General features: G+C 35.9%; 4 protein-coding genes across 4 annotated transcripts in view; 1 reads left to right on the forward strand and 3 right to left on the reverse strand.

The window, feature by feature from the left end:
* Window positions 1-41,424: 41,424 nt before the first annotated feature.
* On the reverse strand, window positions 41,425-44,326 carry LOC116131376. The gene is made up of 3 exons (XM_031417029.1): window positions 42,606-44,326; window positions 42,341-42,535; window positions 41,425-41,503 (listed from the first exon to the last, which is right to left on the reverse strand). The coding sequence occupies exons 1-3, from the start codon at window positions 44,324-44,326 to the stop codon at window positions 41,425-41,427; spliced, it is 1,995 nt and encodes a 664-aa protein (XP_031272889.1).
* Window positions 44,327-52,095: 7,769 nt separating this feature from the next.
* On the forward strand, window positions 52,096-52,719 carry LOC116131397 (secreted RxLR effector protein 161-like). The gene has a single exon (XM_031417046.1). The coding sequence runs from the start codon at window positions 52,096-52,098 to the stop codon at window positions 52,717-52,719; it is 624 nt and encodes a 207-aa protein (XP_031272906.1).
* Window positions 52,720-56,174: 3,455 nt separating this feature from the next.
* LOC116131407 lies at window positions 56,175-57,629 on the reverse strand. Its single transcript, XM_031417054.1, has one exon. The coding sequence runs from the start codon at window positions 57,627-57,629 to the stop codon at window positions 56,175-56,177; it is 1,455 nt and encodes a 484-aa protein (XP_031272914.1).
* Window positions 57,630-64,915: 7,286 nt separating this feature from the next.
* The window catches only part of LOC116131417, a 17,788-nt gene continuing 10,614 nt past the window's right edge, over window positions 64,916-72,089 (reverse strand). Inside the window, exons 3-4 of the mRNA XM_031417065.1 lie at window positions 66,103-66,945; window positions 64,916-65,962 (exon numbers count right to left, since the gene is read on the reverse strand). Coding sequence (XP_031272925.1) covers window positions 64,916-65,962; window positions 66,103-66,945 — 1,890 coding nt within the window. The remainder of the gene's footprint in view (window positions 65,963-66,102; window positions 66,946-72,089) is intronic.

Below are 72,089 nucleotides of genomic sequence, written 5' to 3' on the forward strand. Positions count from 1 at the left end.
GTCTTTGTTAGTAAAAAATAATCCAATAACAAGCCTTATAAAGGAAGTAAAGTAACTTCCTCGATGTGGTAGTTCGTTATTTGTTAATCCACAAATAGATAGACAAGACCCATACCAGTAGATGGAACCCATTTTACAAACTGATCAATGACGAGCTGTTACGTCGGAGGTTATGAGAGAAAGTTGTAAGATTGAGTTGTAGATCTAGCATTACTCTTTAAAATATTACCTCTAAGATCCATATGACTGTAAAAACATATAATTTTAGCTAGATGGTATCAATTTTTTTCCTTGACAGAATTCTCAGTAATTAATACAAATTCTCTTTTTTTATATTCAATCCCATTAAGTTCAAGTAAGCCATAAATTAATTTCAATTCTAGAGGATCAATACATCAATTACTTTCCATTCCTCTTTCTTTTCCATTGTTTTATAAATTTCCTCAGACTCCAGTTTATAGACACTGAGGTTGTGTTTGTTTTTTCACTTAACACTTAATGGATTTTAGTGTCACATAATAATCAATAGTCTTAAGATATATATAATGTGTTTGTTTTTTAAAATGAATGATATCTAGATTAACTTTATATTTATATTTACTAATATAACCTTAATTTGATTATTTAATATTCTAGGCTATGGTATTAAGATTAAATTATAATATAATTCATAAACTATATTAATAATCAGTCATGGCCGTCGGTAACTAGTGATCGGAAGCATAAAGATAATAAAATTTATATTAAAATAATTTTTTTTTTTAATGATTGATCTATCTATATAAATTTTAATTGAAACAGGGGTGTAGTTTGACTAAGATATGATAAAGGAAATGCGGACACCTGAACTTTCTTTGTTAGATCTTAGCCAAACACGCATCCATTGCTAAAACAAATAGTTGGAACTTGGAATAGCTAGAGTGTTAAAATATGATTATTTTGACACCAATATTGTTGTTAAGTATAATCGGAAAATTGTGATGGTATGAAATTTCTGTGAAATGTGTCCTTAAATGAAGGTGAAATAGTAAAAGGAAGCATGACATGCTTGCAAAGAGATTTAATCATAGCTGACAAATTGTGAGCATAAATTACTGTCATCCAAAACCATAGTCAATTTCACAAGTTGACTTTTTTTTTTCAAGTCTATTCTAGCTCCCACCTTTTTGACTGGCCGTAAGAGATCAAATGAATTGCATTTTGTGCAATTTCAATTTTATTTTCCATTCATTCATGTTGTTTTGTCTCAGTTTGAGTGTAAATTGCATTTAACCGGCATCATTTATCACCTCTATCAATATTGTCTAGCTTTCTAACTAATAAATAACTTTTGTTTAACAATTTATTAATGGTGTGCATATTCCATGTGTGGTTATACTATTATAGAAATGATTAATAAAGGGAAGAGTTTTATTTATTTAAACTATCTTTGAGTTGCCGAGTGATTAATTTGATACAGACTTCTAAATATATTACTTAAGAGGTTTTGAGTTTGAGAGATTTCTCGATTACTAATAGGGGTAGCCATCGAAACTCTTATCTGGCTCATAGTTTTAGATTCTCGAGGGATTAGTTGATCTTTAGTACATGTAAGCGACTTAAACACCTCAATCATAAAAAAAAAAAAAATAAAAAAAAAAAAAAATCCATTAGCTCAAAAACAAATTCTTTTTATTACAAAATAAAAGACATTTATTTATAAAACTGTATATAGAAAAAGTTATTAACAGCATTTTTAATTAAAATAGACTTGTCGACCAAGGGGAAGAGCTTTACCAATCGTTAAATTCCTTGGTCAAGATGATTTTTTATGTTAATATCTACTCATATATATATTTCTCTCTGTCTTTAGACTTGACCAAATTTCTCATATATAAAGCCAAAAGTTGTGGCTGCATAGAACAAATGAGCACAATCAAATTTATTTCCAACTTTGACCATTTCATCGGACAATCAATCTCCCTCACCCAATCAAATAACAACTCATATCCAACGGCTCAAACCACTTCCTTTAATTATTATTCAAGATGGGACCTACCCAAGTCTTTATCACAATATATGTATTAATCTTCCTAATTAAGCAATCTCAATTGCAAGAAAAAGTAGAAATAAATTGAAACTAACTTAGACCGTTGATTGAGGGCAAAGATCAGGTTAACAAAGGTGAAGATGAAATAGTCGGAAGATCGGAAGGATTGAAATCAATTTCAGTTGGATAATAAGATAGAACCGGAAGTAGAGAATCTAAAAAATTAAGATAGTATTTTATTACTCATCTTCATTGCACCAACGTTGCAGCTTCTTCTTTTTCTTCAAACTCATACAACACGTACCCTCAAAACGCGCTCTACGCCTGAGAAAAACTAGATAAAGAGAAAGGGACAAGAGCGGCCAAGAAACAAGAAAGAAAAGAGAGAACTTGAATTGGATGCAGAGGGTTTGAGTTTGAATCTTTATAATCATCTTCTCCAATTTCAATGGCGGAATCTGAATGTTTATGTCGACCACCCCAGAAGCTTTTATCGGACTCGGATATAGCTGCGGCGGCTGAGCAGCTCATGCAACTAAGCGATGAAGACAGCAACAGCTGCGAGTACAAGAGCAATGATAAGGAAACGAAGAAGAAGAAGTTGGGTGATGGAGAGTATATGCGAATACAAAATGAGATTATTTGGGCAAAGATTGAAGAGATGTTTGGGAAAGAAGAAGGAGAAATTTATCGGCCGAAGAAGAAGAGATATCGATCACTTGTAAGTATTTATATGACCACGAAACCGATGCCATTGGAGATGAAACGAAGGTCGATGCATTGAAGAAATCTAATAGAGCTTTAGGAAGTTTAGTTAACTAATAATTGATTTAGAGATTAATGAAATTACTACTATTTGTGTGGAATTTGTAGGAAAATTGAGGACTCTTATCTCTTTGTCTGCTGGGAATTTTTCCTTATTTAATTTGATGCAGTGCTACTCATCTCAAACTCCTAAAATGCCAATGAAACAAACCTTTGTAAAGTGTAGATAGCAAATTATTTGTTGGGTGTGGTAAAGGTGGCCATAAAGCTTCTGTTTCATAAAGCACATATCATGATTTATTTCAGAGTTTTCTTTTTGTTGGAGAAGCAAAGACTTTTCCTCTTCGTTTGATAATAATGTGTTTACACTACAGTGCGAGCTGCCATGAATGTTTCGAGATCTTTTATCAGTGTCACATTAATTTCTTTGATAGAGGGTTTAATTGAAGTGAACACGGGTAAGTATCCTTAATGCAGAAGTTTATTAATTTTAATCTTGTAGGCTAATTCATAGATTAATCAAAGTTTTCCAAGGTCTATACTCTAAGCTTTTCACATTATATATGAGAAATATATATAAAGAACGAACGATAAAGAAGTTTGTTTTATTTACAAGACCCTTGTTTAAAGCTTCTGGGTGATTAACTACAGAGTAAAAACAAAGTGAAATCTCTTGAATAGAAAATGAGCTTCAACAAGATCATTTTCCTTTGGCATTTGACGTGATACATCTAGAATTACCAATGACTTTAGACTTTTTTCGCAAATTTGTGCTCTTCTCCTACGATTTTATCATAATCTAGACCAGGGTCAGGAGCTGGACGCAAGGAGTCTTTAAGTTGTTTGGCACTTGAAGACTTCAGCACCAAAGTCCTCTCTCCATACTTGATAACTCCAGTGATAAACATTGGAATCACTATAAACGTCAATACATTGTTGCTCCAGTGTTGAAAGAAGATGTAAAACACCACTCCAACTTCGAAAACCAGCCCAAGCAAATGCCTTAACCTCAACTATCTTCTAAGGAATAAGCCGTGGAAGTATCTGGGCCACCGAGATGCAAGAGAAGGAATGGTGCCCAAAATGCTTGGAGTTCGTTGTTTGATTTTGTTATACCTAGAAAAGTAGGGCTGACGTAGAGCCCAGTTAGCGCAATTGGTCAAGGTCTAGGCAGATCCTGTAGTCATTCAGGTGCGGCCACGTCGCATGCTGGCGTGAGTAGCATGCTCCTGTCAGTGCAGTGGGTGCACGCTAGACTGACGAATGGCTGGAGGTCATCCACGTGTCCAATCCCTGCAAAAATCGAGGAGATCGCGCGAGTAGGTGAATAACAGGACGTAAAGGAAGATTTGCGCGGAACCTAACCCCTTTTTACGGATTCAGTAATGATTACCTCAATGTATCCCACTATAAATAGAGAGCTTCTCTCTCGTTTGTGGGATTCGCTCATTTTACTCTTGATTAGCTATCTTTTTTCTATAATCTCTCTCTCTCTCTCTCTCTCTCTCTCTCATCTGTATTCTCATCAGCTCGCTAAGCCGCGACCTGATCCTTTAATTATAAATACAATATCAGTGGATGTAGGATTCGCTTGGTTAAGCATCCGAACCACTTTAAACATTGTTTTGCCATTATTTACATTCTCAATGCCCCATTCACGTGTGTCTTCTGGGCCAGCTCAGCATTTCACACTTGCGGTTAGTTGGTGTCAAAATAAAGCATCAACAGTTTGGCGCTAGAATGAGGGCCTGAATTAGTATTCGTCCTTCATTAGAAGAATCTCTGACTAACTGGTCCTACAGTAGCAAATGGCCACTCGATTCGAACCTGAGCGAACTAGTCATGGTGTTGAGGAGATCCCCTAAGTACAGGAAGACACTTCTCCTGAGGTGCCCTTAGTTCCACAAAATGTCGCGGGAGATATCCCTTCAAGTTCATAACTTGACCCTGCCATCAAAAGCTACTTGGAGAGGTTCGACAATAACCGTTTGGACTGGGGCGTGCCACCCGAATCAGCTGAACGATGCAACGGCAAAAAATGCTTGCAGGTCGCGCGAAAGCGCGGAGAAGGGCAATAGCCCAAGCCGCGCACTGTAACATGTCGGAGAAAGGGTAAGCAAGTGGCGAACAGCGGGCCTAAGGGCTCCAAAAGGCTGGCGAACACCGACCACGTCCCGAGTAGAATACCCGTGGCGTTAAGACTCGGTGAAAAGTCGCAGCCCAAGCCGTCCCATGCCACGTCGCATGAACACCCCCATTAAAGTGTTAAGCGGGGCGATTCTCATCACTGCCAGAAAAACGATCCTGGTCGTCATCATGCAGGAGGTTCCCACACTTTGTGAGGCGGTTCGTACAACCATGGAGGTCGTGAAAATTCCTCGCACCATTCATCGCCATCACACAACTCTAGCCAGCATGTGTTAAAGGCAGTCGAAACTGTCGACCGAGGAGAAGAGGAATCCGACCTCCAGACTTTCCTCAATCGCAATCGCAAGGGTCGAACTCGCATGGGTAAAAGCAATCCCCAAATAGCTCCGCTGCCTCAGATTGAGGAGCTGCAATGAGCTCTAGATCAGCTAAAAGCTCAGCAAAATGAGCAAAGGCAGGTTGCAGCAGCATCTCCTTTTTCTCCGGCGGTATTAGCTGCCCCTCTCCCATCAAGATTTAGAATGCCTGATATGTGGGCGTTCGATGAAAATTCTGATCCACAGGATCACTTGTATGAATTCAACGACCTGATGGAACTTCACCATGTTTCAGATTTGGCGAAGTGCCATTGTTTGGTAGTAACCCTAACCTCTCATGCCAAACGGTGGTTCAGGTCGCTCCCAGCGAGATCGATCAACTCGTGGCCTCAGATAAGCGCAACGTTCCTAAGGCACTTCCAAGCGAACCAAAAGTTCTCAATGCCTTTAAGCTACCTCAGCAACATAAGGCAATAGAAGGATGAATCCCTTCACTCCTACATCGATCGATTCCACAGAGAACTCAATAAGGTAGCTCACACTCTCGAAGAGTCTGGTCGGACTCCCATCATAGTGGGAGTTCGACCACAGACCATAGCGAGAGTTCGCCCACAGACCGACCTGTGGAAAGAGCTACAGGCTGAGGATGATGTTTCCCTCACCCGCTTCTATAACCTCGCGAAGAAGTACCTTTGTATTGAAAATTTCGTGGCACTGCTCCACTGTCGTGACCCCGATGCTTCAGGAAGTGCGCCTGGTCGGGGGGAAAGTAGGAGAGTTGATCGCAGATGGGCTACTGACGATCAGCGAAAAGGAAAGAAACCACGCTATGAGCGTAAAAAGTCTTATGCTCTAGTTCCTCATCGTGATAGCGATAGAAATCAATATACACCTCTGAATGCGTCTATATCGGCTATTCTTGACAAGTCGGAAGAAGCCAGCCTGCTCGGAGAGCCAGAGCCCATGAAAAATCTCTCATCAGTCAGAAACAGTAAAAAATATTGTCGCTTTCATCGGGATAATGGGCATCACAGCAATGAGTGCTGAGCTCTTAAACAGGCAATCGAAGACCTCATCAAGCAAGGACATTTCAAGGAATATATTGATGACTCCACTCCCACACAAGAGAAAAATCAAGGGGAACCAGGAAAGAAGTGTCATGATTGCAAAGGTATTTGCAGCGTCGGAATGATCTTCGGGGGACCGTACCTCATGGGGAACTCACGAGGTGCCCAGGAGAGATATGCTTTCGCAGCCCATCACGACCCTATCAGTGTGATGAGCACGACGCGATGACCACTAAAGGTTTGCAAAGAGGAGGAAATTATCTTCTCCGAAAAGGATGCAGTTCATTTGCATCATCCCCACGATGACGCTCTAGTGGTCACGCCCCTGATAGGGCGTTTTGACGTCCACAGAATGTTAGTGGACAACGGAAGTGCTGTGAACATCTTGTTTCAGGCAGCTTTCGAAAGAATGAATTTGGACGAGGCCGACTTGAAACCCGCCTCTGTCCCACTAAATGGTTTTACAGGGGACCACCTGATCCCCAAAGGAACGATCTTGCTTCCAGTCATGCTGGGTGACTTCGACAAGGTGACTAAGGTAACTGAGTTCTTGGTAGTGGATTGCCCATCCGCTTTTAATGGTATCCTAAGACGACCTCTGTTGAGAAATTTCAAGGCGGTCACTTCGATATACCATCTGAAGATGAAGTTCCCCACCTCGATGGGATAGGGGAAGTTAGCGGATCGCAGCGCGCATCTCGTGACTATTATGTAAGGGTAGTGCAGATGGCGTGTAAAGGGAAAGGCATCTCGTGCGACATTCCTCGATAAGCAATGGCGATTAGCCGGATCGAGCCGCAGCTTGGCCCGATCGAGGATAATATGGATCCTCGCATCCAGGAATGCCCTTCTAGTGGGCCAGATAAGGATCTATCTAAGGTGTTGGTCGACCCAAGCGAGTCGAGCAGAATGTTGAGGATTGGGAGCAATCTTAACCCGTAGCTTGGCACCGAACTGACCAGCTTCCTTAAAGAAAATATCAATGTGTTCGCATGGTCGCACGCAGATATGGTCGGGATCAACCCAAATATTATTTGCCATGCCCTAAACATCGACAGTGAAGCCAAGCCGGTTCGTCAGAAGAGAAGGGCGATGGATCCGGAGCGATATGTTGCCTTGAAACTTGAGCTAGATAATCTCCTTTGGAATGGATCCTTCTGAGAAGCACTTTGTAAAACCCCCCTCCAGTCAGGTATCCTCTGAATATCCCTCAATGAGAATTCCGAGGATACATGTCTGGAGAACGAGTTGTATTTAGAAAAAAAATCTGTATAAGGATAATAATAATATCCAAAACATGCATATAAAATATCACGCAGGATCTAAACTTATAATTTACAAACTTTAAGAAATTACACAATCAAAACATATTTATAGGGTGGAAGCTTCCAGAGGTATTTCACAAATATTTATCATTTACATTATTTATATCAAGATAAAAACATCTAGATGACAATAAATCATTTCCCCTCACGTGTAGTCCCGCTGTCTCTAGCATCCCTCGCTTCTAGTCTACCTGCAAAGCAATCAACAATGAAAGGGTGAGCGCTAATCGCTCAGTAAGGAATGATCTATTTCATTCTGAATGTACTATTTGATCTTTATTTAAACATATCTTTAACACTCACTTATCTTTTACATCTAGGGATACTTCCCCTTTTATTACTAAGTCATATGCTTTCATCATGTTATCCCATGGCTAGATAAACATCAATGTGTACACATACAAATAAGTATGTAAACATAGTACACACACATCACATGTCATGACATAACATCTAAAATCATCTAACTTGAGTATAAATCATCTCATGATGTAAATAACATCATAACTCATGTAATGCAACTAAATGCATATGAAACATTTAACGTCTAGCCGATAGAACTTTTCTAGCATCTTAAGCACTTCATATCATCTAGCCTCAAATTTATCTAGAGCTCATATCATCGAGGCGTGCTTACATGTTATTTAGCATCAAAGCATATATCATCTTTCCTCAATCAGAATACGAGGATATGCTAATGCGTTAATTAGCATCTAAAGCATATATTCATCTAGCCTCAAATTCATCTAGAGCTCATATCATCGGGAGGCATGCTCACGCGTTATTTAGCATCTAAAGCATATGTTCATCATTCCTCAATCAGAATACGAGGATATGCTAACGCGTTAATTAGCATCTAAAGCATATATTCATCTAGCCTCAAATTCATCTAGAGCTCATATCATCGGGAGGCATGCTTACGCGTTATTTAGCATCTAAAGCATAATTCATCTTTCCTCAACCGGTATACGAGGATATGCTTACGCGTTTTCCATCGTGTCTATATGCATCTCTAACATCTTATGGCATGTAAATACATATTTTGGTGGCTTAATACTTTTAATTCATCTATGGATTATCAACCCATTTACATTACCTCTTGCTCACATACATCATCTTAAAACATGTATTACATTGCATCTTCATGCCATTCCATAACATTAATCATGCATTGACATCATGACCATGTATATCTTTCAAATACATCTAACTAATGGGTAAACATTAGTACAGGCATAATTACAATAATACATTAATAATCAATTCATAATCATAAGAATTGATTATGTTAAATCTTAACTTTATAACCGTTTATGCTTCAGGCCATTTCCATCCTTTCTCAAACGAATGGCTCTTGGCTAAACATAAAGTTATAGTCTGTGTCTTAGCTTTCTAATGCTTCAAGAATCATTGCATTTAGATTTTTATAACTCAAGTTATGGTCAAAATACAGAAGCAGGGTTAACAAAACCTCCAAGCTCACTAAATCCGAATTTTCATATTAACATGCCACATCAATTCCTATTGACATTACCAATAGGTTAACTTATAGATCAAATAAACCTCCCCTTAATAGTCTTTAACATCTTAAGGAAGTGTAAAATCTCATTCCCATAACCATCCATTATTGCTATAACATGTAAGCTAATGCAAACAACACATCAACACTTCTAATAGCAACCATTCAAACCATGTGGCCTCCATACTACAAGTTTTGCCACAATCAGCATCTACACTTCATTTTCTTCAATCAAACATAACAACTCATAAAAACTAAATACCATAACTTCATGTATAATGAATTCAGGCAATAAGTAGAATAAATGAGCTCAACTACACTTGCCATCACTAATTCTATGCCTTAAAGCTTTAATTTAAGGTTTCTAAAAATCTACAAACCCTAGCATAAACCCTAAGTCATGGGAGGTTCTTCCTTACCTTTTTAAAGACTTCCTCCAACAAATCCTTTGCCTTTGACTTCTTTTACACCTTAATCCTACTAATATACATTATACCTCACATCTACCCTCAAATCTTCAATTCACATCCAAAACTAAAGTTTTTAATCCTTACCTTAAACCCTTCAAATTGAAGATCCAAGGCTCCTATCTTGTTCTCCTTGAAAAATTATGCAAAACTCCTTGAAAACCTAGAGAAAGAAAGCTTGTTTCATGGAAGATTTGAGAGAAAATGGAAGAAATGTTGAAGAAAGGCTCTCTCCTTTGGCTTGAACGAATTTCATCTCATTTATAGGAAAATATTTCATTTATTTTCCAAAATTATGCAATTGGCCCAATTATTTTAATTGTATAACTCATAAGTCCTTAATTCTTCATATAAGGGCATTTTGGTCATTTCACACTAGACATAATTATTACTTAATTAATGCCATTAAATGCAATGAAGCCTACTCATCCTTGACTTTTTCAATGCTTATCCATAGGCAAAATAACCATTTTGCCCCTAAGCCTCTTTGTGGATAATTGATTCATACCGTTCCAAATGAATTGACTATTTTGCCCTTAGTTAGATTTTATGCTTTTTAACATAAAATTAACATCTAAAGGACTATTTTGAGTTAGGAACATACCTTTGACATCTTGGGTATTACACACTTTATCCGAGCTGGGTTGCCAACCCGGTTCTAGTAAAGAAGTCCAATTGCAAATGGCGGACACGTGTTGACTTCATCGACCTCAACAAAACATGCCTGAAAGATAGCTTTCCTTTGCCTAGAATTGACCAGCTCGTGGATGCTACCTCCGAGCACGAGCTACTAAATTTTATGAATGCGTACTCGGGATACAATCAAATTCTGATGTACGCACCAGACGAAGAGCATACATCCTTTGTTATAGATCGGGGGTTGTACTGCTACAAAGTCATGCCCTTCGGCCTCAAGAACGCTGGCACAACTTACCAGTAGTTGGTTAACCGAATGTTCTCCGAACAGATCATAAAATCGATGGAGGTCTATGTAGATGACATGCTGGTCAAGTCGCATGTCGCTTCAGATCACATAGCGCATCTCGTTGAGATGTTCGACATCCTCCGGCAATACAAAATGGAGCTAAACCCCCTCAAGTGCTCATTCGGAGTATCCTCGGGAAAATTCCTAGGATACATGGTTAACAACCAGGTAATAGAGATCAACCCCGAGAAAATCAAGCTCTCCTCGATATGAAAAGCCCGACCAACAAAAAGCTGGTCATAAGCCTCAATAGGCTAATAGCGGCACTCATTCGCTTCATATCGAGGGCAATAGATCGTTGCTTGTCATTCTTCAATGTTCTAAGGGCCAATAAAAAGTTTGAATGGACTCCCGAGTGCGAACAGGCATTCCAGAGTATTAAAGAGCACCTCGGAAAGCCACTTCTTTTGTCCAAGCCTCTCCCGCAAGAGATCCTCCTCCTGTATCTGTCCGTCTCTGAGTTCGCGATCAGTGCAGCCTTAGTTAGGGAAGAGGATAGGGTCCAATAGCCAGTGTATTACGCGAGCAAGCGTCTTTTAGATGCCGAGATGCGGTATCCAAAAATAGAACGATTAGCTTATGCCCTACTAATCGCTTCCAGAAAGTTGAGACCTTACTTCCACGCCTATACGATCCATGTAATGACCAATTACTCACTCAGACAGGTCCTCTAGAAACTGGAGGCATCGGGTAAGTTGCTTAAATGGGCCATGGAGTTAAGTCAGTTCGATATGTGGCTTAAATGGGCCATGGAGTTAAGTCAGTTTGATCTAAAGTATAGACCAAAGGCAACCATCAAAGGGCAGGCCGTTGCCGACTTCATATCAGAATTCTCATATCATCCGATGAATGAGTCGAAGCAACAGCCGAGCAAAGTCATTCAGGAAACTGCTCAAAATCTATTTACCTGGAGCCTCTATGTCGATGGATCATCAAACAGAAAAAGGGTCAGGGCAGGTCTTCTCTTTTTGAGTCCTGAAGGGGCTCGCATTCATGGAATTCTCTGGTTTGATTTTAAGGCAACCAATAATGAGGTCGAGTATGAAGCTCTGCTCGCTGGACTGCGGTTGGCCAGAGAAATGGGTGCAGCCGCGATCAGTATCCACAGCGACTCCATGCTGGTCGTTAACTAGATTTTGAGGGAGTACCAAGCCAAGGAAGAAAACATGATCAGCTATCTAAAGAAAGCTAAGGCCGCACTCGAGTCGTTCAAGCATTTCACAATCACACAGATTCTTAGAGATAACAACTCTGTGGCAGATGCCTTGGCAAGGATAGCCTCGTCGTTGGATTCAGATGCACCAGAAAGTATTCCTGTTCGGTTCATCGAGACCCCCAATATCAGTCCAATCAAACAGGCCGTGCATGTAACAGAATCAGATTCCTGGATGACCTCTATCATTCAATATCTCAAAGACGGGACCTTGCCTAACGACAAGGTCAAGGCAAGGACTCTGCGAAAAAGATCTGCTCGTTACACCCTCATCGGAGACCAGCTGTACAGGCGAGGGTTTAGTGCCCCTCTCCTCCGATGTGTAACCAGCAAAGAGGCAGATTACATCATGATGGAGATACATGAAGGGATAAATTTTTGCAATCTTTGTAATAGCTAGTGTACAATTATGATCATTTGTAATCATTTTCCCATATATATACAATTCTGTTCATATAAACTTATACCAATATTATTATAAACAGTTAGAATGCGATCTCATATGTAAAAGAATGTGGAAATTGTAAATACTCATCAAAGAATGTGAAAAGAAATATCTTTATTAATGAAAAAAAAGGAAAGTACATAAGCATAATGGGAGAAAACAAGAGAAGCGGATCACTGATCCTCTCCCCCAGGCTGGTGGCCGGCCGCCTGATCGGGCATGGGTTCTTCAGGAATGAACTCAGCCTGTTCATCTTCCGGATCAGGCCCCTGAGTTGCTTCCTCAACTTCAGCCTACGCCATGGAAGCGAGCTCGCTCTAGTAATCCTTAGGGAGGTCAGACAGATCCATCTCGGGATTCCTTGAAAGATGGGCCAAGATAGACTGAATTGTCCAATCTGTAGCCTTATTCTCGATCTCTGCCTCTTACTGCTGCATCTCCACAGTTAGCGAAGTGACGTGACCTAGAGTAAAGTGGAGCTCGGCCTCCAACTCTAACCGCCGCTTCTCGGTGTTCTCCCATAGCTTGCCCCTATCCAGTTCTGTTGTCGAGGCCCATTCAACGACTGTTTCTAGCTCTTGGTCTTTCTCACCAGCCTCCCTGGTGAGTCTGACCACAGTCCTCCGAAGCTCGTTCATTTCCTCCCCTCGCCTCTCCAGCTCAGCCTTCTGAAAGTCCATTGTGTGAAGAGCAACATTTCTCTCGTTCAGGTACTGGTTCGCCGAGGTGATGGACAAATCTCTCTCTGCGTCGGCGGCCACCAAGTCCCGCTTAAGCCGCACGTTCTCTTCCTTCATCTCCACCAATCCCTCAACGGTCCCGAGCTGAACCTTCTGCAGAGATAGGTGCATGGAGGGCAGAGCCTGAATAACGAAGAGAACAAAGTTATTTACATTGCATAAGCAAAAGTCCTCACCAAGGTCAGTTCGTTTACCTAACTTAGGTGGTGGAAGGACGTGGTCATCAAGTCCATGGTGTCGGAAGCCATGAATTGCTCGAAGACCTCTACGAGCCCGCATTCGAGAAATGCGAAGACTACTGGCTGCAGATGGTCTGGTAGATGCCTCATTGACTCTAGGATGGGGGTACCAATGCCCGCCGCGGGTAGAGTCCCCCTTGTCGGCTCTTTTCCTGACCTCCTCCTGGGGGTAGAGGTTGCCTGTTGCCTCACCTGTTGGCCCCCAGAAACTATGGAGATGCGCCACCAGCTGCCTCTCCCAAGCGGTAGGCTTGGTAGGGCTGCGACCTCTCGGGCTAGATGCCTAAGCCTTGTGGTTCAGACTCCGACTCTTTGGTCTGAATTAGCCTCCTCTTTTTCGGCTTTTGGGCTGTAGTTTTCTGCTTAGGGCGAACAGCGCCCTCAGGTCGGCCTGGAGCGGCCGTCGATATGCCCCCGTCGGAGGGACTACTGGGAGGCGCTCCAGCTTGTTCAGTGGTGCCCCTCCGGGGGAAGGAAAATTGCCTCTGTCGTGGTGACTTGGGCACTCTGGGAGGCATGGTCGCTGCATGCAAACACCATTAGTAAAACAGTTCGCTACGCAAAGAGTCAAAAAAAAAAAAAAGTCAAGAAACTTACTCAGTGGGGTCTCTAAGGCCGCGTCTTGGTTGAAGAAACCATATTTCCACAAGTTCGCGGTTGTCATGAGTAGCCTCGCGTCGCGACTCGCGTCGTGCTAGAAACCAAAGGTTGTGATCCTGTCTGGGTCCGCGAGCAGATCTAAGTTGGTCGTTTTGTTAGCTGCCAGAAAAAAAAATAGCTCGTTACCTAAAGACATAAATTCAATGAATTCTAAAAGAAAAAGGACCTACTCGGCTCCCGAAAGCGGCAAAGGCCATTGTGACGAAAGAAAAAAAACTTCGTCTCATACGGTCCTACATTGCTCGGGTAGTTGTGTATCCCCGCTTCTATGGTAGGTCACCTGGACAAGTAGTAGGAATCCTTGTCCTTGCTCTTCTTTAGGATATATGAGCAGCCGAGTTCTACCGCAGTCAGCTCGCCTAACCCGTTCTCACGACAAGCGATGTGCATGGCCACGACAATCATGTACGCGTTCGACGTGAGTTGCATGGGTCCGATCCCGAAATGATCTAGGACCGACCTGACAAAAAGGTGGAAAGGAATCAACCCCCCACCCTTGAAAATATCCTCGGAGGTCACGGCCAACCCTAGTGGTAGATACCAAGCTGTGCGTGTCCTATCGCGGAAGACCTCCACGTTGATAGTGTACTAGTCTACCACCCTTTCGAGCTCTTCCTCGGTAAGTACCGAGAAGATCTCCCAAATGGGACCTACAGGAGCATCCTACATGGGCGAACTAGTCCCTTCCTCGGCTGTGGTTGTTGGGGGGTCCATTTTGCTGCAGTCTGTAAAAGTGACAAGCAAGGAACCATTCAGTCCTCGTACACTATTTCGTACAATGACGTGGAGAGGAAAATAAATATTTCCTCCCTTAAACCCTAGAAAAACCCTAACAGAATGCTTAAAGGGCCACCATCAGTGGACCTGACTCAAAGGAGAATATTTCATCTCCGATGAGATTCCAATGGACAGTCGTCGCATGGCGACTGTCAAAAGCAAAATTAAATCAAAATAAGAGAAGGGATTCGTCTTTACCTTTTGGGATGAGAGAGATTGGCCCTTCTACTTTGAATAATCAGTCAAACACCACTAGGGAAGGCAAAGAACCAAGATTTGCAAAAGTTTCTTGCTCTCTCTGAGAATGAAAATACTGTGACTTTGCTTGAAAAGAGCTTGGGGTTCATATAGCTGAGGAAGTGGCGCTTTGGTTTCCCGAGGTCAAACAATGTTTGGGCGGAAAACGTATCTGGCTGTTGATCGTAACCACGTGTCATGAATAAATGAAAAAGAGTGACCGTCACGCCTCAAAAAATTATATTGTCATCCCTTCCGTTGAAATACTCAAACAACGGCAGGTTTTCCCTCATCCCCATTTAATGTGCCCACGTCCACATTTAATGCTCTGATAGGGAATGTTGTTTCAGCATGACTTGCATTTAATGCGTATGGCTGACACTTATTATACTTAAGACACGCCTGTCAGGGCAAAAGGCGTTTCATTTAATGTATCTGCTGCAAAAGTGCAACGAATAACATTCGAAAAGGTCGTTATGAAAAACACTCTCTGTTTCATAAGTCGCGAGGTAGCGTAACTCTTCAACCTCATCTCACGTCGGTTGCAAAGCGATGTGATTCCTTGAACTCGATGGATATCAGCTGCGAAGCAGCGACACTTATCCTCTTGAAAGCTGCTAAATGTTAACGGGTCGAAGATTCCATCCAGGTCGGATCCATCATTATAGCACTAGATGCCCAAATCCAGGTCGTTGACCATAAGGTCAAAGATCACCTCAGGTCACATGCGAAGAGATGTCACCTTCACAATCAAGTTGCTTCGATCAACATCTCTTCAAGCACGTCAAATCAAGGCATTTGTAATTTCCAAGGTTTGATTCTCAAACCTTAAAAATTAGGGGACTTTTGTTATGCCTGGAAAAGTAGGGCTAACGTAGAGCCCAGTCAGCTCAATTGGTCAAGGTCTAGGCAGATCCTGCAGTCATTCAGGCACGGCCACATCGTATACTGGCGTAAGTAGCATGCTCATGTCAGTGCAATAGGTGCGCGCCAGACTGACGAAAGGCTGGAGGTCATCCAGGTGTCCAATCCCTGCAAAAAGCAAGGAGATCACGCGAATAGGTGAATAACAGGACGTAAAGGAAGATTTGCATGGAACTTAACCTCTTTTTACGGATTTAGTAATGATTACCTCAATGTATCCCACTATAAATAGAGAGCTTCTCTCCCGTTTGTGGGATTCGCTCATTTTACTCTTGATTAGCTATCTTCTTTCTATAATATCTCTCTCTCTCTCTCATTTGTATTCTCATCAGCTCGCTAAGCCACGACCTGATCCTTTAATTATAAATACAATATCAATGGACATAGGATTTGCTTGGTCAAGCATCCGAACCACTTTAAACATTGTCTAGCCATTATTTACATTCTTAATCCCCCATTCATGTGTGTCTTCTGGGCCAGCTCAACATTTCACACATGCGGTTAGTTGGTGTTAAAATCAAGCATCAACAGATTTTAATGAATTTTGATCTGAATTGCCTAAGCTGCGCGAAAGGATGCCTAGGGCAACTGTTGCCATCAAGCCCGCTGCCAAGTATGCTAACCAAACAAGAAGATTAACCCAAACTCTTTCTGAATATTTTCTTTGAGAACCAAATACGATTAGGGTGATCTGAAGACAAAGGCTTAGCGTAGAATCATCAGATGAGCTTCGCATCCATTCCAAACTTTTATGACTTTTCTTATGGACAAGTCCATGGCCTTCCTCTTCTAGTTAAAGATCGAACTACAACCACCTAACAGCTAAAATAAAATCAATCATCTTATTTTATTAATACTTCACTAATTATGATAGCATTTACATATTACAGTTTATTGGCAAAAATCAATAAATTTATTATACAGCAGACTAATTAATTAAAAGACTCTCGTGTCCTTCACAAACCAAACCAATCTAATTTCTTGATGGGTTAAGAAAATGAACAATGTTATCGTACAGAGACAAATTAATTATACAAACTATTAATTCTTTATAAATTAAGGAAAAAACTATTTGTACAAACTGATGTGACATGCCATGTTACACACCATGTCTGTACCATGTGGCATGTGACCCACATTATTTAATATAATGTTAGTGTTATGTGGGCCCACATGCCACGTGGCGATTATGTAGCATGTCATGTCAGTTTGTATAAACTCTCTATGGTAATCTTGTATATTTGATATATTATTTACTTCAATTTATGTAAATTATCTCTAAAATAAAATTATTCAATCATATTAAAACACATCAATTTTGATGAATGAGTTTGTATGAAGAATTTGTATATTTAGTATTGTTCTAAGAAAATTTTCACTAAACTTGCAAGAGAACTTGATAAGATATCTTTTGGGAAGAATCCTTGCGATAGATGTTAATTATTATTACGTAGCATAGATTTTAAACATTACCAAGTTATTAAAACTTAAGTGGAATGGGTTGCTAAGTTGATTTGAGTGTTCATTCTTCATCATTACGAAACAACCAACCATGAAAACAAAATAAAGAACACAAGGGTTTTTACATGGTTAGGCAAAATGCCTACGTCTATGGGACCAAGTCCAGATGAAGCCAATCCACTATGGTAAACATTTATAGTTCAATTACAAAGCCAAAGTTAAGCATCAGTTGCAAGAACACTCTCTATTTCGCAACGCTTCAAACTCCGCCCTTTGGTCGAACTTCAAACTACCACAACAAACTCCATGTTCACGAGATCACCTGGTCAGCCTTGAGCTCCTCTCAAGGTACAACAATGAAGACGCACTTCAGCTCCCAAAGCTTGAAATCCCATCAAGCAACACCATTGGAAACCCACGTTCTAGCCATGAACAAATAAACAAAGTTTATCAAAAGGTATTTGTAAGCCTACCTATGGCATATGAAACCTGATTCAAACAAAAGAAACCATAAGGAATTTTCAGAGTAATATCAAAGGACTGATTAGGCTTAGATACATGAATGATTGACTATAGTGCAAGTGGGAGATTGTTAGAGCAGGTGCCCTAGAGCCAATCAATTATTGTAGAATTGACTCTTTGTAATAATGTTTATTAATTAATAAAAGGAATTTTATTCTATATCGTGTGAATCATAACCGTATGTATTGATATATGTGTTGGGATTCATGCATTTTGGACATGGAAATGGTGTAAAAATGATGAACAAGATGATGGATGCAAGGTAGAACACAAACATAACACGTAAGCCCAAAAAATTTCAAGGTAAGGATGAAATATTACCTACTCATTTGCTATTCAACACTTGAATCTTGTTTATTAGAGTCTTAGTTCTTCAAGTGAACTTGAAAAACCTCAAAATGTGATCCACACAAGCCAAGGAAGAGAGAGTAAAAAGAGTGAGAGAGAAAATGAGAGAGTGATTTTGTTTCAATTAATTCAATTGATTGAAAATGGTATAACACTTGGTTTATATACCATGGGCACAAAGTGTAATTTTAAATTGTCTTGGGTCCTCAAACAATTTAAAATTAGTCTTGAAAAAGGGCATTTATGTCAAGTCCTTGGTTTTATGGTTAATTCATAATTAGCCTATAACACTTGGTTTATATACCATGGGCACAAAGTGTAATTTTAAATTGTCTTGGGAAGTCCTCAAACAATTTAAAATTAATCTTGGAAAATGACATTTATGTCAAGTCCTTGGTTTTATGGTTAATTTATAATTAGCCCAAATTTTAATCCTATTAATTATTCTAACTCTTTAGAATAAAACCAATGCACTTTTGTCCCCATTATTGAATCTGATTCAATAATAATATTTAATAAATCTTATTACCCTTGGTTAGTGCTAGTTATCCATGGATAATCATTTCTCACCAATACATTATTTTGGAAGCAATTGTTTATGTCCAAACATCATTAATCCAATCAATGATATATATTAATTACTCTTTCTCCTTGAGCTTGGTTTTATGTGTCACCATTTTGGTTCATTGTGATCTAGTCGTGGGCCCAATATCGGATTCCGATATTTTTCGTTATAACTCTTTATAATCGAAACTCTCACTGATTATGGAAGACGTCTAGCAATGTTCCATAACCCTTAAACCATAATGAAGTGTAAACTCCAATGAACCTTTTCTAATCATACGTACTGTGTAGTAAAATCCCTCTGTCATCTAATCTTGATTAAGAATGGTTCATGGTATGTCAAAACCCTTAACTTAATCTTTAATCGAATTGTCAATTGATACAATAGAACTCGTCAACATGAAACTACTTTTCATCTAACATTCATTATACTCTTGCTAGAGATTTTCCTTTTCCAATGTTTATTGACATTCATTTGGGAACTCGAGATTGGACTGTTTTGAGTTGACGGATCTCATCTTGACCATCACTTGTCCTTGCACATGAATAACATATGACCAAATCTGCTTATTACACAAGACATGACTAGTCTTGTGCTTATACATCATATGAACCATATGCATCCTATGTTGAATCCAACCGTGATGTCTCAGGTCTAAGAATCAGTGGTACACTAGCATGATCTTACGATGCATCATTGACCACATTCTAAACGTCCATGTGATTCATTGTAGTCGGTCGTATTCGATAAACGGTTCACTAACCTTTTATCCATGCTAATGCCTTAGTGACATACCTCTTATAATCACCCACACTAATGCCATCACATGATATTCAATGGAGACATTTAGCATGTCTACTATGCAATGTTATTGCCTAATTAACATTATTTGCATAGGGAATTCTTTGATGATTTGATCTTCTGAAGATTCGTGTCATCCGGACATTTCACATGTAATATTAAATATAATATAAACGAAGCAGTAAATTAACATGTGAAATAAGAACACTTTCTTTTATTCATAATACATTTACAAGATATAATGTCCTGAAATCGACAACACGATTGGTTCCTAAGGCATACACTAATAATATGTCCTTAGGATGGTAAAACCATGACAAGGGTATCAAATGTTTCAAATCTTGATAATGAGAACCCTATGATCACATATGGTGGCTATTCTAGAAACGTCCGTAGCCCCAGTATTATTCTAACCAAGGACATAAATAATATGGTAATATTATTATAGTGTTGAATGACCCTGTCGAAAGATAGTGACTGGTCTCACTTGTTAAGGATTTTTGGTGAGAACTTGGTGCAATGCATGAGTGCTTGCTAGAGACAATTTAACTGGATAGAACCACCAAAGGATTCCATATGGATGGTAACCCCAGTGTCTATGGAATAGAGCCTCAAACGAATGGTGGTGCATATGATCTTTAGACTTGAGATCACTGAAGCGCCTTGTACACCAATTGGTGTAGTTTGACACTAGTCTAACGTAGTTCTATTTAGAGCTATCAATATAGTAGTGATTGGCTACATCGAGGAGTGTATCAAGTCTATGGTGGATTGACAAAGGATTCATCACTTTTGGGTACGAGAGAAGTTATCTCACTACGCAATTCAGTAAATGGCAATGATACCAAATCTGTGGCTATAGTGGGATTGAGTTGTTGCTTAATCCAATTTATTTATTTGGTCATTGGTCTAGTAACTGAATACAAAGATTTCGAGAATAACTGAGGTTGACAATATTTTTGTACCTCAGCCTCGATGAGATAACGTATAATGAAAGGATTTGATTGCATAGTAACCATATCATTGATAGGTATCTTTTTTGCTGAATCTGAATCTATCGAGTGGCCACGATGCCTTGCTATGGGTCAATCTTGGTCTGTGTGTAGTGAGATGATTAATTGGTGTTAATTGTGATATTACTCACTGTCGATGTGATAAGGAGCCTACATGTCACACACTTAGAAGATAATTTAAGAATCAGTTTGTGAAAGGGGTATTTTCATCTTTTAGGACGAAAGGGTATTTTAGTAATCTCACAGTGCAATTAAATTTGCTGAGGTTGTTGCTTGTATTTAATTTTAATATTAAAATTAAAATTAATGAGATTATATTTAAATATATGTGCGCATATATTTAAATGGATTATTATTATTAATTAAATGTTAATTAATTATTAATTAATTATTATATATTAATTGATTTTTAATTATAATAATAATTGATTAAAATTTAAAATACCAATGAAAGGGTGTTTGGTTGCAAGGGTGGACTAGGGTTGGAGCCCATGACTATTCCTTATTGGAATAGGGTTTTAATTGTTGCACTATATAAGTGCAACTTAAATTAAAACAATATAACTTTTATTATTCAATTAGAAACCCTAGCCACCCTTTTACTCTCTTTCTCTCTCACATTTTTCCATAGCATGAATCAAAGAATTTTATTCTTTGATTTTACTTGATTCTTGAAGCCATTGCATCGTTCTAGCAAATCGACCCTTGGTTCTTCAGATTGTCTTCGTGTGGATCATCGTTCGTGCGATTCTATATTAAATCAATAGCGAAATAAATTCAGAGACACTTGAAGGAGCCTCCAAACATGCGTAAGATTTTTTATCCTTGAATGGATTAATTTTATTTTGTATAGATTTTTGTTTTAACATGTAAACTATATAATCGATACCTAGATCTTGGCAAAAAGGGCAATTGATCATTTAATTTTTATTTTTCTGTTGCATTGGGTAGATCGATTCCTTACACTTCTTTTGTTGTTTTCTTCATCAAGCTTACTTGTCCTTTGTTTGCCGTGTAACTTTTTCTCTGTCCACTATGCTCTATCAGTGGGTTTACTCGAGGCTGCAAGGTTCAAAGATTGCCTATGAATATCTCCAAGAGGCTGGAGATAAGTCTAATAGACTGAGAGCAGCTCTAGGTGATATGTCCAATGAGCATATCAAGAAGAAAGCTAAGTTGAGCCGAGCTTTGGAGTTAGGGAATGAGCGCATTTCCACTATCCAGAGAGAGAATGATGAGTTACGCGTGCAAGTGTAATAGATGGCAGAGACTAAGACCGTCCTTAATAATGAGAGAACACGGCTCGAACGTTGTCTCACATCGCTTTAGGGTGCGGGCTCCGAGGGCTTATCATTTTTGGACGAAGACTAGGATTTTTTTTTTTTTTTTTTTTTTTATGTACCCCACAAATGTAATTGCCTTGATAAATAAAAAGACTTTCCTTTTATACTTGCTCGCTCCACTTTTGCTGTGTTGTCTCTCTTCCTTTCTTGCTTATATATGTTTCCCTTTGTCCTTTTGCGAATCCTTGTGCTTGATCTACGTCGGAATTGCATATTTTCTTGAAAGATTTGTTGCTTCGAGGGATCATTTGGTGGGCTTACTTAGCTCGCAGGTTGTGGCTAGCTTTAACCTCAATTTACCAAGGTGGTACAACTTGTCTAACCCCATAGCTTGATGGAACAGTGGGGTGTGATCGAGGTACATACTGTAAGCACTTCAGCAGTCTTATCCCAACATTTAATGAGCAGCTAGGCAAACCGGATATGATGATATAACTAGCAAGCTTTTGTCACTTTATTTGGCAAGGCGATGCCTCGATTACTGAAATGACGGTTATTCTTCTCTCCCCAGATGATGATGCATGTATTAGATGGAGGGTTGTGATTGATCCCAGTTTGGGCTCTTTATAAAGGGCACGCCACACTTGAGTCTTTATACTTTTGAGATTTGAAAACTTCTTTCCCAAACTATGTCTTCCTTCCGGCTTCGAGGGTGCAACAACTTTGCGAGGACCTATAGCATTTTTCCAAGCGTTTGTCCTAGTAAGTTTCTTCTTTCTTTCTTCTTTTTTGCCTTTACTTTACTCATCGGAATCTCTTGGATGGAGTTAGTTGACGACGCCAAGGGGTAGTCTCATACATATAGGGAAGTTACTGGTGGTTTTTAGAAGGCGGTTGCTATTGTTCGCCTGAGCTTGTCGTTTAATGTGTTAGGTTGTCTAGGTGTGACTATTAGATGGCTAAAGGTAGCAACCAAGTCATTAGTGTGAGTTTTGAGAATAGCTTTGAGGAGCTGGCCATCCTCGAGACTGGGTGATTCAAAAGGGATCCTCTCTACGGCATCAAGGATACCACAACAAGGGTAGAAGGTGGTGACACCAATGACGGAGTTGCTCCAGCGACAGCGGAAGTGCTAGTTGGTTGTCTTCCTTCCCTTTTGTCCGAGGGCGAGTTGGCTCAAATCTGTAAAGACTATGGGTGGTTGCCTACCGAGCTGCAAGTGATAAACAACTGTCCACCAGATAGTCCACCCGACGGCTTGACGACAATGCCAAAAGTCCTACTATGGTGTGGGGTATCGGTTTCTCCTCACCCTTTCATTTCTATGGTCTTGCAGCGATTTCAAATCGCTTCGTTGTAAATGATGACCAATTCTTACCTGCACCTAGTAGGCAAGTACATTGCTTTCTAGAAGACTGGTTTAGGTGAACTCTGCGTATCCAAGCATGTCTATACCTATAGTTTGAACAAGAGCTAATGGGGGCCTTATTACCTTTCCAAGGTAAATCGACCAGGTCTGCAAGGATTATCGAGGCTTCCCAGCAAGGTGACAATTGGGGCTCTAACTATTTCTTTTGCCCCTGGAGCGGGCAATGTTCATTCAGGGATGCTAGTGAGTGACCATCCTCTTTATTTGAGGTTTGTTGGGTGTAATGGCTTTTGCTGATGTTTTGCTTTTCATTTGCAGCTAGCCGTAAACAGCCTGAGATTTTTGAAGGTTCTTTGGAGTGGCTTTAGCGGTTCTCTAATCTCTTGTTGGAGGAGTGTAAGTTGGAGAGTCTGGTGACTTGGGATAACCTGGCCTTATTTGGCTTTGTACTATGGTCTGAAGTTTTGGACTATCATCTCCAAGTCTCACAAGACCAGTATGTGGAGATTGCCCAACCTGTTTAATCATTCAAAAATAGGCATGCTAACCTTTTGTGTTTTACTCGTGTAGGGATGCATTCTCAGAGAGCTAATCGATCTCTTATTCTTGAAAGGATGAACTTGGGCTATGTAGAGTCCAGTGGGCCAAGGAAGAGAAATGCCTCTTTGGCCGTGGAGGGGGCGAGCATGCCGCTAGAGAGTTGGTCCCAAAATCAACTTCTCGGAAGATGACCATAGTGGATGCTGCGAAGAACCCTTCCCCATTGGTTGGGGAGCGTGGGGAACCAATTGCTCTGATGATTCCTGAAAATGTTTCTCTCGGGGTGGCCATGTTGCAGGAATTGGTTACCTCAAAGATGTTTGAAGAGGATGGGAGGATGTCACTCCTTGCTATGATGCTCGCGCTCTCCCGAGCATTTTCTAGGGTGAGCTCCCTTCTTTACTTGTAGCCTTGTCTCTTGTGCCCTTACCATTTATTGAAGTCTTTTGGTGTATGCGGTGCGTAGGGCGAGAACATGCTTGGAATGTTTCGCTAGGAGAGTTTTGCAGTGCTGAGCAATGCTAACAGCACCTACACCGAGCTGGAGAGGGTTAAGAAAGCCTTGTCGGTGTAGGTTGATGATAAGAGCTTGAAAATACATATTTTGTTAGTGATTCAATTGGATTATTTGTGGAAAAATGTGTTTTTAATGTGAAATTTGAGTTAATTATTTCATAAATACCTTTTATGGGATCATGAGTGTATTTTTGAATATTTTCAAGTTTAAAATGATATTTGAATGAAGAAGAATGATATTAATGGAATTCGTGACGAGTAGGAACAAGCGGTGCAAGAATCGGAGTTGAAACGAGAAAGTTGTGACGTGTTGAAGATGAGACGTAAAACCTAGAAATTTGTCAAGATGAGCATGCTTCAATTTTTTTACCATAACTTGAACGGTAGCAATCAGAATTTGATGATTCTTATGGCGTTGGAAAGCTTATTCAGAGAGCTAAAAAGTTTGTGTTGATGACTTCACCAAATTCTGAAGATTCCAAACTCGTGGGACAGAAATAACGATCACCACAACGACTGTTTTTATGTGGCTGTAGCAATGGATTGCGGGCCTATTTGGGTTATTGTATTTTCCTAGTCTGGATCTGAATTGTTTAATGCATTTAATTCTTTCCTAATTAACCTCCAAACCCTATCACTATGTAAGTGTAGTATTATTATATATACCTTGTGATATATCAAATTATGCATAATGCAAGTGAATATTTAAAAGAGTAATGTAATGACACCAGGGACGTAGCCACATAGAGAGTTGTGGGTTCAATTGAACCCACTCAACTTTTTACAAAATTAAAAAAGGAATTAATGTTTTATAGATTTTACAATTTTAACCCCACTTAACTTCATGTTGACCCCACAAAAATGAATCATTAATTAACACTTTTTTAACTTTTCTCTCTTCTTCATTTCCTCTCATTTTCTCTCAGATTATCTTTTTCCTTTGGTTGGATACCCAATAAAGGCTACTTCTTTGGATTACAAGGTAAGATGATGTTCATTTTATTTTTATTTTTTACTTAAAATTCTTTTCCCTTAACTTTTTTAATTGATGAAAGATCACGAGCTATAAGTTTTTGTTGAGTTTAATAAATAAGTTTGAAATTGGAAGAATAAATTCCTAGATTTTGACGTGGGTTTTGATTTAATCTTGTTTATGTTGAGGTATGAGTTAATTAGTTGTTATTTTAAGTTGAGTTTGATAAATTTTGGTTAGTTATTGAATTAATTTTGAATGGTTTAAAAAATTGATGAAACCTTAAGTTGTAGAGATTTGGGGATTTGGTTTAATTTTGATATATTAGTTAATTGTTTATATTTAAACATGAATTTGATGAGTTTTCATGGGTTATAAGTTGAAATTTGATAAATTAAGTTGTAATTATTGTTTAAGTTGAGGAATTTAAAGGTTTTAAGGTTAGCCCATGTTAATGCTTGAAATTTGTGTTTTTTTTTTTTAATTGTAATTGCAAATAAATTATATTTATGATAATTTGGTTATATGTATAACTTTAAAAAGTACGTCTTTTATGTTTATTATTTCAGTATATATTTTATTATACATTTATCAACTCACTCATTAAGAATCTTGGCTATGTCCTTGTATGACACATCATTTTATACATATATCTTTTTATAAGGACTTTGTAAGTATAGTATTACTTATATTACAAATATATAATAATAATTTAATATAAATATACCTAGATAATTAGATTGATCAAAGTTAAATGAGGTCCCGAATATTTTTAACCAAGTTTGTTACGTAGAAATGGCAATTGTACCCGGATTTTAGGGTACCCGGCCCGGCCCGGCCCGTACAGGCCGGACATTACCTGCTGTTTGTGAGGATGGGCACGGGCTTGGGCTTGGGCATGGGCATGGTTTTAGGGCCCGTCCTTGGGTACAGGCCGGGGCAGGCCCGTGACATCCATCGCTAGGCCCAGTTAGAGTTTTTATCATTTAAAAAAAATTTATTTTATTTGATTATGATTTTAAAATGAATTTATGATAATAATCAATTAGGATTTTAGTCAAACCCAAGATCGTTTGTCCACCATATTAATCTATACACACAAAAAATATGGTGATTAAAGCAAGAGATACTATTAATTAAGTTAATATGAATGACAAAGAAAGAAAAATATATCAAAGATTGCCCATGAGAAAATAAATTATAGAAATTAACGTGTGCCAAGACTGAGAGTCACAAAAAGCCCATTGAGCCGAGCTTGGGCATTACCAAACATCCCCGCAATGGGCCTAGGCCCGACCCGGGCCAAGGTCATGGGGTCGGGTCGGGCTTGGGCCAAGGGGTACTTGGTCCCAGCCCAGCCCGACCCATTACCATCTCTATTGTTACGGTAGTGGTCAGAAGTACTCTTAAACTAGAAGGCTAGGCTCAGGTGTGTTTGATTTTAGAGTGAATGTTTGGGGAGGTGAACAAAATTTACCGCTATATAGAAATAAAAAGAAAAAAATAAGAACGTATTTGAGAAGAGAACAATGTTCCCCCAACATCACGTACAGTCCATTTAAAATGTAATTTGATCAGTTTTGAGCTTTATTACTCATAAACAGACTAAATAAAAATTAATAAATAATTCATTTAAATTTCAAGGTAATCCAAAATTATAACTTGACTTTCAAAAATCCCAAATGAAAATATTCACTATAACAAAAATAAATCACAAACACAACAAGAGAAAATAAAAAACCCAAAAAATGGAAGCCCCGCCATAAAATTTAGTGAACTCTAGTATACTTATTACTAATGACAAAATATTGTGAACTCCAGTATACTTATGGTTAATGAGAGTTTAGATCAAGATATTTATAAAGTGCGATATAGATGAAAAAGACATAAATAAATTTTGTAAGGATTATGCTTGAATGTATCATTAGACACAAATATGATCATCATCGTTGGACTGGACTGAAATGACTCGAATAACATTCAAGTATGTGATATATATACGAGAGTTTGTACAAATAGCATTACCTTTTTTTTAGATCTATAGTGAGGATATATATATATATATATATATCCTCACTATAGATCTAAAAAAAGGGTAATGCTATTTGTACAAACTCTCGTACAAAAAGAGTTTATACAAACTGACGTGGCACACCAAGTGAGTATCGCGTGACATAAGGGCCCATATGACATTAATGTAACATTAATTACGTGGTTCCCACTGCCATGTGACATATCACGTCAGTTTGTACAAACTCTCTTTGTACGAATGTTTTTACAAATAGCTTTACCAAAAAAAAAAATAAAAAAAAAAAATTTATGGAATTAACATAAGAGAGAGATTGGCTATATATGTGTGTAGCTTTTGTAGATTATTTTAATACTAGCTTACTCAACCAAAAAAAAAAAAAAAAAAAACTGATTTTGAAGAACTTGGGATGCTACTACAGGTAGATTAGATGAGGGTGATGTTATTGCCTGTGAAACCAAAAAGTCGACGTATTTCAATATTTTAAGAACCGACTTTGAAGAAGAAAGTAAAAGACCAATTAGACTAACAATAGTGCTACGGACACCAAAGACATGCACCGAAATTTTACACCGAATGACGTGTCACACAGCCACATAGTATATTAACAAACAATAATGCTATGGACACCGAAGACTTGCACCAAAATTTTACACTGAATGACGCGTCACGCAGCCACGTAGCATATTAACAAATATTACATGAATGAACGGTCGTCCATCAAATATGGACGGGCGTTCGTGATTATTGGATGGCCATTCATTTTAAATAGACTCCCGTCCATAGTATATGGACGGGTGTTCACCTAGAATGGATGCCCGTCCATAGTTTAAATTAAAAAAAAAAAATGAAAACAAAAATCATGGACGCCCATCCATATATTATGGACGGGCGTCCCTACTAAATGGATGGGCATCCCTATTAGATGGACACCCATCCATTATTTAAATTAAAAATTTTTACATAAAAATCATGGACGCCCGTTCATATATTTAATGGACGGGCGTCCCTATTTAATGTATCAGAGAGATTACTATTAAAAGATTCATGTATATTAAGATGAAACCCGGACACATAATCAAGTTATCGTTTGTTCTTTTTCTCTTGTTCAATATTTTTCTGCCAAGTGTGTCATCATCATCGTCGTCAAGAAGATGCAAAGCATGGGTGGTTCAATCAATACCCACCAACATGCCCCACCTGCGACGTGTCCCTAGCGTTCTCTCTACAGGTAAATAGAATCAAAGTCTTTCACTTTGTTTTAGTTCTTAATGGTTTTAATTGCTATTTGTCATTGAATTTTCATCTTGTATTTGTATCGTACAGGGAATGTGTTAAAGTGGATGGCTGGAAACTCTATGAAGAAACTAGATATAATAGCTCAGTACTGGCAACTGTTAGCTTACCCACATGATCCTTGCTCAGGAGATTATGGTTACTCTGATGAAGATATGAAAAGTTTTGGTGCACAGGAAGGGTTTGATGTTTACTAGGCCCTGGAGAATGCCGCTAACCAAAATGTTAGTATAAGGTAATACTTGAAATGTTGATGTGGCTTGTGGGATATGAAGCTTATCCATTAGTTGCAAGTTATAGACTAGCTGATCATACTAAAACTAGGATGATCTTCAAAAGTCAAAAAATCTAGCAAGGAAGAGAAAAAAAAAAAAAAAAAATGACACCATACCTAGAGGAGTGCTATTACTGTTGATGTCGTCAGAGTTGTGAAGAAGAAGAAGATTACTTTTCTCCTTCTTGCGTTTTCTCATTTCAAGAAACAAAGCCAACTCCTCATCTCTTTCTTTCATCACCATCTCAATTGTTTCCTTCTATTTTCTTCTTCTAAACTCCAATTTCTATTTACTTTCAAATACAAACACAAATAAAACAAAAGAGAAAGGCATAGATCTAGAACAAACGATTCTAAAAAATGTAGTTCAACAGAAGTGATATCAGTTGATGTTTAAAAAGTAAGAGATGAAAATGGAGAGAGGGTGAAGAAGACAAGTGGCAATGTTTTGTGTTGAAGGAGATGGTTTGGGGGAGCAAGGAGTTGAGGAGTTGGTTCGTTGAAGTTTTGACAATGTAGCCTTTGAGCCTTGTAAGTAGTCAGAATTTTTATTTTTTTTAAAAGAAGATGACACTGGGAAAATGATCGACATGGCAATGGACGGGGAAGCCCGTCCATAATATATGGATAGGTGACTTTTGTGTAAATTTATTTAGTTTAAACAATGAATGGGCATTCATCTAATAGGGATGCCTATCCATTTAGTAAGGACGTCCATCTTTAATGTATGGAACGGCGTCCATGATTTTTGTTTTCAAATTTTTTAAATTTAAACTATGGACGGACATCCATTCTAGGTGGATGCATGTCCATAGGAAATAGACGGGAGTCCATTTAAAATGAACGGTCGTCCAATAATCACGGACGCTTGTCCATATTTGATGGACGGCCGTTCATTCGCAGAATATTTTTTAATATACTACATGGCTATGTGACACGTCATTTGGTGCAAAATTTCGGTGCAAGTCTTCGGTGTTCATAGCATTATTGTTAGACTAACTGCATGCATGCAGAGAATTAAAAAATGCAATACGCCTAAAGTATAACTTCTTCCATGGGGATGGAATCATGGAATTATATTTTTCTTTTCCTAAACTAACAAGAAAAGAATTATTCAAAAAGAAGAAAAAGAAAAAGTTGGAATGGGCTTATAAATACTTACCGTAAACTGACAAGCAAGAAATTATTCAAAAAGGGGCAAAAAAAAAAAAAAAAAGTCAGAATGCTTTTTTTTTTTTTTTTTTCTTTGTACGAATGTTTTTACAAATAGCTTTACCAAAAAAAAAAATAAAAAAAAAAAATTTATGGAATTAACATAAGAGAGAGATTGGCTATATATGTGTGAAGCTTTTGTAAATTATTTTAATATTAGCTTACTCAACCAAAAAAAAAAAAAAAAAAAAAAAAAAAAAAAAAAAGGGGAGTAGTTGATCCAGTCATATTGTTGTTTATTGGTCGAGAATTAGCTCCTTAATTTCATTATTGCTATTGTTTTATATATTGTGTAGTAGCTATGAATTGATATTACAGTATAGAAAATTTTAAAATTCATCAGTACTTCAGAAAACCAAATTAGAATTATAAAGTATAAACCACATGTAGCTTGCAGATTATATTTAACGAGTTAATGATATATTTGTACCATTTTTCAGTAAGTACTTATATTGTATATCGTATTTCAATTGTAAATAAAATAATAAATAATTCATTTTGTTGTTTTACTTCCGATTCCAATATCTACATGATCCATGAACATAAACAAGGAAATGATATATAAAATTCAATTTTTTAAGCAAAGGAAAACTTATTATCAGTAATAATTCATACAAAATTTAACTTGCTTTGATAAAAGAAGACTTAATTAACAAATTATTTTATTATTATTTTTTCAATTGTGACTCTACTGTATTCGATATTGTTGTATCATGAATCCAAGTTTAGGCTTGAGAAGATATATGCAATAATGCAAATGCAAAGAAGTCTCATAAAGCTAGTAGCTAGATTGTCGACTAAATGAGTGATTGTCAAGTATGATAACGGAGAAATTAATAAAAAATTTAAGCTGATAAATGAAAATGATTACACAGCACCGAGAATTGAGAGCAAAAATCTTGAATTTTCTCGACTGAAATTCATTGAGAAGAAGAGCGCAAAGTTAGTGTTTTTTTTTAGTATTTTGGATATGATTTTGGATATTTTTAAAGTTGGGTGGGAATAGCGAGATAAGATTTAAAAATTAAAAAAAATACCCTTTTAGGTTTGTTAAATAACTACACACCCTTATAATAAAAATATTAAAAATTACAAAAATACTCCTACCCATCCATTAAATTCTGGCAGTCGGCCACCACTGCCAGAGGGTGGTCAGAGTCGCTGTATTGGCCTACGATCGGTAGGATCTGGCCGGTCGTGCGCCGAGTTGGCCTTTTCCAACCAGATCTACCATTGATCTGGTCATATTTGGTCGTTAACGACGGCCAAAGATATGGCCGTCGTTGACCAGCCAAAGATATGGCTATCATTGAATACCAGCTACGACCAATGATCTAGTCGTCAATGGTCAGGTTTTTGGCTGTGAATCTGGCATTTTTCGGCCAGATTCACAGGAAAATGATAGATCAGCGCACTATTGGTCATATCTAGTCGGTAGTGCACCATTATACAAGATTTCGGCCACCTTCCGACGATGGTAGCTGGAATCTGGCAAATGTTGATGGGAGGGGGTGTTTTTATTAATTTCTAAACTTTTTTCTGAGGTGTTTAGTCAAATTAATAAACTTAAGGAGTTTAAAAGTAGTTGAAGAAAATATAATAGTATTTTCTAAATAATGAAACAAACGGTTATTTTGAGAATAAGATTAGAAATATGATAGAAAATAGTTTATCAAACACACCTGAAAATACGATTTAACAGAAGTAACAGTAATTTAATGGAAACTTTAACAGAATAAAGAGTAATATAACGGCAACCTAACGAATTCTACGGATCAAATTTTTCTTATTCACTAACATTGCCCCTTAAGCTAATCTGTCTTAACATTCTTCTGTAATTCACTAAAATTCCCCCTTAAGCTAAACTGTGGAGTCTTAACATTCTTCCTTAACGCATCAGCATCATAAAAGCCATCAGCACCTAATTACCAGCAACTAAGCAGTAAAGGTCATTCCATCAACAACCAAGTACCAACATTCCATTAGCAACAAAGCACCAACAACTGAACAGTAGAGAGCTTTTAATTCAAACTTTAACATTTTTCCAGCAACTAATGCAGCAAAGAGCATTTAAACTCAACTGTCTAGTAGAGAGTAACTAAGCTCTGTTTATTACCAGTTGTAGCCTGCACTTTCTGGGCATAATTGATTTTGCCTCATCAATTAGCCACTTCGGCAGCTAAACAATTCATCAGCAGCTGCTTCCTCTAGACATTTTATCAGCAGCTAAACAACTCATCAGGCTGTCCACTCCAAACAATCTTAACAACAACTAAACAATTCATCAGTAGCTGCTTACTCTAGACGTCTTATCAGCAGCTAAACAATTCATCAGGCAGCTAAACAATTTATCAGTAGCTGCTTACTCTAGACATCTTATCAGTAGCTAAAACTATTCATCACGCGGTTGTCCACTATAAACAATTCATGAGTAGCTTTTCGGTAGTCGGAGTCATCGTCGGTGTCTCAGACGCCATCAATAATGGGTATGATTCCTGGGACCCACTTTTCGGTAGGCTATTTTTCGCCCTTTGGCTCATCATCCATCTCTACCCCTTCGTCAAGGGGTTACTAGGAAAGCAAGACCGGATGCCCACCATCAATTTAGTCTGGTCTATTCTTCTGGCTTCAATCCTGACCCTTTTGTGGGTCAGAATAAACCCATTTGTCAACCGCGATGGCCCCGTGTTAGAGGTATGTGGCCATTTGTCAACCGCGATGGCCCCGTGTTAGAGGTATGTGGATTGAATTGTGACTAAGATACATGAATAAAAACAAGGTCTTAAGATCATAATCATAAATGTGGAGTTGCCGAAGAGATAGCTCTTCCAACTCCGAATGCCTGATGCAATGTTTTGCACGTTGCTTCTTTTGTTGGTTGGTTCGGATTTGTCGAAGACAAGATAAAAATTTTTGTGAAAGCAAGCTATAAGCTTGGGGGATGTCGTAGATAGAAGGCCCTGGAGACTGACACATTGTCATTTGTTTACATGGTTTTTCGTTAATTCTTTTATTATATTCCTCTATGAGTGTTAGGGTTCATTCTCTTTTCTCCTTTTGTATTGATTTTTATTTCTTCTTTTTTTCTGTATTTCCAAGAGAGCATTGAATTTTTTTTTCCTTTTGCCTCTTTTTCTTTTTTTTATTTCTTCTTTTTTTCTGTATTTCCAAGAGAGCATTGAATTATATTTATTCCCTTGTCAATATGGGGGGCATTGTATACTTGTCTCAAAATTTTACAGCCTCTGTCTTCTTATTGTTTCAATGTTTACTCTAGACACTCTTGGCCATGTAAGCTCTCTTTGTTTTTGGAGCTGTATAAATGTATCAAATTTTATCAAGTTTATTCTCTTCTTCATAATTCACTTTGTTATGAAAAACCCTCAAGAGTTTTGAGTATGAAGATTGCTTCAAGATGTTGAATGCTCAAGGCATACAAGCAAATTCAATATATTTTTTGGGTATAAATTTGTTTTGTTCATCTAATTTTTCTTTAGGTTCAATATGGTTTCTTTGAAGTGGTTTAATATGAGCTTTAAAGTTTAGTGATTGGTTCAATTTGGTTCACATTTTTGTTTTATAATTCAGAAATCCTTAATATCGATTTTGTAAACCTGAGTTTAAAATTGGATTCTTCATTGGATAGTCTTTAGAAATGTAAACTCGAGTTTCAAACTGGATCCTCCTTCGAATCCTATAATCTTCAAAGGATTCTTTACAATGGGAACGAAGATACATAAAACGATAATTACATATTAGAGGGCAATATATACATACCTCTTTCTTTTATGAAGAATGCATTTTCATTTCCCCTTCACTTGAGAGGTTGGAAACAAAGATAAATAAAACGATAATTACATATTAGAGGCCAATGTATACATATCTCAAAATAAGACTCAAATTCCTTCATTTACATTATGTTATTTCTACAACATTTGACTGTTGAATGTTCATGTTTTTTGGGTTGTTTATGTATGAGCCGAGCTAAAATTGAATAACCATTTTTTATGTTTAATATTAAAATTCCTATTTTAGGTTATAACTTTAAATAAAAATGTTCTCACCCATGTTAGGTTGTGTTTAGGTTAATTCTTGTTGGTTTAGCCCATATTCACACTACCCTAATATGTAAGATAGGGCCTGGCGTGGGCTCAGGCCCACTCTCACGGGCCATTAAGAATCTACTTTTATTCTTTAAGAGAATCTCCAATTGAATAAGCCTCAAGTTTGTTTATAACATTTAATTATATAACGATAATCTTTATTCTTATGTAAATTATTTCCTTTCTATAATCTCCACAACACATTCATTCCTCTCTTTATTCTTCATTCTCTTCTTTATTTCCTCAAACCCTAGTCTTTTTTCCAAAAAGAAAAATAAAATCCCAAAAGAACAATGGCTTAACTTTAAAAATATAGACAAAAACTTGTGCACGCAAATGTTCATATTATTTAAACGTCTCAACTAATGTTAAAATATAAAAATAAAATATGCCGTGTTCAATAGAAGAAAATAAACATTAATTAATCTTTAATTAATTTCAATTAACAAGTTCCACAGTTTAAGAAGATATGTAAATGGGAAGATGGTAAGAAGCTTATTTGAAAGGTGCTTGTAAAAGAAAGAATGAGTTATAATGATAGTGAGAAATTTCTAGTGTAATTTACAAAGGGTATTACTACACTGACAAATATTTTTCACTAATTTTCTCTCGCAAACGTGACGTGTTGTCTGTAATTGGTCAGCTCGCAATGGGTCTCACTTGACTAAATGTGAACTAACCAATTGCGAACTGTCACATCACATTTGTGAGAAACGTTTATCAGTCTATCCTTATTCATTTATAAAACCAAATAATTGAGTTGACGAAGAGGACTCTTTTTAAGTTTTTATTTTTTACTACATTTTTACTTCCTTTATATAAATAAGACAATACAAATGTATGGAATTATTTGTTGACTGAGAAAATCTTATTTTAAATTAAGGTTGAGTCTAGTCTTGAGTATGAATGACATAACCCATTTAAAATAATTAATTTAATAAAGAAGTTAAACAAGAGTTGAGAAAAAATAATAATTTTATGTATCAAAAGATAACTTAGTAAATAAGAATTCCAAAGGTTTTCTCAAAGTGGAAGAATAATGCAACAATAAAAGGGTAATATTATATTAATTTGGATAAAATAATTTGTATATATAGTAAAATCTCTCTATAGTCATAATAGTGGGATCAACTAATTTTATTAGTATAAAGAGATTATAATTTAATAGAGGTATAGTTACAAAAATTATTGTTTTGATTTCTTATTTTATAAGTCATGTTTTAGTAATACAGTATTAGGATTTCAATTCATATTTTAGTAGTATAGTAAAATCTCTCTATAACGATACTCTATATAGGAATAAACTCTACATAGTCATAAAAAAATTCTTATCTTAATTTAAAATAGTTATAAATAAGAATAAACTCCATATTATAATAAGTTGTAATTTTTCTAATTCTCGTCTTAAGGAAAGTTGCCTCCACATAGTAATAGTTATTTGTATATTACCAAAAAAAAATATGTTTGTTACATTAAAGTTTAAAATGAAATAAAATACTTATTTAAAGTTGTTTGAGACAATGATTTATACTTTAGAGTTGTTATTACATCTTTTATTTTGTGAGTATATAATAACTTGCTAATATGGACACCTTTTTGTTGAAGTCAAAATATTTTTACCTTTTCAAGTATGCTTAGGGATTATTTCCTTTATCTTCTTCTTCGGTTAAAGTATACACGATTTGTTGCTCATTTGGATGATCAGGAAAAACATTAATATCCATTCGATTAGTATAGTGAAGCTGTCAAATCTAATCACTCAATTTTTCAATAACTATTTTATTCTCCTCCTCCACTTCATTTGTAACTTGCAATTCATCGACATCGAGGGTCCTAATTTTGCAATGCTTAAAACAATTGGCAATTGTCTGTGGCTTCACATCAATTGACCATGCATCAACTACATTTATAGTTCCATCAATGACACTTACATGATCTTCTATTCGTTTCAAAAGTAGACAATTGAAGTGCTGAATTAAAATTATAATACTACTACAATATAAATTGAAATCATAATATTGTACTACTAAAACATAAATTATAAAATAAGAAATCAAAACAATAATTTTTGTAACTACACCTCTATTAAGTTATAATCTCCTCATAGTAATAAGATTAGTTGGTCCCACCATTATGATTATAGAGATGTTTTACTGTATAACGTTAGGCAAGAAAAATATTGTTGAAAACACAAACAATATTTATGGAATAAATGTAAAAGTTATTTCTAAAAAATTATATCATTGGATAATAATTAAAGTGACGGTTTAAATAATTTTTAATCTCTATTTAATTACCCACACATGTTTCATATGATTGAAGGTGTCGAGAAATTAGGTATATAAGGTCTTGCTCTAGAGAAGATCTATAATATCACGATGATATTATATAAGTATAAATTTTTTTAACCATCAATTAAGTTAACTATAAAAATATATGAGAATTTAGACCTGACTAAAGATATTGATTTACTGTATGACTACCGTGTATCTAGAAATATTAGTACGAAATGAAGAATTCACCTATTAACCCAATTTAACGAGCGAGACTTTGTTCTTTGTAGTTTGGTAAATTCTACCCGTCTTATTCGAATTCATTTCAAAGTTTGACTATTTGATTAGATAATCAATCTCACTCATCCCATCAAATAACAACCCATATATCCGACGGCTCAACCTACTTCATTTTAAATTGCTGGGTCCCTTCTAATTCTATGTATCAAGATCAAATATGATTCAAAATGGGACCTACAAAGTCTTCACAACAATACATTATTCATCCCAATCAAGCTATCTCGTCTTTGCTTGATTGAGGGCCAAGATTAGGCCAATCAAAATCTAACGGACTGATCTTAATTTAAGTTGGATAATAATGTAGAACCGGATGTATAGAATCAGTCAGCTGATATATAAAAATATTAATAAAACATCTTCTCGCCATCTTCATGGCAGCAACATAGCAGCTTCTTCTTAAAAAACGCATACAACACGTACTCAAGACGCGCTCTAAGCCAAAGGAAACTACATAAAGAGAAAGAGAGAAGACTGAGGAAGAAAAAGAGAGAACTTGAATTGTATGCGGGGGCTTTTCATTAGTGGCGAATCCCTAGAAGTTCTAATCGGACTCAGCCATGGGGGAGGCAGCTGAACGGCTAATGCAGCTGAGCGGTGAAGAGAACAACAGCAACGAGAGCGAGAAGACGAAGAAAAAGAAGAGGAAGTTACGTGATCAAAATGAGGTTATATGGGCGACGATAGAGGAGATATTTGGGAAAGAAGAAGAAGAGGAAGAGATTTTTCGGTCGGCGAAGAAGAGATATCGATCAATTGTAAGTATTTATATGAGCACGAAACCGATGCCATTAGAGATGAGAAGAAGCTGAAGAACTTGTCTCTTTGTTTTGCAGATTATGATTGAGATTAATGAAACTTTTTATAACTCTCTGAAACTACAAGTTTTTTCTTTCCTTTTACTTCTTTAATTTTCATTTATAGAAGAATTATTGATAATTTCTAACTTCGTTTGGTTTTTCTTGGGAGTGGTAAAGGTGACAACAAAGCTCCCAATTCATTAAGTATAAAAATTGATTTAGTTTTTGATAAATTTATGCCAATGTGTTCATGGTGAGAGTGATAATTTAATTTAATTTAATTTCTTCGACTCAATTGAGTGATGATGTGGGTAAGTTCTAAACTTATTGTATATTTGGTGTTTTTTTTGGTTAAATAAGAACGGAAGGCCTGAATTTGTATTTTAAAAATTAATTTAAAAGAAAAAATTAGCTGAATATAACCAGTAAAAATGTATTATTATCATTTTCTTATGATAAATATGAAATGTTGGAATAATATAGGGAATGAAAATATAAAAAACATCTTTTTTAGTTCTTCCTATTTTCTGTTCTAAAGAACTAAAATACTGTAGTTCGTGAAGCGAATGCCATCGTGAATTCACATTTAGTTGTTTGGTAGTGCTATATATTTTTCGAGCACAAAGATAAAAAAATTGTTCACATTCAACAAAGGTTTTTTTAATTAGCGATTAATTATCGTTGTTGTGTCAAAATACATCCAAAATGATAAAAAATCTCAAAATTAGATGTTTTAAAACTCCAATTCTAATTTCTTTTTGTCAGCGAAAATTCCCAAAATATTTATAGATATACTATTTCTAGGTAGATTATTATCTCTATGGAGCACATATTGAAGTTGAAGTCAATAGTATAGGGTTCTACCCTCCAAGAGGTATCATTCATTAGTTAAATGTAATGTTTCTCTCATATAAATTATTGTTATAAAAATTATGCCTATATTATTTCTATTTGTCAATGAATAAAGATAGACTGACAAACACTTCTCATAAACTTCTCTCACTAACGCTGATGTGATAACTTGCATTTGGTCAGACGAGACTCATTGTTGGACAGGTGAGATCCATTGCGAGCTGACTAATTACGAGCTGACACATCACGTTTGTGAGAGAAAGTTAATGAAAAAGGTTTGTGAGTATAGTATTACTGTTATCTATTGCTGACATCAAATTATGTAATGGGTTAGCAAGCCCATTGGACCAAGACAGGTGTGGCTGGAAACCAATTAATGCAAGTGAATTTAGAATCTTCAAAGCCCAGATTTCAGCCTGGATGGACGGAAAGCTTGCCTTTTATTCGTGGTGGAATAACTAAAAGAGCTAAGAAAATTGACTCCATAGAATAACAACTTTTTTCCCCTTTTAGAAATAATAATTTTCCTCTATTTTTACTCTTCTAATTGGGCGTTTGTAATAGCTTATTTTACTCTTATTCCGTCAAAATAACCACAAAAACCCTAATGTAATATTGATGACAAAGGTGAATTTTTATTTTAGATACCTAAAGGGGGAAATTGTTATTCAATGCCAACTCAGAAATCAGTTAACACTAACTAAAATCCAACAATATATTATACACATAAAAGTAAGCTACTAATTCTAAGCTCTATTTTAATCCACGTTGCTGTTGGAAAATTTTGAGAGAAGTAGGGAGTCTTGAATTTGATACCATCAATTCCTCGTCAAATAAAGTTAGGACATACTAAATCGCATTGTTCTTAAGGCAGATTCCACCCCTCTAGGACAATGTTGTAGTGCAAAACAAGCTCAAATACAACGACGATCTAACCTCTAGGATACAATGACTTGTTAGTTCCATATAGGTGCACTCCCAAATATGGAACCCTAGAACCTCCATATAACAAAGATTCTCTAGTACATGAATAAAATATCATTTTCATAGGAGTTATACTTTATATAAAAATCTAAGTCTCTACAATATAAGCTCTACCCTTTATTTACACTAAAAAATATGGTTGTTGGCCATTATGGGGTGTAATAAAATCAATCATAAAAACTTATGAAACTCCCATTAAAATAAACATTGAATTAATTAAATAAAATAAAAACTTCTTTCTTATTAAATTGCAATAAAACCATGACAATATGTATTTCGAAATATTTAATAAAATACAACAATCTCCCTCTATTTCAAAATACATGAAAATCTATTACCAGGGAAACTTTATAATTCAGTTCCTATGGACGGGTGCCTTTCAGGCTATGAACCAACCATTGGACAACTAATCATGTCTTAGAGGAACATGGTGAAACATTTAATTTCTATGAACTAATGTTCCTTTAGTCTGAATCAGAGAATTAGAAATCCACACTAAATGGTTTATATTAGCCGTCTTGTGATTTTACACTTTAATGGCCATGTGACTCTGAATTTCATGAGTGCTCTAGAGATGATTGCCTAGGCTCTCATTGTCATCGTCCTAATTTCACACTCACACAGTTGAACCTCCATCAAGTGTGACTGTAGCCTACACACCACCACCAATGGGAGTATGAAGTTCATTAAGAACATAGGTGGGTTACCATCACTTTTGCATATGTTAGGGCCAAAAAATGTCCTCGGCCCAAATAGGCCCAAAGACGGAGACACCTCCAACAAAGATGAAAGCTCAGGCCCAATTTCGATGGGGCCCAAATCAGAGTTCTGTAGATGAGGCCGATTCGGTATGCTTTCCCAGCTCCTCACCATCTGGACCCAAGCCTCCTGATCCTGGAACACCTTCTGGGTTTACGGTCAACTCGGAGCCTACAGTCACCTACGAACTACACTACTACTTAGAACTCTACTAAGGAAGTCAATTACTATCCCAATTCCTCCAAGGTCCGTATCCTAGGCACGTTCGAACTCCCTTTCCTACTGAGATAAGGGAGCCAAAGGCTCCACCCTTTGGGAGGACCACCACTATAAGGACTCCCAATCCCACCAGGATTCGAAGACTATACAGTCACTATTTAAACAGAGACCAACCCTCTCACAAGAGACAACGACATTACACCTTCAGACCCTAGAGTTCTCACTTGAGAACTTTGCATTACAGTCGTAGTCACAGTCCCCGACTAGACTTCCGATAACCTTTCCTCTCCCTAATCCTCTCTAAACTAGCCTCACTCAGCCTTGCTGACTTGAGCGTTAGAGTGCCTACGGCAAACACCACCCCAGTGTTTTCCGTCTGCTTCACGCTTGTTTTCTTACGTGTGCAGGTGCAGCAGATCACTAGTGGCTTCAACCTCACGGGATCAGTCCCCCTTTTCGTAACGGTAGATTTCTACATTTACAGCATAAACCGCTAAACTTATACTAAGCATAGTCATTTCCCTCGATGTATAAACCACTAACCTTTTACTTAACGGTTTTTGTCAGAGAATTGACCAAAATCAACTCTAACCCCCATAAAATCTAGGCTCACATGGCCTACAATAAACAATTGCTTTTTAACACAAAATTTCAATAAAATAGTTTTACTATGATAAATATTCCTAATACTTTTTAAAAAAAAAAAAAAAAATTATAGCCTGAAATTAAAAGAGGGTGTGAGTTAATGGGAATAAGACAATCAATTAAGTCTCTAGTAGACAAATTCTCCACCAAAGGAACATAAAACATAGTTAAGCACTAGTGCATTTGATTTCATACAATATCATTGTAACCCCTCAACACTAGAAAAGTTCATCTCAATGACTTTGATATCTTATAAAACTTATAACATAACAACCGAATTTTTGTTTCACCAATTTCTTTGTTTAATCATTCAATACAAACTATAACTCATAATAAAATGGTATTTGATCATTACAAATCTTGTAACTAAATGCCAACTGACAAAATATATAATATAATTATAGCTTACCCATAATAAAGATAGCACCCAGAGTCAGGAATTTTTCTTTAAACCGCATAATGAAGCAGCGGCAGCAGCAGTAGTTGTAGCAGCCGGAACCCAGTATATGCAACTGCATTGGACATGTAAAAAGTGATAACCGATAAATACAGAGAGAGATCTAGAGAGAGAGAGAGAGAGAGGAAAGAAGTGACATATAATAAAATAATTCAACAAATATCATCAACCAAAACCTGTAGCTGTTATAACGTAGCATAAATCATTCCGCGGGCAGATGCAAATCTGACCATTAAAAATGACTCTTTATATATATATATATATTATTTTGGGAAATACTGCTAAAAAAATCCATAAGTGGCAATTTTTGGGAAATAATGTTGACAAAAAATATTAATGGGCCGATTTATGGAACATTTGATATGAGCAAAGTTACCAAACATTCCAATTATATTATAAAATAGTGTAATGCTAAGGTCACCAGTAATGCATCGAATTCATATACCAAATGACAAGGCACAATCCTGATCATCGATTAATATTAAGTTATAATTAATCGACGGTCAGAATTACATCACGTCATTCGGTGCGTGAATTCGGTATATTACTTTCAGTGACTGTATTATTTTCCTATGAAATAACAAGTACGCAAACAATCAACACTACAGAAAAATAGTCAACATAACAAATACACTAACAGCACAATGATTTACATAATTATGGAAAGATATATCATGTAATTTTACTACAAGATGGTAGTGTTATTAATTGTTAATGGAAGTAGAGGTTTGATTAATTTTATATTAACTTTTAACATAAAATTGTAGGGGTATACATAATTATATACACTAGATAAGTAAATATAAAAAATAATGAAGCTAAAAAAACAAAGTTCGAAAAAGAGGAAGAAAATTTTCATCTAACGAATAGGTGAAAAATAGGAGAATCTTACAAAAATAAAAGATATTCCAATATTTGTTTATGAATAAAAATCACCGAGTCGGTGGCGGCAGCACCCGCAGCACTCGCAGCACAAGCGGCAGCAGAGGCAGAAGAAGTTGCAGCAGAGGCAGAAGTAGTTGCAGCAGATGAGGGACCAAGACTGGAATCCTTCAAAAAGCTTAGTTCTCCAATGCTGGTGGATGGGCTGCTTTTGGATTTGATATTGTTCACTTAAGCCGAGATGTGCCATGAGAAGACATATGTGAGTAAGTAACTCTCCACCATTCACAAGTTGTTCTCCATGCTCTTTCCATCCACAATGACTTGCAGTATGTCCCAACATTTCCATCCACACTTCACTTATCACCTCCCATTTACTATTCCTCCCATCAACACCTCTGTTCAAAGCCTGCAATTGCTTGGCGAGCTTACATCCGTGAACTAAAACCGACAGAGAACTTCCTTTATTCATAATGTTTAGATCCAGTGCTGATTCATCAAGTAAAGAATTGCAAACTGTACTGATTTCAGTGGATGAACCAAACTTTTGTTTTCTGAAAAATCTGATGGCTTCTAGGCAAGTGTCTTTATATCTTATCTCACCAACCCCTTTGGGCAACATGGTTGGACATATGACTAAAAGATACAACAGATAATCTGATAACCATTTGCTAATTTTGCATTTTGGTGGAAGTTCATGACCCTCTGGAAGGTTACAGAAATCATCGTAATAACAAAGATCAGTAGCGATGTGCCAAAGAAGAAGACTGTTATCAAATTCCACCTCAACTGTGCTCCAACGAAATTCATTACTAAAAGACCTTTTGCTAAGCACATAATCTCCTCTCCGACCCAGCAGTTCTTTGCATTTCTTCATATCAAAAAGATCCCCTTCAATTTCTTGGCTTTTCTCAAGGAGTTGGATGAAGATCGCTTTTAATAAATCATCATCCACTTCTTTCAAAGTCAAATATTTATACTTTTCTATTAGTTCTTGGATTCCAAATAGCTTCTGAATTCCAACAATCAATGATGTGGCTGATTTGGCCTCTGAAAGAGAAAAACTTAATAGATTGTACTGACCCATGGATCCTGACCACCTTCTGTTGTCGTTGAAGAGTAAACCATTAGAGCATGTATCAATGGACATATAATTACTCTTGGTCAACCAATATTTTGTCCAGTCAGAGAAAAGAAGCACGATGAATGCATAAACCTCCAGAAAGATAGCTCCAACTAATAGTACATAAGTTATGGAGATGTCACTTGGTGAATAGGAAGACTTATCAATAATGATTAAGAAGATAACTAATACAAGAATATGGGAGAACAAACAGATGCAACGGAGAATGATACCAAGCACGGAATAAATTGTTGTTGTCTTTGTGTAGAGCACATCATACATGAATCCAAGCTCAATTGCTACCAATTTGAAGGCTTCTTTTGGTGGCTTCTTGCTGAGAAGAGAGTAACTTTCTTTTCTTTCATCATGATCGAGAATTAAATCAGCATAGAGACACCTGAATTTTTTGAACAAGGATACAGCTTCAATGAGGTAATTATTTACCTCTTCAGTTTGCTTCTTTTCATACTCTTCTTCTCTGTCCTCGAGGTTTGAAGGATTCTCATCAAATTCAGGAGGTGAACGCAAGGAATCTTTAAATTTCTTGGCGCTTGAAGAGTGGAGCACTACAATTCTCTCTGCATACTTAATCATTCCAGCGATAAACACTGGAATGGCTATAAATCTGAAGGCATCTTTATTTTTCCAGGATGGTGTGAAGACATAAAATGCTACTCCAACTTGGAACACAAATTGAAGAAAGTGCCTTAGCCAAAACTCATTATCATTTAAGGAGTAAGCCGTGATAGTATCGGGGCCACCAAGGTGCAGCAGAAGGAAAGGTGCCCAAAATGCCTGGAGCTTTAAAACTTTATCAGCTGCAGAATCTCTTCGGCTGCGAGCAAGACAACCGAGAGCAACTGTTGCTACCATGTCTGCTGTCAAGTATGCTAACCAAACAAGGAGATTGACCCAAATTCTTCTAGTATATTTTCTTTGAGAACCGAATATGACGAGGATGATTTGTACAAAAAGGCTCAATAAAACCAACACTCGAATTTCCCATCCATCCCAAAGTTTCATCATATGATCTGTAAAAGATTGCAAAGCCATCTCTTCTTTACGACGATACAACTGCAGGCAACATAAAATCTTTTTAGCAAAAAATACAAATAAAACAGTGTTGATAAACTATACTAGTGATGATTCGTTGCATCATCACTGTAGACTTTTGCATAGTTCTAAAGAACAAACGTGCATTTGTACATAGATTTCCCGATGGAGACTAAATGTGTGTGTAAATTATGAGCTCAATACTTGCTAAAGAAAATTGAAAAAGAAACACAGTATCCATATTTCAGATCTTAATATCTGTTTATTGTAAGTGCAAGTTTATTAGATGTATAATTCTATATAAGTACAACTTATAATTCAGATTTAAATTTTCGGATGTGAAATTAAAATCTAGACTTAAACTCTCATGACTGAAAACAAATTTTAACTTTTACAAATAAGAGTGTTAATTGTTGTTAACAAGAGTTCAAAAAGTCTGGTTTTTAGAAAAATTAGGATGTCTATAAGATAAATTTATTACATGTGTGTTTGTGTGTGCTCACTGAAGATAAAAAAAAAAAAAAAGGTTGTGCCTGGCTAAGAAGCAAGAACTTAACATTTGATTTAGTCAATACTTAGGAGCCGACTTTAAAATAAAAGCAAAAGACAAAGCTGACTGCTTGCCTATAATTAAATTCAGTAAGATTAATATTACACCAACAATCCTCTTTTATAATTTTGACTTGACAGTTCATAATTGATCAGTTCATAATTAATTAGTAAGACTCATGTAGGACTCATGTAAGATCCGTTGTAAACGGACTAATTGTGAGTTATCGTTGTGAAAGAAAGTCTGTGAGAGAAGATTGTTAGTGAAGTATTATTCATTAAATAAATAATATAAATACCTAAAGAATAACTTTTGCGAAGCTAATTAAATTAGTGCTTCTAATAATCTAATCCGATGTCTGGAACAACTTTGGATTATTTGAAGTTGTGGACTAAATTCCTTCTAGTCCAAATGAAACACAAAAAGAAACCAGTGGCCCCTCGCAGATATTCTTTATTCGAGGCTTAGAGCCCCATGCAGATGATGCTTGCTGTTTTAAATATATTCCAATATTTTATTATAATTAGTATTGAATATTACAAATATATAATAATAATTTAATAAAATAAATATATTTTTAATATTTTTTATAATGAATATTGTATAAATAATTTTATAGTTAAATTAAGGGAGGACGGAGTGGCGGATCCAATTAATGACTTGTGGGGACTAGAGTCCCCACTCAACTTTTAAAAAAGTTGACATCTTATATTTATTTAAATTTTACACTTATAGAATTATGAAATTTTGGGAACAACCCCCATGGTTAGTTTGGATTTTATTTTTGTAAAACCCTATTTTTAATCCTAATATATATATTTCATATTTTTTGTGATTTTTCTTTTTATGCAAGGGGATCTATTAGTTTTTAAAAGTTTTATTAGGAGTGAAAATGAAAGGAATAAGAACTGTTGGATTTGCATTTAACCGAGGGGAGAAATCTGGGCATTTTTACATCAGAAAGCTAATGTGGCGAGGTCATGGTGAAAATAAGAGAATCTTGGGGCAGTTTCATAATTCAAAGAAGTTGTTTTATATATAAACTGGGTTGTTCGCCAAAAATGAAGAAGAAGAGAGAAAAACCCATAAAGAAGAAAGGAAGAAGAAACAAAGGAAAAGGAGCCACAGTTTATTTCCTTTGGTTTGAACGGAATAATCGCGTGTTTCGTCAGTATTGTAGCTCCCGCAGAGATATTGTCTTAGCTATTTGTGATCTAGTTCGGTTCAAGATTTTGGGTCTAACACCTAAATACGAGATCCCGCCTCAGCTCCGTGTGATATGGCATCTTCCTGACTAGCTTTGTAAGGGACCTGCATGCTCTTTTGTGTCGGTTTGTGACTTTGTGTTTGTGGTGAGCCTGCGTGGTCTTTTTTTGCCGGTTTGTGGCTTTGTGTTTGTGGTAAGCCTGCGTGCTCTTTATGCCGGTTTCTGGCTTTTTTATGGCATCTTTTGCTTTATGGGGAGCCTGCGTGCTCTCTTTTGCTGTTCATGACTTTGTGGGTTTTCCCACGTGTTCTTGACTGATAGTTATCAGTCATCCTCTTGGGGTATGCCCCTCGTATTTGTATTTTTTTTGTCTTTTATACATACTTACCTTATCCAAAAAAACAAAGGAAAAGGAAAAAAAAAAAAAAAAAGAGGGAAGAATGGGTTTAGTCAGTTTTATCCATTTGATTCTTCTGTACTTGAATTGATGGTACTTGAGAACTAGGCTAAGATTTATGTTATTGACATATGTTCTTGTGATAAATTTGTTGAGTTACAAGGAATTGGTGATTTGGTTAAGAATTTAGTTGGGTTTAAAAAAGAAATTTTGGATATGTTGGTGTATAAGCTTGTGAAAGTTGCATTGGTTTTATCAGTTGTGACTGTGACTGTTGAAATGGTTTTTTCTACAATGAAACTTGTGAAAATCTGGTTATGCAATCGAATGGGAGATCAATGGATGAATGACTGCTTGGTCATCTATATTAAGAAAGATATATTTGATACAATTGACAATAAGATGATTATCCAACGTTTCCAGAATAAGAAAACTCGTCGAGGACAATTGCAGAAAAATTGTTTTATTTTTACAAAAAATTGTGTTTTTTGAAGATATTTATTTGTATTTTATAACTTTTTATTGAAGCTCATCGTAATGAAAACAAAAAATGTAGTTATGATTGGTTTTAATTTTTTTTTTTTTTTCTTTTTGGTTTATATTTTGCCCCCATAGAGGGAAATTCCTAGATCTGCCACTAGGAGAACAACATTGTCCCACCCAAGGTTTGGCGAAAAGACATTTTCCACCCACCAAGTTTCAAAATGACATTTTTCCCACCCTTCAAGTTTCATAACGATAGTTTCTCACACATCGTTATGTTCCGTTAGGAAAATCCATTTTATAAACAGTATAAAGACAAAAATATCCTTTCTCTCTTCTTCTTCTTCTTTCTCCTTCGCCACCTCTCTTCTCATCCTCTCTTCTTCTTCACCTTTGTTCTCCTTCTTTTTTTCGTCTCCTCTTTCTCTCCCCCTTTCCTTCTGACCACAATCTTTTCACACAAAAGTTAAAAAACTGAAGAAAAAAAAAATAGTTGGTTGGGTGTGATTCCGGCCAAATCGCACCAAGTGACGTGCGATTCTGACTGAATCGCGCTTGGCTTGGTGTGATTCCGGTTGAATCGCATCCGACCAACTATTTTATTTTGATATAGAACAAAAGGCTCAAAATCCACATTGGTGTTTTTGTTTTAAAAGCACGATAGAAGATTTCAATCCAAATCATGCGATGATGGAAGAATGTAGATAGATAATTACTATGGATCAACAACAACAGTAGTAGGACCCAACCTCAATGGTCATGGAATTCAAGATCTTTAGTGTCGCCACCTCCACTGTAAGTGTGAAGACTGAAACGATGCCATGCTACTTAACTAAGTAATACGCTGTCGTTTCAGGAAGAAATTTGGACCATCAATCATCTTAAGATCCAACGGCAACAATTAGTCCAATTCTGGTCAACGGTATATAAACAAATGAGTCTTCAATCTTCAGTCTTTAGTAAGGGTTTTCTCGATTGATATACTGTGTAATAGGAATTTTCTCTCTTAGGGTTTTTCGTCTAGTTCTGAAATCGTAATCAGTTTAACTAGTTGAGTGATTGTGTTTGTCATTCTGAGAGAGGGTTATTGTCTCTCTAAGGGCTAGGGATCTTAGTGTTATTTCTCTAGGTTGATTGTTACAAGATTGGTTGATTTCGGGGTTTCTTTCTTGGATCATTTGATTGAGAGTCTGTAATCTATAAACTGGTTCGTATTAATGCAGTAAGCTTCTTTCGTTTCCAAAGCTTAACGTGGACGTAGCCTTCCTATTCTTGGAAATGTGAACCATGGTAAAAATTGTGGTGTTGAATCTTTTTTGTGATTGCTTAATCTGATAGGTTTAATTAGGTTTGTGTGTGAGTGTTATTACAACAGTGGTATCAGAGTGGGTTACATTAGAGCCTAGTGTGACTTTAAGATCCCTAATCGAGGAAAATTCGAATTCTAGGGTTTTGAAAAATTCGGGGGTTTTCTGAATTATCGGGTTCTAGGGTTCTTAGGAGTCTGTAGGTTATCAACAAACCAGAAATTGTCAAGAATTGAAACCAATTTCTAATTCTAGCATCATGAGTTTAACTCGCATGGAGATCTCCCAATACGATGGGAAGATAGACTTCAATTCTTAGAAGAAGAAGATGAAGGCCTTATTTTCACATAAGAAAGTAGGGATTGCACTCGAAAAGAACACAGAAAAATGGCTGGAGGACAAGTTAAAGAGAAAGGCAGAAATAGACAAGGAGACGTACAACTTGATCATGATGAATCTGGCAGACAACGTACTGAGAAAGGTGGACGGATTGAAGGCTCCAATCACACTCTGGGGTAAACTCGAAACTCTGTATGCCTTACAAACTGCACCCAATCTTGCTTTTTTAAAGGGTGTACAATTTTCATATAGAATGGACAATAGTAAGTCAATAGAAGATAATCTAGATGAATTCTTGAAAATGACTATAATCCTAAAAGGCACTGACCAAGAATTAGGAGACACAAGCTTGGCCATAATTCTTTTAAACTCATTAACAGAAGACTACCAAGTAGTCAAGAATGCTTTACAGTACTCTGGCACTGTCCCTAGTGTAGATGTCATAATATCATGACTAAATAGGGAGTTAGAGTTGAAGGTTCAGAAAAGAAACGAGAATAATCTGTTTGTAAAGGGTAAAACAGAACTAGGAAGTTCCTCTAATGGCATACAAAGAAACACATGGTCCAAGACTAAAAAGAAAGGAAAAGGAACTAACAAGAAAGGGGAGACTAGGAAATGTTTTCTCTGTAATAAACCTGGCCACTTAAAAAAGAATTGTTATGATTGGATTAGAAAACAAAAATCAGTAAACACTGAGAGTAATATAGCTTGTGCAGAGAATAATGCTACTGACCCAGAAGTACTCACTGTGTCTAAGACAAAACAAACACAAGATTGGGTGTTAGACTTAGGATGCTCATTTCACATGAGCCCTAATAGAGATTGGTACCAGGACTTTAGGGGTGGTGAATATGAAACTGTTTTCATGAGTAATAACAATACTTGCAGAGTGTTAAGAATAGGTAATATAATCCTAAGATTGGATGATGGAAAGCTCATAGTATTATCTAATGTTAGATACATCCCTGAATTAAAAAGGAACCTAATATCCTTAGGTACCTTAGATGAATTAGGATGTAGTTATAAGCTGAAAGCAGGTGTATAAATGTGTTTAAGAATAACCACATTGTGTTGAGGGGGTTGAAGAAAAATGGGTTGTATCTCTTGTGTGGCAGTTATCACCCTAAGAAAGGGAATAGTGCTTTGGTCTTCTTTAACCTAAGTTCTACTGATAAATGGCACCCGAGGCTAGGGCATATGATGAAAAAGGGTATGAACATCCTTAGCCAATAGGGTTTGCTTGGTAAAGATAGGATAACCCTAATAGACTTCTATGAAACCTATGTATTAGGAAAGCAACATAAAGGTAGCTTTACTAAAGGCACACACCTATCCAAAAATTGCTTAGACTACCTCCATGCTGATCTCTGGGGATCGAGAGAGTTAGATCTCATGGAGGAAATACGTATTTCCTCTCCATAGTTGATGACTTAAGTAGGAAAGTATGGGTATACCTACTAAAGTCTAAAGATGAGGCTTTGACTAAGTTTAAAATTTGGAAAACACTTGTGGAGAATCAGGTTGACAAAAGAGTGAAAGCCTTAAGAACGGACAATGGACTAGAGTTTTGCAATATGGAATTTGATAACTACTGTAGAGATCAGGATATTTTAAGGCACAGAACAGTTAGGAAAACCCCTCAGCAAAATGGGGTTGCTGAGAGGATGAACAGAACCCTGCTAGAAAAAGTTAGGTGTCTCCTGTTTACTTCAGGCCTTCCAAAAACCTTTTGGGGAAAAGCATTGACTACTGCTGCCTATCTAATAAACAGAAGCCCAAATAGTTCCATAGAATTCAAATGCCCAGAATCTAAATGGTCAGGGAGGGACTTGAATCTAAGTCACCTAAGGGTGTTTGGATGTCCTGCATATGCACACAAGAGTGATGGAAAACTAGAGCCTAGGTCCATAAAGTGTGTACTTCTAGGATACCAAAAGGGTACTAAAGGCAATAGGCTGTGGGACAGAATTGCACCAGAGGTAAAGATCATAGTTAGCATAGATGTAATATGTAATGAAGGGGATTTCCCCTGCAAGTCTACTAACAATGATGCAGGTTCTCCAAGCAACAATGAAACTTAACCAGGTCAACCAGAAACTACACCAATTGAGGTGGAGGCAACCAGCATACAACCAGAGGTTACCCAGTCAGAAAGTGAACCTGCAACAAAAGAAGAAACAATACCTAATGCACTAGACCAAGATGAAAGTGAAATAGGGGAGGCCCAATACCCCTTGCTTGATGAACTGCAAGAATACCAACTAGCAAGGGATAGGACTAGAAGAGAGATTAGGCCTCCAGCAAGGTATTTATATGCAGAGCTGATCTATACAGCCTTACTGGCAGGAACTGAAGTATTGAGAACAGAACCTAAGTCATACTCAGAAGCAATAACTTCAAATGATAGGGACAAATGATGGCAAGCAATAATAGAGGAAATGAATTCCCTAAAGGTAAATGGGACTTGGTCCCTTGTTCCTAAACCTAAAAATCAAAAATTTATTTAGTGTAAATGGTTGTATAAGATTAAGGAGGGTATAGCAATAAATGAACCACCTAGATACAAAGCTAGACTGGTGGCCAAAGGGTACACCCAAAGGGAGGGCATAGACTTCAATGAAGTCTTCTCTCTCGTAGTCAAATATAAGACCATTAGGATGATGTTGTCTGTTGTATCTCACCAAGACCTAGAGCTAGAGCAACTTGATGTAAAAAAAAGCTTTCCTACATGGTGATTTAGAAGAGCAAATCTTCATGGTTCAGCTAGTAGGCTTTGTAGATAATCTAAGGCTAGACCATGTGTGCAAGTTGCATAAGTCCCTGTATGGACTTAAGCAGTCACCTAGACAATGGTATAAAAGGTTTGATACCTTTATAATCAACTTAGGATTCACTAGGAGCAAATACGATAACTGTTTTTACTTTGCTTTGAAAGATGTTATGCCTATTTACCTCCTACTTTATGTAGATGATCTGCTTCCGATTAGTAAATCAAAGTCCAAGATAACTAAATTAAAGGTTAGACTCAATTCTGAATTTGATATGAAAGACCTAGGAGTGGCTAAGAAAATACTTGGAATGTTCATAGATAGGGACAGAAGTAAGAGTACCCTAAAAATCCATCAAAAATCATATCTGCAGAAATTAGTCTCTAAATTTGGAATGTTTGACTGTAAGCATGTGTCAATGCCCTTTGCAAACCATTTTGTACTGTCTAAGTCATAGTGTCCTAAGAGTCCTGCTGAAACCATTCAAATGGAGATTGTTCCTTACTCTAATGTGATAGGATCAGTAATATACGCAATGATTAGCACTAGACTAGATTTAGCCTTTGCAATATCTCTATTGAGTAGATACATGTCAAACCCAGGGAGTGATCACTGGATTGCTCTAAAATGGGTGCTCAGATACATTAACAGTACTGCATGTATAGGTTTAGAATATTGCAAAAGAACATCTACACTTGATCTTGTTGGGTTTGTGGATTCAGACTTTGTAGGTGACAGGGATAGCAGGAAGTCAACTACTGCCTATTGTTTCACTCTTGGAAGGAATTGCATCAGCTGGAAATCACAACTCCAGCCCCTAGTTGCACTATCATCGACTGAAGCAGAATATGTGGCCTTGGCGGATGGTTTCAAGGAAGCCATATGGATGCAAGGACTACTGACAAAAATTGAGCTAACTGATAGCAAAGTGACTATCTTCTCAGACAATCAAAGTGCTGTACTACTAAGCAAAAATCCTATCTATCATGAAAGAACAAAACATGTGGACGTAAGGTTTCATTTCATCAGAGACCTAATCAACAAAGAACTGATTGAGCTAAGAAAGGTTCCCACTGAAGAAAATCCAGCAGACATGGGAACAAAAATTGTCACTCCAGCCGAGTTCAAGCATTGCATGAACTTGCTATTTCTGAAATAAGCAAAAGACAACAGAGCTATGAGGGAATCAATTGAGGCAAACTGCACTAAAAGAGACTCAAGTGAAGAAGTTGGTTTCAAGTCTTCAAGATGGAGATTGTAAGTGTGAAGACTGAAACGATGTCGTGTTACTTAACTAAGTAATACGCTGTCGTTTCAGGAAGAAATCTGGACCATCAATCATCTTAAGATCCAACGGCAGCAATTAGTCCAATTCTAGTCAACGGTATATAAGCAAATGAGTCTTCAGTCTTCAGTAAGGGTTTTCTCAATTGATATACTGTGTAATAGGAATTTGCTCTCTTAGGGTTTTTCGTCCAGTTCTGAAATCGTAGTCGGTGTAACTAGTTGAGTGATTGTGTTTTTCATTCTAAGAGAGGGTTATTGTCTCTCTAAAGGCTAGGGATCTTAGTGTTATTTCTCTAGGTTGATTGTTACAAGATTGGTTGATTTCGGGGTTTCTTTCTTGGATCATTTGATTGAGAGTATGTAATCTGTAAACTAGTTTATATTAGTGTAGTGAGCTTCTTCCGTTTCCGGGCTCAACGTGGACGTAGCCTTCCCATTCTTGGAAAGGTGAACCACGGTAAAAATTGTGGTGTTGAATCTTTTCTGTGATTGCTTGATATGATAGGTTTAATTAGGTTTGTGTGTGTGTGTTATTACAACATCCACAAACTCAACAACCCCAAAACAATGATGCCAAGTTCAAGAAAGGAACGTCAACAAATGGGTCTTCTTCAAGAAGTTCGAGTTTTAGTGATCCAGAGTTGTAAAGGAAGAAGCGGGTTGCTAGCTATAAGGTTTACACTGTTGAAGGCAAAGTTACAGTTAAAGGGTCTTTCAAGTTTCAAGAAGAGTTTTAGGTGGATTAAGGACAGGTGTTCTAGACTCTAGAGTTGTCTATGTTTGGTGGTGATTTCTTCTTTTTATTTTTCGTGTTTTATGTTGTTATATTCGTGCTTTGTTTTATATAATCTCCCATATGTTTAAGAATTAAGAGTATTAGCTTATTTTTATGAATTGAAATTTTTTTTTTTTCCTAAAGTTTATAAGGATAAAATAATGTAATTACCTTTAATAATCTTTTGAATTTATTATTATATCTTTCTTCAGTTAAACTTGAAGGATGAATCTTAACAAGGGTGGGAAAGTGTCGTTTTGAAACTTAATAGGTGGAAAGTGTCATGTCACCAAACCTTGGGTGGGAAAATGTAGTTCTCCCTTCAATAATTTTATAGTTAAATTAAAATTTAAGTATTTAGCTAACTTTTATTCAAATGAATTAATTAGTAAAATTTGAAATGTTTAATCATATGAATAGTTTTGTCTAATGAAATACGTTATCAAACATAATATCCTATTATAATTCTTGTCCAATCTAATTCAATTTCAATCTATAGCTATTCATTTTAATCCAATCCCATAAAATTAGTCTAGTCTTGTACTGTGCGCCAAACAAGTGCACCCTAAATACTTATCCGAAACTGACAAGAGAATAATTATTCAAAAAACATCATATATTAAATAGTAGGCTAATAGCATCATATAATTAAGCACATATAAGATAAAAAAACATCTACGAACCATGTTTTTTCACATCACATAAATGGTAAAAAATAAAATTTAATAATTTCCTTTAGCAAGAAATCTGTCTAAAATTTTGTTATTTGAGGATAAATATATACCTAGATAATTAATTTCATCAATGTTAAATAAGGTACCAAATATTTTAACTAAGTTTGCTCCGGCAGTAGCGGTCAGAGACTCAGAGATACTCTTAAACTAGAAGGCTCGGTTGTGTTTGATTTTAAGAGTGAATGTTTGGGGAGCGGAACAAAATTTATCACTATATAGAAATAAAAAGAAAAACAGAACAACGTATTTGAGAAGAGCAAAATTGTAGATAACATAAAAGAGAAAATTGCACCTGCGAGAGAATTTGTTGAACAAATGTAACTGCAGACTGGGTAACTTGAGATTTGAGATGCCAGAATTTGTAGCTGGAGGCTCCTTTATAGACAAAATAAAAAAGAAAAGTAACAGAGAAATACAATAATGATGTGAAATGGAAGCACTGAAGTGTGGAATGAGATAGCACAAGTTCTCTCGTATATCTCTTAATATAATAGCTTCCTGAAAGAATAAATAAATTTTAAGTCAATAAGATAAATAATAAAAATCTAAAGCCGTAATTTATGAAGTAAAAACTATATAAATATGCTACATACCACAGTAGTAATTAAGTCATGTCATATGCATGTTTTGTATTTTTGAGGTATTAAAATAAAAATTGTATGCAATTAACATAAGAGAGAGATTGGCTATATACGTGTGCAACTTTTGTAGATTATTTTAATACGTGTGTAATTAACATAAGACAGAATAGTAATTAGTTGTACCTTAGGAACTTGGGATGCTACTGCAGGTAGATTAGACGAGGGTGGTGGTGTTATTGCCTGTGGAACCAAAAGGTTGACTAATATTTTAAGAACTGACTTTGACGAAGAAGTAAGAGACCAATTAAACTAACGGCATGCATGCAGATGCAGAGAATTAAGTAATGCAACATGCCTAAAGAATAACTTCATCCATGAGGATGGAATTTTATTTTTCTTCTCCTAAACTCACAAGAAAAGAATTATTCCAAAAGAAGAAAAAGAAAAAGAAAAAGTTGGATTGGGCTTATAAATACTTACCGTAAATTGACAAGACAAGAATTATTCAAAAAGGGAAAAAGAAGAAAGAGGTTAGAATGGGATAGCGTAATAAATACTTGATTTTATCCTTCGTCAAACTAACGTAATGGAGGTGAGCAGGTTTATTATTTAATCGTTATGAATTAAGAAATTGGATATAGATGAACTAGTTTGATTTTATCCTTCGTCAAACTAGCGTAATATATGTTGCATAAATCTCTGTTTTAAAATGAAATGCTTGCAAGCCTCTGTGTGCTTAATCATTTGATAAATTAAGCAAAGGCAGTTGGAAAATCATCTAGAATATCTAGTTTAATTCAGCTGCACTGCTTACAAATTAAATTATCTTTTGACAAGAAGATGAATAGAAATAGTTATAATTTAAAAGAAAATATTACCATCCATTATTAGAAAGGCAAGTTTAAATCAACAAATAATATATGAGTGGAGTGGAGCTATTGACGCCCTACTAATGGACTAAAGCAGACCCATTTTTTAAAACACCCCATTTCAAAGTTTTAAAAATTTTTTTTTTTTTTTTCTTATAACACTTCATAAATTCCAAAAATGCCCTTCATTTGATATTTTTAATTATATCTTAATGGGGCGATTTATGGAACATTTGATATGTACAAATTTACCAAACATTCCAATTATATTATGAGAGAACTTCCTTTATTCATAATGCTTAGATCCGGTGCTGATTCATCAAGTAAAGCCTTGGAAACTGTACTGATTTCAGTGGATGAACCAAACTTTATTTTTTTCTGAAAAATCTGATGGCTTCTAGGCAAGTGTCTTTATATCTTATCTCACCAATCCCTTTGTGCAACATGGTTGGACATATGACTAAAAGATACAACAGATAATCTGATAAGCATTGGCTAATTTTGCATTTTGGAGGAAGTTCATGACCCTCTGGAAGGTTACAGAAATCATCGTAATAGCAAAGATCAGTAGCGATGTGCCAAAGAAGAAGACTGTAATCAAATTCCACCTCAACTGTGCTCCAACGAAATTCATTACTGAAAGACCTTTTGCTAAGCACATAATCTCCTCTCCGACCCAGCAGTTCTTTGCATTGCTTGATATAAAAAAGATCCTCTTTAATTTCTTGGCTTTTCTCAAGGAGTTGGATGAAGATCGCTTTTAATAAATCATCATCCACTTCTTTCAAAGTCAAATATTTATACTTTTCTATTAGTTCTTTGATTCCAAATAGCTTCTGAACTCCAACAATCAACGATGTGGCTGATTTGGCCTCTGAAAGAGAAAAACTTAATAGATTGTACTGACCCATGGATCCTGACCAGCTTCTGTTGTCGTTGGAGAGTAAACCATTAGAGCATGTATCAATGGACATATAATTACTCTTGGTCAACCAATGTTTTGTCCAGTCAGAGAAAAGAAGCACGATGAATATTGCATAAACCTCCAGAAAGATCCCTCCAACTATTAGTACATAAGTTATGGAGATGTCACTTGGTGAATAGGAAGACTTATCAATAATGATTAAGAAGATAACTAATACAAAAATATGGGAGAACAAAGAGATGCAACGGAGAATGATACCGAGCACGGAATAAATTGTTGTTGTCATTGTATAGAGCACATCATACATGAATCCAAGCTCAATTGCTACCAATTTGAAGGCTTCTTTTGCTGACTTCTTGCTGAGAAGAGAGTAACTTTCTTTTCTTTCATCATGATCGAGAATTAAATCAGCATAGAGACACCTGAATTTTTTGAACCAGGATACAGCTTCAATGTGGTAATTATTTACCTCTTCAGTTGGCTTCTTTTCATACTTTTTTTCTCTGTCCTTGAGGTTTGAAGGATTCTTACCAAATTCAGGAGGTGAACGCAAGGAATCTTTAAATTTCTTGGCGCTTGAAGAGTGGAGCACTAAAAGTCTCTCTGCATACTTAATCATTCCAGCGATAAACACTGGAATGGCTATAAATCTGAAGGCATCTTTGTTTTTCCAGGATGGTATGAAGACATAAAATGCTACCCCAACTTGGAACACAAATTGAAGAAAGTGCCTTAGCCAAAACTCATTATCATTTAAGGAGTAAGCCGTGATAGTATCGGGGCCACCAAGGTGCAGCAGAAGGAAAGGTTCCCAAAATGCCTGGAGCTTTAAAACTTTATCAGCCGCAGAATCTCTTCGGCTGCGAGCAAGACAACCGAGAGCAACTGTTGCCACCATGTCTGCTGTCAAGTATGCTAACCAAACAAGGAGATTGATCCAAATTCTTCTAGTATATTTTCTTTGAGAACCAAATATGATAAGGATGATTTGTACAAAAAGGCTCAATAAAACCAACACTCGAATTTCCCATCCATCCCAAAGTTTCATCATATGATCTGTAAAAGATTGCAAAGCCATCTCTTCTTTCCGACGATACAACTGCAGGCAACATAGAATCTTTTTAGAAAAAATTATGTTGAAAATTAAACTCTGAACGATAATTTTGGACGGAATTTGAAGGCTTTACAGTTATTCAAATTCAGCTTATAATATATATCTGTCTAGTTTCAAAAACTTCAAAGCACTCATCAGTTAGATTTTTATTGAATAAGTTATAACTAATTTATCATTTATTGTTTAATAGCAACCCAAAAACTGGTAAAATGTAAAGTATGTATCTTTTGGTGTCTTTTTGCGATGGACATGAATAGTATTAGCTGTCCAACAAATTACAAATAAAACAATGCTGATCAAACTATACTGAGACTTGTGATGGTTCACTGTATCATCACTATGGAGTTTTGCATAGTTCTAATGAACAAACGTGCATCTATACATAGATTTCTTGACGGAGACTAAATGTGTGTGTAAATTATGAGTGCAATACTTGCTAAACAAAATTGAAAAAGAAAAATAGTCTCTATATTTCAGATCTTTGTATCTATTTATTGTAAATGCAAGTTTATTATATGTATAATTCTATCTAAATACAACTTAAAATTCAGATTTAAATTAAATAACTGACTTTAAGGAAAAAGCAAAAGACAAAGCTAACTGCTTGTCGACAATAAAATTAAATAAATAATGCAAAATGCCTGAAGAACAACTTTTGCAAAGACGATGGAATCATAGATTATAACTTAATAAATTAGTGCTTTTAATCCCATGTTTGGAACAAACTTTAGATTATTTGAAATTGGGGACTAAATCCTTTTTCAAAAAACATTTAACACAATAAATAAATAAATAAAAAGGTGGCCCCTCACGGATCTTCCTTTTTAGAGCCTCATGCAAACGATGTTTGCAGTTTTAAATATATTCTGGTATTTTATTAAAATTAGTATTGAAAATTACAAATATTTTAAATTAAGAGTTTAATAAAATAAATATATAATTATAACATTTTTATAATAACTATAAAATTAAAATTGAAGTATTTAGTTAATTTTTATTCAAATTAATTAATTAGTAAAATTTGAAATGTTTAATCATATAAATAGTTTTGTCTAATGAAATACTTTATCAAACATAATATACAATTATAATTCAATCTATAGCTATTCATTTTAATCCAATCCCATAAAATTAGTCTAGTCTAGTACTGTGTGCCAAACACGTGCACCCTAAATACTTATCCTAAACTGACAAGAGAATAATTATTCAAAACACAGCATATAATAAAGACTAGGCTAATAGCATCATATAATTAAGCACATATAAGATCCAAAAAATCTCCAAACCATGTTTTCTCACATCACATAAATGGTAAAAGATAAAATTTAATAATTTCCTTTAGCAAGAAATCTGTCTAAAATTTTTGTTATTTGAGGATATATATACCTCGATAATTAATTTGATCAATGTTAAATCAGGTCCCAAATATTTTCAACCAAGTTTGTTACAGCAACAGGGTCAAAGACACTCTTAAACTAGAAGGCTCGGGTGTGTTTGATTTTACCGCTAAATAAAAATAAAAATAAAAAAGAGAAAAGAGAAAAGAGAAAATTGCACCTGAGAGAGAATTTGTTCAGCAAATGTAACTGCAGATTGGGTGACTTGAGATTTGAGATGCCAGAATTTGTAGCTGGAGGCTCTTTTACGAACAAAATCAAGAAGAAAAGGTAACAGAGAAATACAATAATGATGTAATAATGGAGTCGTGAACAAACCACTGAAGTGTGGAATGAGATAGCACAAGTTCTCCTTTATCTCTTAATATAATAGCTTCCTGAAAGAATAACTTCATTTGGTGGTTTCATCGATCTCAAGCTCCAAGGTTTTTTGATTTTTTATCTGTCACGTGAATCAGGAAGTGGTTATGCATTTCTAGCTAGACAGTTTATGTCTGTGACAAGAAATTATATGCAAAGACAAATTTATAACACTATAAGAGCCCATAGCTACCATTAAAAAGTAGCCAAAAATTCTGTAATTAATAACAAAAAATACATCCACAGGGAATATTTTATGAACGGATGACTATTCTTTAATGTCTTTGTTAGTAAAAGAAAAAATAATCTAATAACAATGCGTATATCAGAAGTAAAGTAACATTATGGCATTGTTAATTTCGACTTTATTGCCAAAGCATTCATTCTTGCAGTGAGAGAGATAGTCAAGTATAAGATACTACCTAGACAAAAATTCCAAAAGTAACTTGACAAGATATTAATATATAGTTAAAAAGAAAAAGGCAGGACGAGGCTAATAAAATATTATTTGATTATGAAAATTAATTTCTTTAGTTATGCTTTGCTTTGCTTAACTTAAACTGCATTACAAAGCACCATTTAACAGGATAACCCTTCTTAACTTTTGATTATGTATTCACATTATTAACATTGTAGAATCCTTTCACTCTTGTTTTTGAAATATTTTGTTGATTCTTGCCACGTAACTTTTCCTCTATAAGTACTCTATGTTAATAACTTTGCATTTCATTTGTTAACATATATTTCATAGTAATTTAATATTTTAGTTATCATTATGTGAGTTTATATTACAACAAACCTATTGAAAGTGATCGAGTAGGTTTATTATTTAAACATGATAAATTAAGAAATTGGATTTACTTTGTGTTAGGGCCAAAAATTGTCCTTGGCCCGAATAGGAAAACGGGCTCGACACTGAAGAAGAAGTCAGGCCCAATCTCATTATGACCCAACCAAATTAGGCCCATTCGGTACAAGATATAGCCAGCCCAAACCACGTGGGCACGAGCCTCCTAATCCCAGTCCATTTCCTAGATCCATGGGCGAATCCAGAGCCCACAATCCCCTCAGAATACTTTCCTACTCCTGATCAATCTCTCATTCAAGGTCACCTTCCTATTCCTGATCACTTTCCTACTCGGAGTTACTCTCCTAATCAGAATCACCTTCCTATCCAGACACTGGTAAGACAGCTTACCACAGCCCTAATTCTTCTAGGGTTTGCATCAGAGTCATACTAGGACTCCTACTTCTACCAGGATTGGGAGACCAGACGACCACTATATAAACAGAGGCCAGCCCTCTCACAAGGGACAGATGACATTACACCTTCACACTGAAAGCTCTGACTTGAGAGCTCCACATCACCGCCGTAGTCACAGTCCCCGACTAGACTTCCGGTAACTTCTACTCCCTAGCCCTCACTATATTAGCCTCTCTCAGCCTTGCTGACTTGAGCGTCGGAGTGCCTACAGCAAACACGACCCCGGTATTTCCCGTTCGCTTCACGCGTGTGTTTCTCTACGTGTGCAGGTGCAGCGGATCGCTAGTGGCCTTAACCTCACGGGATCAGACCCCCTTTCCGTACAGGTAGATTTTTACGTCTACAGTTTGAACATATTTAGTAAAAATCTATTTAAAATTGAGCAAAGGCAGTTAACAATCATCATCAAATATGAATTTGGTCCGTCTATCCATCAATTATTCAAAATACATACTTATATTTGTTTTTTTTTTATCATTCAAGGCTGCAATGTCTACTAGAGAGCTTGATTTCTTTCTTTTTTACTTTTTAAATGTCGGGTTTTGATAATAACATTAAATTGCAATAAAACGATCACAACATGTATTTTGAAATATTTAATAAAATACAACAATTTCCCTAATTTCAAAATACATGAAAATCTATTACCAGAGAGACTTTATAATTCAGTTCATATGAACCGGTGCCTTCAAGCTATGAAACAACCATTGGAAAACTAATCGTGTCTTAGAGGAACATGGTGAAACATTTAATTTCTAGAACTAATGTTCCTTTAGTCTAAATCAGAGGATTAGAAATCCACACTAAATGTTTTATTTTAATCGTTTTGTGATTTGACATTTTAATAGCCCTGTGTCTCTGAATTTCATGAGTGCTCTAGAGATGCTTGTCTAGACTCTCATTGGAACCGATCCAATTCCACACTCACACAGCTAAACCTCCATCAAGTGTGTACTTATAGCCTACACACCACCACCAATGAGAGTATGAAGTTCATTAAGAACATAGGTGGCTTTACCGTCTCATACTAGGCATAGTCCTCTCCCTCAATGTATAAACCACACTAACCTTTACTTAACTGTTTTTGTCAAAAATTTGACCAAAATCAACTCTAAACCTAATAAAATCTAGGCTCACATTCCTACAATAAACAATTGCATTTTAACTCAAATTTTCAATAAAATAGTTTTACCATGATAAATATTTCTAATACTTTTTTTTTTTAAATTATAACCTGAAAATTAAAGGAGGATGTGAGTTAATGGGAATAAGACAATCAATTAGGTCTCCATAGTAGACCAATTCGCACTTTGTTACTTGGATAAAATCCAAAGTAATATATCTCAACCAAAGGAACATAAAACATGATTAAGCAGTGCTAGTGCATTTGATTTCATACGGATGTTACCAAATTAATAATAATCAATAAATTAACCGTGTATGAAATCAAAACATGACTATGAGATTTAATAAAATAATAACTATAATACCAGAAAAATTGATCTGAATGACGTTAATATCTTATAAAACTTATAAAATAACAACGGAATTTTAGTTTCACCACGTCTAATTATTCAATACAAACTACAACTCATAATAAGTGGTATTTGATCATTACAAATCTTGTAACTACATGCAAACTCACAAAATATATAATATAATTATAGTTTACCCATAATAAAGATATGTAGCACCCAGAGTAAGGAATTTTTCTTTAAACCGCATAATGAAGACAGCGGCGGCAGCAGTAGTTGCAGCAGCCAGAGGGGCAGAAGAAGCCAAACACCACCCAGCATATGCAACTGCATCGGACATGTAGAAAGTGATAAATACACAGAGAGAGAGAGAGAGAGAGAGAGAGAGAGAGAGAGAGAGAGAGAGAGAGAGAGAGAGGAAAACAGTGACATATAATAAAATAATTCAACAAATATCGTCAACTAAAACCCGTTATTACGTAGCATAAATCATTACGTGGCAGATGCAATATATATATATATATATATATATATATACACACACACTTATGACTAGGGGTGCATATGAGCCGAACCGAGTAGTGGCTGGCTTGAGCTCAGCTCGGATGTATTGATAAGAGGCTCGAGCTCGGCTCATTTAAGAAAACGATGCTCGGCTTGGTTATTTAGTTATTATGTAAGAATTTAAGAAAACGACATCGTTCATCTTGAACTTAACCCACTTTCTTCTTCTTCCACCGCCTCTCCCACTAACTTATCAATTGATGCTGAAGAATCCACTAAGACCAAAATCCAACGCCTCATCTCTGAATATTTTTCTGATATATATATATCTTAAATTTGGGTTGTTAATTTGTTAAGTTAAGTGGGTCTCTTATTATTCTTCTGTAAGCGAGTATAAAACTAACAAAAGAAGAAGTGCTAATGATTATCTTTGTTTTTGGGTTTAGTGTTCAAAATACTGAAAACAAGTTGAAGCTACAATCGACGGTGGCTAATGTTGCGGTGTGAAGAAGTGAAGAAGACGATGGTAGAGGTGGAGGTGAAATAAGGTTGAAGGGAAAATGTCTCTGTTTTGGGGATTTTACGGCGCGCAGGTGAAATAAAGTTGAAGGGTAAATGAAGGCTGGTTGTTGGACGGTAGTAGCTGAATGAAGGCTGGACAACGATGGCATCTCAGATCTTGCGGTGTGATTTGGCGGAGGTGAAATATGCATGGTTGAAGGGAAAATGTCTCTGTTTCAGGGATTTTGCAGCCGAATGTCTTTGTTTCAGATTTTAGGATAAATCTAAATACGCAAACTGAAACAAATCGATCGATCTCACGAGCTCTCTTACTCGAATGATGTCTCGAGTTTCTCAGAAGTTCATGAGCAATTCGAATCGAGCCCGAAGAGCTCGACATTTTTCACAAGCTTGAAGATGAGCTCGAACTCGTGAACTACTCGATTTTCTACGAGTCGAGCCTGAATTCATCATGAGTAGATCCCGAGTAGCTCACGAGCTACTCGTTCGACTGCACCCCTACTTATGACATCGAATTCGATAACTAATTTTGGGAAATACTGCTAAAAAATCCATAAGTGGCAATTTTTGGGAAATAATGTTGACAAAAATTCTTAATCGGGCGATTTATGGAACATTTGATATGTACAAATCTACCAAACGTTCCAATTATATTATGAAATAATAATGTCTAAATCCAAGTATGCAAAGAATCAACAGTAAAGAAAAATAGTCAACATAACAAATACACGAACAACACAATGATTTACATGATTATGGAAAATCTGATCCTAGAAAGTTATATCTAGTGCAAGAAAACCAACACCAAGTATCTCTGCACTTCTCAATTTACTATTAGAGCCCAGGTCCAGTTGAGCTGAGCGCTTGACCAGCGGATGAGGAGTTAAAGCTAGCAACTACCTCTAATAACAGGCATGACCCAACATATGGGCTTGACCGTGAGGGGAAGTGTTGGAGTTCCACACCGACTAGGCACGCTCAAGCCTATTAGGTTATAAGAGGTGGTAATCCTCCCATTCAACAATGCCTTATTGAGTGAGGAGTCAAGCCCACCTCAAATTTTATCGGTAGTGCTATTAATTGTTACTGGAAGTAGAGGTTTAGTTAATTTTATATTAACAGAAAAATGTAGGATTATACATAATTATATACACTAGATAAGTAAATATAAAAAATAATGAAGCCAAAAAAAAGTTCAAAAAAGAGGAAGAAAATTTTCATCTAACGAATAGGTGAGAAATTGAAGAATCTTACAAAATATTTGTTTATGAATCATTAGCATCAGGTCGAATGTACCAGTAGTACAGACAGCAGCACCAGCACCAGCACCAGCAGGAGCACACCAGCCAACGTATCCAACTACATTGGACATGTAGAAAGTGATAAATACAAAGAGAGCGACACAGAGAGAGTGATAAAACACAGAGAGAGAGAGAGAGAGAGAGACTTACTACACGAATTGCTCAAAAGTATAGAAAAGTTTATAGAAAATCTCGAAAAATATCTCGAAAATCTCAAAAAATATCATAAAGATCCAAGATTGTAATCCTACAAAAAGCCTAGTTCTCCAATGCTGGTGGATGGGTTGCTTTTGGATTTGATATTGTTCACTTTAGCCAAGATGTGCCATGAGAAGACATACGTAAGTAACTCTCCACCATTCATAAGTTGTTCTCCATGCTCTTTCCATCCACAATGATTTGCAGCATGTCCCAACATTTCCATCCACACTTCACTTATCACCTCCCATTTACGGTTCCTCCCACTATCATCTACTAAGATGTTCAAACCCTGCAATTGCTTGGCGAGCATACATCCATGAACTAACACCGACAGAGAACTTCCTTTATTCTGAATGTGTTGATCCAGTGCTGATTCATCAAGTAAAGCCTTGTAAACTTTACTGATTTCAGTGGATGAACCAACCTTTTTTTCTCTCAAAAATCTGACTTCTAGGCAGGTGTCTTTATATCTCATCTCACCAATCCCTTTGGGCAACATGGTTGAATATATGACTAAAAGATACAACAAATAATCTGATAACCATTTACTAATTTTGCATTCTGGTGGAAGTTCACGACCCTCTTCAAGGTTATAGAAATCATGATAATAACAAAGATCAGTAGCGATGTGCCAAAGAAGAAGACTGTAATCAAATTCCACCTCAATTGTGCTCCAACGAAATTCATTACTAAAAGACCTTTTGCTAAGCACATAATCTCCTCTCCGACCTAACAATTCTTTGCATTGCTTGATATCAAAAAGATCCCCTTTAAGTTCTTGGCTTTTCTCAAGGAGTTGGATAAAGATCGCTTCTAACAAACCATCATCCACTTCTTTCCAAGTCAAATATTTATACTTTTCTATCAATTCTTTGATTCCAAATAGCTTCTGAACTCCAACGATCAACGATGTGGCTGATTTGTTCTCTGAAAGAGAAGAACTTAATAGATTGTACTGACCCATGGATCCTGACCACCTTCTGTTGTCGTTGGAGAGTAAACCAAAAGAACATGTATCAATGGACATATAATTACGCTTCGTCAACCAAAGTTTTGTCCAATCAGAGAAAAGAAGTACAATGAATGCATAAACCTCCAGAAAAATAGCTCCGAGTAAGAGTACATAAGTTATAGAAATGTCACTTGTCGAATAGGAAGACTTATCAATAATGATGAAGAAGAAAATTGATACAAAAATATGAGAGAACAGACAGATGCAACGAAGAAAGATACCGAATCCGAATAAATTGTGGTCGTCTTTGTGTAGAGCACATCATACATGAATCCAAGCTCAACCGCTATCAATTTGAAGGCTTCTTTTGCTGACTTCTGGCTGAAAAGAGAGCAACTTCCTTTCCTTTCATCATGATCGAGAATTAAGTCGGCATAGAGACACCTGAATTTTTTGAACGAGGAAACAGCTTCAACGAGGTAATTATTTACCTCTTCAGTTGATTTCTTTTCAGACCCTTCTTTTTCCTTATGATTTTCTAGGTTTACAGGATCATGAGAAATATCAGGAGGTGAACGCAAGGAATCTTTAAATTGCTTGGAGCTTGAAGAGTGCACCAAAATTCGCTCTCCATACTTAATTATTCCAGCGATAAACACTGGAATGGCTATAAATATGAAGGCATCTTTGTTTCTCCAGGATGGTATAAAGACATAAAATGCTACTCCAACTTGGAACACAAATTGAAGAAAGTGCCTTAGCCAAAATTCATTATCATTTAAGGAGTAAGCTGTGATAGTATCGGGGCCACCAAGGTGCAGTAGAAGGAAAGGTGCCCAAAATGCTTGGAGCTTTAAAACTTTATCAGCTGCACAATCTCGTCGGCTGCGAGCAAGACAACCGAGAGCTACTGTTGCCATCATGTCTGCTGTCAAGTATGCTAACCAAACAAGGAGATTGATCCAAATTCTTCTAGTATATTTTCTTTGAGAACCGAATATGATGAGGATGATTTGTACAAAAAGGCTCAATAAAACCAACACTCGAGTTTCCCATCCATCCCAAAGTTTCATCATATGATCTGTAAAAGATTGCAAAGCCATCTCTTCTTTCTGACGATACAACTGCAGGCAACATAAAATCTTTTAAGAAAAAATTACAAATAAAACAATGCTGATAAACTGTACTGAGACTTGTGATGATTCATTGTATCATCACTGTAGACTTTTGCATAGTTCTAAAGAACAAAAGGGCATCTATACATAGATTTCCTGACAGAGACTAAATATGTGTGTAGATTATTCTTTTGGCTATAATTATGAGCGCAATACTTGCTAAACAAATTTAAAAAGAAAAATAGTCTTTATATTTCAGATTTTTTTATCTGTTTATTGTAAGTGCAGGTTTATTATATGTATAATTCTATGTGAGTACAACTTAAAATTTAGATTTAAATTCTCGTACGAGGTTAACTATGTTTCACATGCTAGTGAGAATTCAAGTTTGGATGTTAAAAACCAAAATGTTTGCAAGAGAGATGTACTATATACAATGAGGAAAAAAAGAGAGAACACTTTACGTCCTGATTATATCTATATGAAAATTTTCGGATGTGAAATTAAAATCTAGTCTTAAACTCTCATTACGAAAAAGACAAAATCTTGAAAGTTTTGTATTTTTCTACTATTAAAAAACAAAATTTTATATATGATAATATAGTTTTTACTAGTAAGAGTTAATTATTGTTAACAAAGAGTTCAAAAAGTATGTGCGTTTGTGTGTGCTCACACTCACTGAACAGAAAAAGTAAAAGAAATAAAAAAAGGTGTTCCTAGCTAAGAACTTGGGATGCCAAACCAGAGAGTTTGATTTAGTCAATACGTTAAGAACTGACTTTAAAGAAAAAAAGAAAGACAAAAACTGACTGCTTGCCGATAATTAAATTAAATAAATAATGTTAAATGCCTAAAGAATAACTTCTGCGAAGAGGACGGAATCATATGTTATAACTTAATAAATTAGCACTTTTAATCCCATGTTTGGAACAACTTCGGATCATTTGAAGTTGGGGACTAATTCTTTTTAGTCCAAACACTGAACACAAAAAGAAACCAGCGGCCCTTCTCGGATCTTCTTTTTTCGAGCCTCATGGAAATGACGTTTGCAGTTTTAAATATAGGGCGAACGACTTGTACATACCCAAAGTTTACTGTAATAATAAGTTGGTACCCAAAAAATTTTGAAACGACAAATAGGTACCTTCCATCATATTCTGTTAGTGATTTTTGTTTATTAATAGTGAAAAGACTAAAATGCCCTTCAAAGTTTCAATTTTTGTTTTTTATAAATTTAAAAATTTCTAAAAAACTTCTTAGGTTTGCTAATTTAATTAAACACCCCCATATATAAAATGTTTGTTAAATGACAAAAACACCCCCACCACCCCCAATGCCAGATTCCGGCCACCATCGCCGGAATCTGGCCGGAAAACTGTATTACGACAAAATCAGATTTTCTTGCTTTTTTCCTCCCCCTTAAATATCTTTATTCCCTTTTTTTCCCTTCCCCCACCACCCCCGACCACCGTCGGATTCGTGTCGTAATGTGCCGATCTTTCCTTTTCGGTCAGATCCGCCACGGATCTTGCCGGAAAAGGCAAGATCTGGCCGTCGAAGCAGCAGCCAGATTGGCCTTTTCCAGCCAGATCCGTGGCTGATCTGGCCGGAAAAGGCCAGATCTACTGCCAGATCTGGCCTTCGACGCCGCAGATGGAGTTTTGCGGCGTCGACGGCCAGATCTAGCCATAGATCTGGCTTTTCCGGCCAGATCAGCCACGGATCTGACGAAAAAGGCCAGACGACGCGTTACGACACAGATCGACCGGTCTGTGTCGAACGCAACTTTCGCGCAGATTCGGCGGTGGTGGCCGGAATCTGGCACTTGCCGGTGGGGGGTGTTTTGTTATTTATAAAACTTTTATATATTGGGGTATTTAGTGAATTGTAAACTTAGGGGGTTTTTTGAAATTTTAAATTTATAAAAAACTAAAATTCAAACTTTTAAGGGCATTTTAGTCTTTTCACTATTAATAAAAAGTAATAAACAGAATCACTAACAGAACAGACGAAGTATCTATTTGTCATTTCAAAACTTTTGGGTACCAACTTGTCGTTCGATAAATCTTGGGTATGTATAAGTCGTTCTCCCTTAAATATATTCCAATATTTTATTTAATTTGTATTGAATATTACGAATATACAATAATAATTTAATAAAATAAATATTTTTATAATAAATATAAATAGTTTTATAGTTAAATTAAAATTAAAGTTTAAGTATTTAGTTAAGTTTATTAAATTTATTAATTAGTAAAATTTGAAATGTTTAATCATATAAATAGTTGTCCAATGAAATACTTTATCAAACAGGATATCCTATTATATTCTTGTCCAATCTAATTCAATCTATAGCTATTCATTTAATCCAATCCCGTAAAATAAGTCTAGTCTAGTACTGTGCGCCAAACATGTAAATACTTATCCTAAACTGACAAGAGAATAATTATTCAAAAAGATAAAAAAGGGGAAAAAAAAAAAAAAAAAAAGACTATGATAATAATTTCCTATATAATTAAGCATATATAGGTAAAAAAAAAAAAAAAAAAATCTCCCAACCATGTTTTCTTACATCACATAAATGGTAAAAGATAAAATTTAATAATTTCCTTTAGCAAGAAATCTGTCTAAAATTTTGTTATTTGAGGATAAATATATACCTAGATAATTAATTTCATCAATGTTAAAAAAAAATTGAAGAAGAAAAAAAAACCCAAAAATTTTTACTTATGTTAAGAGTAGTGATTAAGCTCTAATTTTATGTGGAATATTTTATGTGGTTGTTGTAAACGTTTTTTATTATATTGAATTTAAGTGGATCGTTAAATTTTCATGGTTTTTTTACTTTCTTCACATTAAAGAGATTTTTTCATGTAAAAGTTTTTTGTATTTCCTTGTGAATTGGATGTTATTTTTAACACATTTGTTTAAGGTTTCATATATATTTATTCAAGTAGGAAAATATTGTGTTATTGTATTTTTTCTTTTCAGCTTTTTGATATTGTATTATTTCTTTTGCTTAAGATTTTGGGTTTTTAAAAGTTTTTACTAATTGATTGACAAATAATGACAGAGCCGCGACTAACCATGTGGAGTGTGGATGAGTGACAGGATAGTAGTGTGGACAAGCGATAGGATAACATTTCTGTTCTATATGAGGAAACATAACCTCCAAGAAGAATGAGAATTGAGAGTTTAAGAATAGAGAACTTTTTATTGATTATTGCCTTCCTCAACCCTAATTGTTTAAGGCTTTATATAGCCTTACAAATTATTCTAATTCTAGAAGGATTCTAATTGCATAATTTTAGTCTAATTGTCTAATTCTAAAGATTGTGATTATTCTAATTGCATAATAGCATAATTAGAAAAGGACTTAACTTAGTTATCCTAATTCTAAAAGAATCCTAACAACAATTTTTTTTTTTTTTTTTTTTAAATGGGTTTTCTAGTTTTGGTGTTTGATTGAGCATCAAGGTTTGAAATGAGAGGGTTTTTACGAGGTTTAGATTTTTTTTAATGTTATGAATTAAGAAATTGGATATAGATGAACATATATATATGTTGCATAAATCTCTGTTTTAAAATGAAACGCCTGCAAGCATCTGTGTGCTTAATTATCTGATAAATTAAACAAAGGCAGTTGGAAAATCATCTAGAATATCTGGTTTGATTCAGCTGCACTGGTTACAAATGAACAAGAATTGTAATTTAAAAGAAAATATTACCATCCATAATTACAAAGCCAAGTTTATATCAACAAATAAAAAATATAAGAGTGGAGTGGAGCTATTGGCATGGCACCCCACTAATGGACTAAAGAAGACCCAGCTCTTAAAGGGTTAACAACTTTTTTCCACCCAAATAATGGTTTAATAACACTTTCCACCCACGAACTTTTAAAATACAACTTTACTATCCAAATTTATATTCTGGCAGCTAACAGAGAGCAAACTTAGTCTAGGTTATTGGGGTTTTTGATGAGAGGAGGCTAATAAGCCTTCTGGTGGTGGAAAGTTGGAATTTGGTGGTTGAGATTGATCAGAATTTGACTTGGGACGGATAGTTGCACAAACCTTAATCGCTCGATTGCCAACGACTGGCAGGGTCGGCGGAAATAAGGTTTGAGAGGTTTTGGTAAATGATGAACAGGAAAGATAAAGGTGGTGGTGTGGAGTTGCAACGATGTCGAAATCGAGAACGGAATATAAATTTAGGTAATAAAATGACATTTTAAAAGTCCACGAGTGGAAAAATGTCATTAAACCATTATTTGGGTGGGAAAGTGTCGTTTACTCTTTCTTAAAACATCCCATTTTGAAGTTTTAAGATTAAATTTTTTTCTTATGACTTAAATTTCTTTCTTATGACATCTCATAAATTCCAAAAATGCCCTTCATTCGAGATTTTTAATTATACTTTAAAAGAGGTAATATTTTGTTTCGTCCACTTATGTTATATACCCCTACTATCATCATTATATCTATATGAAATTTTTTGAATGTGAAATTAAAATCTAAACTTAAACTCTCATTATAAAAGACAAAATCTTGAAAGTTTTATATTTTTCTACTACTAAAAGTCAAAATTTTGTATGCCATAATTTAATTTTTACTAATAAGAGCTAACAAAAGTCAGGTTTTAGAAAAATCAAGATGTCGACAAGCAAGGACGGACCTATATAGCGATGAGTGGGGGCTGGTGACCACACTGATAAAAAAAAAATCATTAATTTTCCTTCTTCGTTTTTTTTCTTTGATAGATTGTATTTGTATTAATGTATTTAGATTTAACCCCACTCATCTATTTTCTCATATACATATAATGATTGTATTATTATATTTTGAAATTGCGATTCAGAAGACAAATTTATGTGTGTGTTTGTGTGTGCTCGCTGAACAGAAAAATTAAAAAAAAGTTAAGTTGTACCCAGCTAAGAACTTGGATGCCAAACTTAAAAGTTATGAAGTTCAATAGAGTAAAAATCACTTTAACTCCTATAGTTTTGGAAAATCAAATTTTCGGGTAACTATGGCCTTTTTTAATCACTTTACCCTCAGATGTTTTAGAAACTGACAACTACCCACCTCAAATCCTTACTCCGTCTAAAGTCTAAACTCTAACCCCTCTTAAACGCACAAGGGTACAATGGT

This window comes from Pistacia vera, unplaced genomic scaffold (genome assembly GCF_008641045.1).
Source record: "Pistacia vera cultivar Batoury unplaced genomic scaffold, PisVer_v2 Contig107, whole genome shotgun sequence".
Classification (NCBI taxonomy): Eukaryota; Viridiplantae; Streptophyta; class Magnoliopsida; order Sapindales; family Anacardiaceae; genus Pistacia; species Pistacia vera.

Coding starts and splice junctions, on each gene's coding strand:
- LOC116131376 (XM_031417029.1), bottom strand. CDS start 44,326: ATGGTAGCAACAGTTGCTCTCGGTTGTCTTGCTCGCAGCCGAAGAGAT. Junction 42,536..42,605: donor CAACTTGTGAATGGTGGAGA/GTTACTTACTCA, acceptor ATCCAAAAGCAG/CCCATCCACCAGCATTGGAG. Junction 41,504..42,340: donor TTGGAATATCTTTTATTTTT/GTAAGATTCTCC, acceptor TGTCCAATGCAG/TTGCATATACTGGGTTCCGG.
- LOC116131397 (XM_031417046.1), top strand. CDS start 52,096: ATGATTAGCACTAGACTAGATTTAGCCTTTGCAATATCTCTATTGAGT.
- LOC116131407 (XM_031417054.1), bottom strand. CDS start 57,629: ATGGTGGCAACAGTTGCTCTCGGTTGTCTTGCTCGCAGCCGAAGAGAT.